General features: G+C 29.5%; 8 protein-coding genes across 13 annotated transcripts; 2 read left to right on the plus strand and 6 right to left on the minus strand.

Moving 5' to 3' along the window:
* Nucleotides 1-892: 892 nt before the first annotated feature.
* Nucleotides 893-1,684, minus strand: LOC126678046 (dirigent protein 5-like). Its single transcript, XM_050372913.1, has one exon. The coding sequence runs from the start codon at nt 1,617-1,619 to the stop codon at nt 1,068-1,070; it is 552 nt and encodes a 183-aa protein (XP_050228870.1). The 5' UTR covers nt 1,620-1,684; the 3' UTR covers nt 893-1,067.
* A 1,139-nt stretch (nt 1,685-2,823) lies between these two features.
* On the minus strand, nt 2,824-3,745 carry LOC126677814 (dirigent protein 5-like). The gene is made up of 2 exons (XM_050372608.2): nt 3,203-3,745; nt 2,824-3,077 (listed from the first exon to the last, which is right to left on the minus strand). Exons 1-2 carry the CDS (start codon nt 3,567-3,569, stop codon nt 2,899-2,901), a joined length of 546 nt encoding a protein of 181 aa, XP_050228565.1. The 5' UTR covers nt 3,570-3,745; the 3' UTR covers nt 2,824-2,898.
* Nucleotides 3,746-5,746: 2,001 nt separating this feature from the next.
* LOC126677813 (cation/H(+) antiporter 18-like) lies at nt 5,747-10,226 on the minus strand. 2 transcript variants are annotated; one of them, XM_050372606.2, is made up of 4 exons: nt 10,113-10,226; nt 9,089-9,329; nt 7,436-8,437; nt 5,747-7,326 (listed from the first exon to the last, which is right to left on the minus strand). In XM_050372606.2, exons 2-4 carry the CDS (start codon nt 9,290-9,292, stop codon nt 6,118-6,120), a joined length of 2,415 nt encoding a protein of 804 aa, XP_050228563.1. In that variant the 5' UTR covers nt 9,293-9,329; nt 10,113-10,226; the 3' UTR covers nt 5,747-6,117. The 2 variants fall into 2 exon arrangements, with proteins under 2 accessions (XP_050228563.1, XP_050228564.1); XM_050372607.2 differs by lacking the exon at nt 10,113-10,226 and adding an exon at nt 9,525-10,031.
* Nucleotides 10,227-10,528: 302 nt separating this feature from the next.
* Nucleotides 10,529-34,584, minus strand: LOC126677209 (cation/H(+) antiporter 18-like). Of its 3 annotated transcripts, none has more exons than XM_050371720.2 (4): nt 34,524-34,584; nt 14,340-14,578; nt 12,277-13,278; nt 10,529-12,043 (listed from the first exon to the last, which is right to left on the minus strand). In XM_050371720.2, exons 2-4 carry the CDS (start codon nt 14,532-14,534, stop codon nt 10,817-10,819), a joined length of 2,424 nt encoding a protein of 807 aa, XP_050227677.1. In that variant the 5' UTR covers nt 14,535-14,578; nt 34,524-34,584; the 3' UTR covers nt 10,529-10,816. The 3 variants fall into 3 exon arrangements, with proteins under 3 accessions (XP_050227677.1, XP_050227674.1, XP_050227676.1); XM_050371717.2 differs by lacking the exon at nt 34,524-34,584 and adding an exon at nt 18,982-19,160; XM_050371719.1 differs by lacking the exon at nt 34,524-34,584 and adding an exon at nt 17,227-17,447.
* LOC126677208 (cation/H(+) antiporter 18-like) lies at nt 28,236-34,614 on the minus strand. 2 transcript variants are annotated; one of them, XM_050371715.1, is made up of 4 exons: nt 34,524-34,614; nt 32,005-32,246; nt 30,019-31,020; nt 28,236-29,785 (listed from the first exon to the last, which is right to left on the minus strand). In XM_050371715.1, exons 2-4 carry the CDS (start codon nt 32,197-32,199, stop codon nt 28,547-28,549), a joined length of 2,436 nt encoding a protein of 811 aa, XP_050227672.1. In that variant the 5' UTR covers nt 32,200-32,246; nt 34,524-34,614; the 3' UTR covers nt 28,236-28,546. The 2 variants fall into 2 exon arrangements, with proteins under 2 accessions (XP_050227672.1, XP_050227673.1); XM_050371716.2 differs by lacking the exon at nt 34,524-34,614 and having other exon boundaries at nt 32,005-32,458.
* A 21,434-nt stretch (nt 34,615-56,048) lies between these two features.
* On the plus strand, nt 56,049-60,091 carry LOC126678892 (uncharacterized protein At5g41620-like). Of its 2 annotated transcripts, XM_050373806.2 has the most exons (3): nt 56,050-56,754; nt 57,586-57,711; nt 58,286-60,091. In XM_050373806.2, the coding sequence occupies exons 1-3, from the start codon at nt 56,320-56,322 to the stop codon at nt 59,801-59,803; spliced, it is 2,079 nt and encodes a 692-aa protein (XP_050229763.1). In that variant the 5' UTR covers nt 56,050-56,319; the 3' UTR covers nt 59,804-60,091. The 2 variants fall into 2 exon arrangements, with proteins under 2 accessions (XP_050229764.1, XP_050229763.1); XM_050373807.2 differs by lacking the exon at nt 57,586-57,711 and having other exon boundaries at nt 56,049-56,754.
* A 1,142-nt stretch (nt 60,092-61,233) lies between these two features.
* Nucleotides 61,234-62,568, plus strand: LOC126679301 (uncharacterized). The gene is made up of 3 exons (XM_050374299.2): nt 61,234-61,557; nt 61,866-61,998; nt 62,084-62,568. Exons 1-3 carry the CDS (start codon nt 61,394-61,396, stop codon nt 62,138-62,140), a joined length of 354 nt encoding a protein of 117 aa, XP_050230256.1. The 5' UTR covers nt 61,234-61,393; the 3' UTR covers nt 62,141-62,568.
* LOC126679300 (uncharacterized) lies at nt 61,981-64,562 on the minus strand. Its single transcript, XM_050374298.2, has 7 exons — nt 64,203-64,562; nt 63,948-64,114; nt 63,759-63,861; nt 63,068-63,184; nt 62,817-62,987; nt 62,392-62,515; nt 61,981-62,317 (listed from the first exon to the last, which is right to left on the minus strand). Exons 1-7 carry the CDS (start codon nt 64,500-64,502, stop codon nt 62,193-62,195), a joined length of 1,107 nt encoding a protein of 368 aa, XP_050230255.1. The 5' UTR covers nt 64,503-64,562; the 3' UTR covers nt 61,981-62,192.
* Nucleotides 64,563-71,786: the final 7,224 nt, after the last annotated feature.

Consider the following 71,786-nt stretch of genomic DNA (forward strand, 5'->3'; position numbering starts at 1 on the left):
TGTCTCCAAATTAGTAGGAATACCTATCTTTTAGTTTGATTGATCTATACTTACTATATATAAAAGCACGGATGGGGGGGGACAGGCAAATTTACTGAATAATCCTTTTAAGTTTACTACTAAATAAAGGTTTAATAGTCATTTACTAATTAGTTATTTAATTAATCACTATTATAATTAAAGTCCTAATTAGTATAGGTAGCTAAATTATCTCCAATTTAGCTTTTAGTATGTAAAAAATAACTAAATTGTCTCCAAATTAGTAGGAATACCTATCTTTTAGTTTGATTGATCTATACTTACTATATATAAAAGCACGGATGGGGGGGGACAGGCAAATTTACTGAATAATCCTTTTAAGTTTACTACTAAATAAAGGTTTAATAGTCATTTACTAATTAGTTATTTAATTAATCACTATTGTAATTAAAGTCCTAATTAGTATAGGTAGCTAATTTATCTCCAATTTAGCTTTTAGTATGTAAAAAATAACTAAATTGTCTCCAAATTAGTAGGAATACCTATCTTTTAGTTTGATTGAACTACAAAATTAAAATACTGTATTTGATAAATATATTATTATTTAAATTTCTATCTTATTATTTTTATAGATATTATTAATAAAATTAAATTAATTATTTAATTATGGTTATTACAAAACAAAAGAAGAATAAATTCAGTATGAAAAAAAAATTAATAACAAAATATATTATATTTACTTTTATAAAAATTCTTAATAATTATAAATAAAAAAATTGATATAATTATAATAAATTTACTAATATGTTCATTGACGAGTTACGTTACGAGCCACGTGCATAGCACGTAATGCGAAACTAGTATTTTTAAATGATTAAGTCCAAAATAAAAGGAAGACCAATAAAATTTGCAATTTAAACTTAAAATATTTCAAATTACTTAATGAGATTATGACAATATAGCAATATAACAATATTGCAATGCATTTGCATTGCATCAATTACATAACTAGCACGGTTTAATTAAGTAACCAAACCACTATAAATATCCAAAACAAATGCAAAACACTCGAAATAGTAATTAATAAATTAATAATGGCATTCATATAACTTAACATCCATCTTAAGCCGAAAATATTTAACACCCTCGGAAGCTTGAGTCTGAATTGTAGCAATTCCTCTAGTCATGAAGAAATCTCCTGTGCCTCCGACAACAGGAAGATCCCTAGTTTTCTCATTCATAAAATCAGCTCCCATAATATTTAAAGTACCTTGATGTTCCGTTGAGTTAAACACCAAAGTAAAAGACATCCATGCATTATAATCCGATTTCTTGTCGTAGAAGTAAAACCCTTGCGCTCGTCCAATTGGTGGCGAAAGAAGATTCTCATCCTTCGTTACGGGATCGTCGAAAACGATCATCATTCCGAATACATGATCGCCGAGTTTTGTTGCGTTTGTAATTCTTGCCGACGTTGAGTTAGCTACGTCTTTTCCGTCGAAAAGAATGTCGTGGTAATAGAGAATGAACCTCTCGCATGGTTTTTGATGTTTTAGTGATTTTTTGTGGGATTGAACAAATTGAGATGTAATAAGAAAAATCAAGAGAAGGAAACAAAGTTTTCTTGCAAAAGAACTCATGGTTTGATGATGAGTAGAGCTAGGGTTTTGTGCAATAATAGTAGTGGTAATGGTGTGTACAAAAAATAATATCTTTCAGCTTTTATAATGTAATTCTACTAACTTTGATTTAATAATAGCCCTACTGTGTTTTTTTAAATGGTGTATTAGGTAATTGTGTGCACAAAAGGAAGAAAAATTGAGTATAACCACTCTCCCCAACAAGAAGATCAAAACAATTAATAATGCAACTAATTAACTAATATGAGAATTCTGAATAAAATTGGATTTGGTATGTAAATGATATTTTAAATTTGGGATCTCTAACTCACATTGGCGCAATACATTAACTTTTGTAATATTTAATTCATTTTGACACAGGATGCTTAATTTATTTTCATTTTTCCTTACAATAATAAAGTTTTATCGAATTTGATTTCAAATGTTGCCTACATAGCAATCACTGAACTTACATAATATATTTCATTTTCCGTCATGATTAGTACAATAATCATAAAACGGCTGAAATCATTGTTATTTGATATATTTTTAAGAAGGCTCAATTGTAAAAAATACATTATCTCTTCGACTTCTTTTGTTTATGGTCTAAACTTTCAAAACCATCTATTTCAGCTCAATTTTTAATTTTTTTAGTTCCAACTATAGCATTTGTTCAAGAAATAGAAAAAAAAATTCAAATATGTCCTTCAAATTGCTTCACATTATTCCAATTTGTTCTTTGATAATCAAAGAATTTCATGTATGAAGGGTCTATTGAACTTTTTTCATGTCCAATTTTATCAAATGGTTACAATTGAAACTGTAAATTGAAAAATATGTTTAATTTGACGATTTTAAAAGTTTATAATTACTAAACAAAAAAAACTCAAAAAGCTATGGTATTTTTCAATAATTAAGCATTTTAAAAAGGTAAAACATTAATTTAAAAAATAAAATACATGCACTAAAATGGCAATTTAGAAACTTTAGCCGTCATAGGTATATGGGACTCCGGAAGGCAAAGGACTTAGATAGCATCTTTGGCTGTATTGAGGCATATGTGGTATGTATACTATTTTTATTCCCTAAAAAAAAGTACTTTTTATACTATTGACTGAGTAGTACTTAGCTCTCCATATGAAATTACGAACTCTCTTAATTGCGTTTGACACGTGTTATTGCTCAATGTAATTAACAATTTACTAAATATCACATTGATGATAACTTAAGAAAAATTAAATGCTTTTTATTAGTTCATAATTTTACGTGAAGAACTAAGTTCACAAACGGATTTCTCCTTTTAATAACATTCATACAGCTTAACGTTCATCTTGAGACGAAAGTAATAATCACCCTGAAAAGTATCAGTCTGAACTGTGCAAATCCCTCTAGCCATGAAAAAGTCCCCGGTCCCTCCAACCACAGAGAAATCCCTAGTTTTTTCCATCATCAAGTCTGCTCCCATTATATTAAGAGTACCTTCAAAGACAAAAGCCAAAAATATTTTTAAAAGAGAGCAAAAATTTAAATTTGGTCATAAAAATAAACAATATATTGTATAAAAAAGAGTTAAATATACAAAACGCTTAACGTAGCTTCATTACCTTTATGCTTGGTGGAGTTAAAGACCAAAGAAAAGGCGAACCAGGCGGTAAAAGTCGATTTCATATCATAGAAATACAACCCCTGTGCTCGAGCAACAGGACGAGACAGGAGATGCTCGTCTATTGTCACAGGATCATCAAAAACAACCAACATACCAAAATTGAATTTGTTTAACTTAGTTGGTCCAGTAGCTGCAGCAGATGTTGCATTAGCAGCATCTGTGCCATTAAAAAGGACATCATGGTAATAAACCACGAAGTTCTTGCATGGTTCTTGCTTCTTATAAGTCTTTTTATAGGCTATAACAGATTGAGATACAATAAGAATGAAGAGAAGGAAATAAGATCTCAATGCAAACACTTTCATGGCTGAGTTAAAAATTATGTCCTGAGTAGACTCACTGTCTTACAGTTTTAAATAGGGAATCATAAGTTTGAGTCACCATCAATTTTGATATAGAATTATAGTTCCAGGACGATGGTTTTAATAACTTTTCATCTACTAAAGTAGAAGCTTACAAGGAATTTTTTAGTGAAAGCAAAACGAAATACTATAAAACAAAGGAATTTATCAAACACAAGAGAGCACAGAGAAAGTTCGATCAATGTGATGTATGTTTTTTTATTTTTTTGATAATTAATATGACGTATGTTATTGTACAAAAATTAGGGTGTGCAAAAATTGAATTGAACCAAAAACCGGACATAACCAAAAATGTGAGGTTGGTTCAGGTTTTAAGATATTCGGTTTGGCTTTGCTTTTTGTAATGAAAAAAAAAACAGGAAAGACCGAACTGCTCGAATAGATTATATATGTTGAAAATTTCTAAGCATATGTATAAATTTGAAGTGTCTAAAAGGTAATCTTGCTTGTCATTTATTAAAATGCTTGGGTTCGAATCATAGTTCTAGCAGATCAATATAATTGGTGACTGAACTGAACCAAATTTTTCCTTCAGTTTTGGTTTGTTTTCCTTTAGTGTCAAAAACGAAATGGTCGGAGAGTGCATTGGTCAGTTCAGTATTTACTTAAGAGTAAAATAACAAAAAATTAAATCTAGTCTTTACACTAAAATCTCCTTACGATACACTTTTACATAATTGTATTTATCGATTTTTACCTTCAAAACCGGATCCATTAGAAAAGTCTAAGTTTCCTACAAAACCCGAACCTAATCCGGTTTGAAAGCTCACTATGTCGAACCAGATGATGAAGCTCCCTACTCTGTGCCATTTCATCAGCTGGTTTTGCTAGACTGAGCTGACTATAGAATCGGCTCAAGCTCCTCTTCGCCTAGCCATAGCTGGCCCACTACGGGTGAACCCGCCCTGAAGCTGGAAATGGCTATATGAGCCATTTCACAACAGAGAGCTGATCCTATTGATACAAGAGTTTGTTGAGAGAAACAGCAAGAACAGAGATGCACAGAACTAGTCGACTCCTACATTTCGTTTTCATCTTCAAAAATGCTATGTTTTGTCATTTCCTGTTTCAGGCATTTCTCGTTTCTGTACTACATAGGTGTCAACCAGTACTATAGATAGTAACATGATACTTACTTCCTAAACAAGGCATGGACAAACAGATTCTGCTTAGGTAGACATGACCCTGGTAAAACTAGAGAACTAGTATTCTATTACATAATGAAAATCATATAAACCTACCTCCACTTCTTTTGAAAAACTCACAGAAAAATATAAAATCTTCTGATAGCCATATGAATATGTGGCAAACTGGCAATCATTGAGACGCATATGTCAAACAGATGTGCATGGAGATGCATATGTCAAACAGATAAATGCAGCTATAAGTTTCCGAATCCTCTAGCGCGGTAGCAGCAATATGCTTTCAGAGAATAGAGTTGCCTCTATTTCTTTATTCAGTTTCACAATCATTCCTTTTAAAATTATAATCATGCGACAGTGTGAAGATGCACCAATAAAGGGCAGTTTTAATTGAGAGGAAAAGACTAACCATAAGTATTTCCTATACGATTAATGTCTTGAAAGCCGGTAGCCAAAAGGATAATTATAAGGATCCAATTTATCTCTGGGATGCATATCTGGCGATCTAGCAAATTTTGATCTGAGGGAAGCATCTGTACGCTTGGCATTGTTTGACAATCGAAAACGTGGAACGGATTACAGCTTGGCTGGCAACAATTGTAACTAAAATTGCCATCACAGGAACTGGCCAGAGTTATAAATCTGCTAACACGCATATAAAAGCTCTATTAAAACAACCAAGACATATTTTATTAGCAATTTTCACAGTTTATATGAAAGGAACATGCAACGGAATCATAGTTCTGAATATGTAAATTACAAAATTCGTAGAAAAGAGTTAAATTTTTCACAGTAAAGAGTTAGAAAGTATAGTATAGCTTGAAGAATTTAAAATTTACCTGGATTTCTAGAAAGGAATGCAACTGATACAAATATTTCAGATTTAGCTGGACAGTTTTTGTTATCTTCCCTGTGTAAGCTGAAGTGGCGTCGATTCAGGGAGCATAATTGTAAGACAATTACACTAACACTTTACCATTAAGGTCAACTGATACAAATAATTCACATTAACTCACCTTCTTGCTGTTCATATTGCCATCAAGTGAGAATAGATTATAAAGAAACAAAACAAGGACATAAAGCTAAAATTCGTATGCTGGAAAATTTGTTATATTATGTTTGCAGCTGCTTCCTAATTACAGAATTTAAAAACTCTACGTAGAACTAATATATTAATAAAACCAATAGCTAATGGTAGAATACGGTTCTCTATATTGCAAAGATAAGTCTTCGACTCATGGAATCTCTTTTTCCTTCTTTTAAAATTTTCATTGTATCATAAAAAAGGGGAAAAAGGTTTATTCCATCAATGTACCTAGCCAGGTTTGAATTTGAAAAACAGAAGGAAATCAATTCGACTCTGAATCTTTGCTCTCCTGACCATCCGTAAGCACAGCCAAATCTAAAGATACCTGACTGTTATATTGTTTGATGACTAAAACTGATGCTGTTGTTGAGAAATCAGATGAAGCAAGTAAGCTGCCTACCGGTCCCAATTCTGGACAGTCATTCCTTATGTTTAAAGCTATAGCTATTTCACCTTCAGGCATTCGTCCAACGAGCAAAAGATTGCAGTGACCAACTTCACGGATCACATCCCTAGCTTCTGCAGCATTTTCAATGGCTCTCTCTTCATATTTTACAGAACCGTCCTTGGATGTTTCCCGCTTAAATTCTGAAAGGAACTCTTCATCCCGGGATTTCAATTCAATTTTTGAAAAACCTTCCATGTTAACTTGGGTAATCTCCCCCTGAATGTCGGGTGCCACTAAAAAGCGAACAACCATTAAACTGATCCCGGGGTGTTCAGCCATTCGAGCCCCATAAGCAAGAGCTTCACGGTCATCAGGCCCGCCAAAGAAAAGAACTGTGATTTGATAAGAGACATCACTTGCAGGAACATGAGAGGTTCCACCAAGCCCCCGATCGACTAAAATACCTACTGAGCATGAAGCATGCTCAAGAACTCTCTGGTTAACCCATCGAAAGTCAATTCGAGTAGTCTCCAATGAGCCATCTAATCTCTGATGTTTATGAAATGGAAGAATAACAATTGCAGCTATCTTACTCTCAGCAGTGGTGCAAATGTCCTCATGAATATTAGACATTGAAGAGATCGCTGTCATTGCACGGACAGTTACCTGGCTCAGTTGACGAAAAGCCTCAAATGCCACAATGACATTATTAGAATCTGACCTCTGGCTTTTATTCCATGTAGGTAACCCGTTTTTTCTAGCCTTGTTGACCATTCGTATAGCAGATGACCTCTCAGAGAGTTCCATGAGGTGCATTGCATATACGCACAGTCCTTCAGCCTTCTGAACTCCACGTGAGGCTTCAAGAAGATTTATCGTTGACGGAATATTTCTTATGCTGTGGAAACATGCCAAAATCCTAAGTTGTGTATTTGAATTTTTCCTTTCAATAGTTCTATGTTTGTAATCAGCCGTCCTGGATTTTCTTGCCGGCTTATAGACAGCCATAACAAGAGGTGTCGTGATGAAGGTTGTGAAGAGAGCCATTAGTACCATGATAGCAAAAGTCTGGTCATTCAAAACCTGAAGATGCAAGCAGAATTTACAGTAAATTAGTTCAAAAAAGACTGAACATAAGTTCAAACTTAACCATATATATACATCCAAAATAGCACCAAGAATGTTCCCTTACCTTTTTATCTTTACCAATGTTGAGTACAATAAGCTCCACTAAGCCTTTAGTATTCATCAGAAACCCCATTGCTAAACTCTCACGCAGAGGCAATTTGCACGCAAGTGACACCAGAAAAGTGCCAACGATCTTCCCGAAACAAGCAGTAAAAATGACCAAAGCCAGCAGGCCCCAAGATTGCAGTCCACTAATTGTGGCTATATTTGTCTTCAGTCCACTTGACACAAAGTACAGTGGTAGAAAGAGACCAGATACAAGATCTTCAACTTTTTCAACAAGAGCACCTGCAAACGGCCCTTCCTTTGGGACAAGAACTCCGATTACAAAAGCACCAAACATGGCGTGAATTCCAATAGCATCAGTAATTAAACCAGCTACCAGAACAGCGGCTAAGGTAGCACATACATATGTTTCTTCGACCGGCTCACCTTCATGGCAGCGGCGAGTTATCAATTTGAAGATCGGCGGCACAATGAAAGTTGTCGAAATGACAAAGCCACACCCACATAACAAAACCCAAAGCGAAGTAATGGGAGATTGGTTAGACCCAGACAGAGCAATGGCAAGAGCAAGAAGAATCCATGCAACCACATCATTAACTGCTGCTGCTGACATAGCCATTCTGCCAACATCAGTTGTCAAAAGCTTCAGCTCAGCTAAAATGCGAGCCAGGACAGGAAAGGCAGTAATGGACAATGCTACACCCATAAATAGAAGAAAGGAGGTACCATTTACACCTTTAGAGATTGTTGATCGAAGAATAAATGAAGAACCAATTCCCATAATAAAAGGTACGCTAATTCCTGCTATAGCAATTGCAAGGGCCTTTCTACCAGTTTGACTAATGGATTTAAAATCTAGCTCTAACCCCACAAGAAACAAAAAGTAAATGAGGCCAATGTTTGCGAGGGTATCTAACACTGGAAGACTCTCGGGTGGAAACACAGCATGCAAAAATTTCTCACTTCGACCTAGAGCAGAAGGCCCGAGTAAAATTCCTCCCTGCATCATGGTGAAAGGTAAATATTAGGCTTGTTATCACTTGAAGTCTAATTAAACCGAGTTTGTATATCTGTAAACTTGTTTCTCTCAAGCAACCTGCTACAAATATTTTTTACACGAGATTATGCAAAATCACATTTGTGGATACATAGAGAGTATAAATAGGGATTGGAGCAGTCAGAATACAAATACCAAGTTCGATTTAACAAGTAAAAAAGTGATACTTTAATATTTATAGATTTTGAATCGACAAACGAAAATCATATAACACTAGAAAGAAAGGAATGAACCCATAAAAATGTAACCAGCAAATGCTGGACTTAGTAACAAAAGAAATCTATTTTTTTTTGGATAAACAAAAGAAGTCTAATTTAGTTCCATTTTCTTCAATAAACAAATCACTTCCTCTTAGACCACTATATGCTTATTATTAAAATCACTGTAACTGATATATGCAATAACTTGCCCTACAACTTGCAACTAAAATGAAAATCTTTCAATTTTCATGGAGAAAAGAGGGGATGGAAACATATTTTAACAAAGAAGCGTCGGCTCTAGTCATTCCGTAAATATAAGCACCATCATAGATGGCTGTGGTAGAAAAACACTTAAAAATTTACATTTAATCACAAAAAGAAGAAAGGAACATACAATGATCTCTGCAATTACACGTGGCTGCCTTAATAGACGTCTTAAAGGAAAAGCAAGAGCCCGAGTGAGTACAAGTACGAGACAGATCTGCAGAATAATCAGAGGGAGAGAAAAATCCAGAGGATTATCACCCTGAAATACACCATTCGAAGTAGGCTTCATTGGAGATGGGCATTTATGCCCTGCAGTAGCATTTGAAGCCATTCGACCAAACAAAGCTTAAAAAAATTTACTGCCTTTCCTGAAAAAAGAGATAAAAGCAGTGATTCAGATTCCACATATCAGAATTTCAGCATCTCTATATACGCTTGTTCAGCAATTAAAACGAGCTGATCTAAATAATACACGGCACCAAAGATCCTTACTTCCAAATCTACAATGTCCAAAAAGAAAGTTCAAATGACTAAATTTGAACTGTTTAGACAACAAATACTACCTTAAACCAATCTTGTTTTTCACTTCTTTTTTAGGAGCAAAAACGCAAAATCTAACCAAGAATAGCTTAGTATAATGTAATAGCTTCTATAATGCAAGATTGATTCTTCTCTATATAGCTTCTCGGCGCCTCCTTGTTTTTTGTTTTTGATTAATAATAATTTTTTCTCTTTTAGTGCATACTGAACAAAAAACATTACCACCACACCAATAAGAGCATATGGTAAGAATGATGATAAAATCAGAGGCAAAGGGGGAAAAGGAGAGAAGAAATTATTCCTCCGATTCCACAACTGCATTGTTTATTCACTGCACTCAGCTTTAATAAAGCAGAGAAAACACAAAAACAAATTCTAATCATCGAAACCAGGTTGAATTTTAAAATGGTGTGTGCATAAATAATTCAAGAAAGAAGAGTACAATGAGTATAAATAAGCCACGCAAATTTGAATAATCAATTCAAGAATCTAACTCTAATCTAATCGCAAGTCAAGTCTCAAACGGAAAAACAATATTCAAGAAGAACAATTAATAATCAAATTTCAAGAATCATAAGAGAAGATAACAAAATTGGAAGATTTGTAATTACCCAAGTAAATATGGAGCGGCTGTATTGCAAGATTTATAAGAAGTCGTCGCAGTGCAAATGAAACTGAAATTTTGTAGAGTGAACTATTTACCCGCAATATTTAAAGTTTAACACTTTCACTCCGTTACTAACTCTTAACCAGCACACACAACACAAGCATTCATTGGATTATCCTTTATAATTAACTAATAATTTTGAGATAATTTCAGTCAAATAAATTAACAATGTATAAATCAAAAACAATTTAAAAGATTATAAATATATATCTTCTAATTCCTCCATCATTAAAACAAATGATTTCAAATGGTATTAATTTAATTATATAATTGTTTGTATATGATTATAACATATGCCATATATATACATATTTGATGTGTTCAATTTTTATTGTTCAGATTCTATTAAAGTGAACATAGTTCATCTAAACATTGTAACCATTTATTCATTGGAAGTGAATTACAGGCAATTGATTAGAAAGAAAATAATACAAAACCAAATTTACATCTTCTTTCTTCTATTTGATTATTTATTTTCCTCCTGTGGTGTATGCAGTCAAGACCTTGAATCTTATGACTGCAAACAAACTAGTACATTGATGAACTCTTATTGAGATGAAACAAAAACCGAACCGTTACTGATCTTTTCGTGATCATCTGCGTTAGAGAGATATATACTATAAACATACACCCAATTCCAAAATCCGGTCAGGTTTCAGTTTCAGATTCGCCTTCCGGCAACTCTGCAATCTTCTTGGAGTTACTTGAAGTGAAATGAGTTGATTTTAGACTATCATACTGTTGCACCACCAACACCGATGCTGACGTCGAAAAATCCTGAGATGTCAGCAGGTTCCCGACAGGACCCAATTCAGGACACTCTGCTCTTCCTCCCATCAAAGCCACTGCCGCAGGACCGTCCGGCATTCTACCGACAACGAAAAGGTTGCAGCGGCTGAATTCCTTAACTACTTCCACAATTTCTTTAGCACTACTCACTATCCTTTCTTCAACTTTTATCGAACTGTCCTCCGGTAGTTTCTTGATTCCGACTATAATCATTTTATCAGCTGTTTCCGATGTAATTGCAGCTTCATGGTCATTTATATCAACTTTGACCGATTGCGCTGCGATCTCAGTGCTGGCAATGAAATAAACAATGGTTACGCTAATTCCGGGGTGCTCTGCCATTCTTGCGCCGTAAGCAATCGCTTCACGGTCGTCACTTCCGCCGAAGAATAAAATAGTTACGGTGGAAGATACATTGCTTGCTGATACATGTGCGCCTCCGCCAAGTCCGCGATCTACCAAGATTCCAACAGAACATGGAGCATGATCAAGAACCCGCTTGTTAACCCAACGGAACTCATTTCGAGTCGTATCCAAGCTTCCATCGATTCGTTGATGCTTATGGAACGGGAGGATGATCATCGCAGCTCGTTTTCTTTCGGCAGAAGCGCAAATATCTTCGTGCATGTTATGTAAAGCTGAGATTGCTGTCATTGGACGGATAAACACGCGACTCAGCTGCCTGATCGCTTCAAAAGCAACAACCACTTGATTGGTATCAGATTGCTGCAATTTATTCCAGAACGGAAGTCCGTTCTTTCTTGCCTTATGGACCATAAGGATGGCCGATGGTCTCTCTGAAAGCTCCATAAGGTGCAGAGCGTAAACACAGACTCCTTCTCGTTTCTCTGTTCCACGCGATGCCTCGATGAGATTGAGCATTGTTGGTATGTTCCATTGACTATGGAAACAAGCCATAATTCGAAGCTGAGAATCTGGATCTTTTCTTTCGATTGTTCTTTGCTTATAATCTGCTCTAGTCGCTTGCTTAGCCGGCTTATAGATTGCGACAACTATAGGTGTTGTAATAAAAGTTGTGAAGATAGCCATCAGAACACATATAGCAAATGTTTGATCGTTCAGAACCTGCAACAGATCAGCTTAAATCATTATATGCATCAAAATGAAAGATCTTTCTTACAAATAAGCGGAAACGGAAAAATGCTGAATAATATAGATATTCAGAGTTCCGAGTTCTATATTTCAAAATTTTAGTAGTGTCTTAGAAATGAAAATCAAACACTACTAAAACGTAGGAGTCGGGCAAGTTTTCGTGCAATATACAAATAAGTTATAAAATGAATTAGTTTTGAATTTACCTTTCTATCTTTTCCGATGTTGAGGACGATGAGCTCCACCAAGCCTTTAGTATTCATCAGAAAACCAAGAGTTATGGCTTCTTGAAAAGGGATTCGGCATAAGAGAGAGACGACTAAAGTGCCAACAATCTTCCCGAAACAGGCTGTAGCGATGACTAAAACTAGTAAACCCCATGATTGCGCTCCTTGAATTGTGGTTACATCGGTCTTCAATCCGCTAGACACGAAGTACAACGGAAGAAAGAGACCAGACACAAGATCTTCAACTTTTTCAACAAGAGCACCAGCAAATGGTCCATCTTTAGGAATCAGAATTCCGATCACAAATGCACCAAACAAGGCATGAATTCCAATAGCATCAGTACAAAACCCTGCTGCTAAAACAGTAGCTAATGTAGCACAAACGTACATTTCATTTACCGGCTCCCCTTCAGGACAACGCACAGCCATCCATTTAAACACAGGAGGGACGATTAGTACACAAGCGACAACAAACCCAGATCCAGCTAGAAGTACCCATAAAGATGTAAGCGGAGATCTACCAGTTCCAGAGAGAGCAATGGCAAGAGCAAGCAAAATCCATGCGGCTATATCATTTACTGCAGCTGCTGACATTGCCATTCGACCCACATCCGTAGTCAGCAGCTTTAGTTCTGCTAAAATACGAGCCAAGACAGGAAAAGCCGTGATTGAAAGAGCCACTCCCATGAATACAAACAATGGAGCTGCTTTTACACCAGGAGTTATTGTTTTACGAAGAACATATGAAACTCCAATTCCGATTATAAAAGGTACGCTGATTCCTGATAGAGCTATACATAAGGCCCTTTTCCCTGTTCGACGAATTGACTTTAGGTCTAATTCAAGACCTACAAGAAACAGGAAGAATAGAAGTCCAAGATTTGCTATAGTATCTAATACTGTCAAGCTTGTCGCTGGGAAAATAGTGTTCAGAAACTCTTTATTTCGACCTAGAGCTGATGGGCCCAGCAGTATGCCTCCCTGTTGAAACAAGATTACAGTAAGAACACATCGAAAACTTTATTGAAATCAGAACACATCTGTCTATTCTAGACTATGTTGCATCGGAAACTTAAAGAGTATTATGTTTCGACATTTCTTTCATTTCTGAAAAATCTACTGAAACACCAAAATTTTATATTTACAACATATTTTTGTACAAAATATCAGTTTCTCCCTTTTCTCGTTCCAGGTTTCCGGTTTAACCGTTTTAGTTGGAACATGGATTTTAGAAACAGCAGATACTGCTATTAGTGGAATGCAAAAGTGTCAGATCAATTTCAAAAGGTTTATCAGATTCATAGTCACAATTAATCGCTGAAACTGACTGTTAGATCAAATTTCATAATAGCATCAACTTTTAGGCAATAGTAGTATATAGCACTTCCAGTTTTCTATGCTTAGTTTAATAGTTTTCCTTGTTCATACACTTTCAACATAATGTTTAGCAAATTCAACTGAATGATTCCCAAGAATCATTAAAGCATAAGATTTGCAGGATTTTCAGTTTATTTATAACTCTGTGTTCAAAATCATTTAAATCCCCAAGATTTTTCTATTCAACCTTCCCCAGTTAAGATCAAATCAAATTTCTGACATGAAATATTTAAGAATACAGAAACTAAACATAATTTATCTTGCTTAAGTACTATGTTATACTATTAATTACATGATCTAGACCCATCAACAGCCCCACATAAATAAATTAATCTATATAGACGCCCATAACATTGGGTGAGACGTAAGAGGAGGACCATACCCACTACCCACAATAACTAACATATTATATAGTCAATAATAAAATTAAAACTAAACTATATGACACATTCTGAACATGCAAAACAAAATAAGCACCATTATTCAAGAATCATTCCTACACGATCAAAAGCAAATCAAGAACTGCAACTGATCATACGATATAAAACAAAACAGTATTCAAGAATCATTCCACACAATGAAAATCAAGAACTGCAACTGACATAATACAAAACAAAACATATAAAACATTTTAGAGAGATAGAGATAGAGATAGAAATACGTACAATAATCTCAGCAATAACACGAGGCTGACGCAATGGCTTGAGCAGAAAGGCAAGAAGACGAGTAAGAATAACAACAAAAACAATTTGTACGATGACCAGAGGAAGTGCATGATCAAGAGGATTTTCTCCTTGAAAAACCCCGTCAGATGTTGCCTTCATCGGCCCCGGACATTTCACTGTTCCATTAGAAGCCATTTTTTTCTGTTCTTGCACCAAGAAATTAACACAGAACAGATTTACTGCAAGAAACAGGAAAAAAAACTAAATAGGATTAGTTTTTAACAGGCTGTATAACTTCCCATATATATATATTAAGCTGGCTGGCTAGAGTTCACGAGCATCCCATATATATATGAGTCAAAAAGTTTTTTTTCAGTGTTAAACATGGAAGGGCTTAGGTGTCTGTAAACTTTGATTTCCATATTCTTCATTTTATACCTAAATAACCTTGTTTACGTGTTATAATTTACATAAAATTTAATCCTAGACAAATAAAGGATAGTACTTCCTTAATATAGAAGTATTACCATTAGGATGAGATTAGCGACACGTATGGCAGAGTTATAAATTACTATTAGATACAGTTTTTATTTGTAATATTTTTTTATGTTTAATGTGAGGCACTAAAAAATACTCCACTACTATTCATTATGAACACAACCGATGGATGTGAAATACAACTGTGTTTTTTAAATAGTAGTGAATCTAGTGAACGTAAAATTACTAAGGTGGGTATGAAAATGAACATATCAATGATTAGTAATAGTAATACTGTAATTTCTGTAGGAGTACCAAAAACTATTACTGTAAATTAACCAATTACTGTTAGGAATATAAAAAAATTGTAAACTGAAGATATTAAACCAACTTTGTCTCTAGGTAATATATGGTGGGAAAAAAATCGAATAATTAATTAACTGAACCACTAAATTTATTTTGGTTCGATTTTGACCCTAAATAAATATAAATTTAAATACAAACCGAACTAAAAAGTTAGTCAGACACATTTAATTCAGTTTAAAAGAATTATGATTTAAAAAAATAGTTTGATATGATTAAAAAAGAATGAAAAAAATTATTTGACTTCAACCAAATACACATCAGATGCTGCCTACCCTGGTTATACCCGGTTATAGTAACTCTAAGCACAACTTTTACTAATCAAGTTCATAAACTTTGAAAAGAAAATACATTCAAGGTGTAAGCAAATGATTGGGTACTCAACCAAATTTATTTAATAAATTTATATAGAGACTATATACTGTACATCAACATTTTGACCGTAACATGTTAGCAGCCTTATATACCAAAACAATAAAATTACAAGACTAGCTTACCCAATTATTGGGAGAAATTGTTGACAGCAGAATTTTCTTAAGAACCACACAATATCAGAATCGGACCAAAAATAAGTACATGATTAGGCAGCTCCCTAGCTAATTAAACCAAGAATTACCCTAAACTTTCCCACAGCCTAAAGTAAACAAACAAAATTTGTTTCCAAAATTATGTTTAAGAAAATAAGAACTAGCAACGTGTAGTCTAAGCTTATTATTAAAATAAACCTTTTGAGGAATGCTATTATTTTAATTTGAGAAATTGGGACTTTATTGCCCAATATTTAAAATTTATGGCAGGTGATATCTAATGAAATAGGATTTTCTTGGCTTATATTACTAATTTTATTTTAAAGTAATGTTCATAAACAGTCCTTCAACTTTCATCTATCTCCACTATAATCCCTTAACTAAATACTAATTTTAAGATAATTTTTGTTGGCAGTACCTTGACTATACACTAATTTTATGTTTATTTATCGGACCCAAGATTCTATATGTGACATCAAAAAATTAAGATCAACATCTCTTGGTAAAATTGGACAGTCGTTGATTCTAGGAATCTATTCTGATACTATTCAATTATCAAATGTGACTAAAATATAGAATAATAATTACAAATTTTAATTAGCTAATAGCAACATAATATGATATTGACGCAAGAAAAAATATTATGAATAATTGGGCCTATACTACTTCTTTACAAAATGGTTAATGAATTTTTTTTTTTTATCAAACGATTACCAAACTATAAAACGGTTATCAGACTATTATTATTTTAAAGGGATACCAGTTTATTGTCGTATTAGATATCATTTATTTTGTCCGCATCATCAAAGCAGTAACCTTTTATGGAAAAATAATAATTCGATATCTTTTTTTGTAAAATAAAGTTAATAAACATTTGATAATTTTTTATAATTGGAGAACCATTTTATAAAAAGAAATTATAGTTTAGTGATCCCTAAGAAATTTATCCCCAATAATTGTGCACTAATTACTATTTTAGTAACGTATATGCATAAGAAAATGCTAGTATAAAATTATTGAGTTAAATAATAATTTTCTAAAAAAAAGCCGTCATTAGCTTAAAAAAATGCTACTAATAGGCAAACTAATGGCTAAAATTCTTCTCATAAAAAAAATGGCTAAAATTCTAAGCATTAATATTTCACTTTGAAATTAATAAATTATAGTATATCGTTGCCAAATGACATGTGACAACATAATTTTCAAACTTTTACTTGTATATTTACACGCCACGAGTTTCCTAGAAATTCATTAATTTGCTTAAAAGTCAGGCATGCACTTGAATAACAAACAAAAAAAATTAAGAGAATAAAAAGAAAATCAGAAGAGAAAGTAAAATAGAACAGTTTTTGCTACATCACACTCTATTGACTTGTTATAGATTTGTCAAACAAGTAATTTAAAACCAAAAATTACTTTATTTACAATGCAATAACCTCTAATTTCCCAAAAGTGACTCCAGTTCATCAATCAGAAATTAAAAAAAATTGGATATGAAATCTTAAAGAAGAAAGAATCACCTGAAATCTGCAATAATCAACGGGAAATGGAATCAAAACTGCATTTTAGCCATTTTCTGTTTACTTCGTTTTATTTTAGAGAGAGAAAGTAGAGAGAGAGAGAGAGGGGAGAATGAGAGAAATGGAGAAAAAGAAGAAGAAGATTTTGTAGGGTGTGAAGAAGCATTAAAAGCTTGCTCCATATTTATAGGACCGCGAAACCAGCCAACTCTGTGTTGCGCTAACGTGTCATCTCTACTAGTTTTTCAATTCTAATATTTTTCAAGTTATTTTGTTTAACAGATCACTAGTGTTTTTATTTTATTTATTTAATCTCCTCGAAATTTAACGATGTTGCTTATTTTATCATCATGTCGAGTTAGATGAACATGCGGTTAAATTTGCTCTCATATTTTTTTTAGGGTTAATGTCAAAATAAATCACGAACTTTACACGTTTTCTCATTTTAATCACACAGTTTAAATTTTCTCATTTTCATACACGAACTACCATTTTTTCTCAAATTCATGCATGGTGCTAAGGTGTCACTCATTTATTGGTGTAAAGTGACCTCCACCTTAGAAAATTACACCAATGGAGCCATGACACCTCAGCACCGTGCATGAATTTGAGAAAAAGTGGTAGTTCGTGCATGAAAATGAAAAAATTTAAACTACGTGATTAAAATGAAAAAATATGTAAAGTTGGTGAATTTTTATGACATTAACCCTATTTTTTATATATAGTTAGATGGACAATTAAATTTGAGATATCTTAATAAAATTCTATACTTCAAAAAAATTATTCCTTAAAAGGGTAGAGCTAGAGTCAATGAAACTATGACATCAACAAACTGTTCAATATGTAATTTTGGTGGTAATGGTATATAATAACTTTACCAATTATTACAATCATGTAAAATGTATGAATTTACTTGTTAATGTAAAAATATAATTAGAGGTTGTATTTATAAATTTATTATATATTATTTATATATATATATTACAATCATGTAAAAATACTCCCGAGATATAAAAGAAGGTCTATTTTGCACTAGAATTTGGAGTGTTTTAGGGTGATTTATTATATATTCTTTTGCTAGACATTCTTAATATTAAATTTTCAAAAATAGTAATTGTAAAATCACATGTCAAAGAAAAAACTATCTCCAGGTGATGGTTATGTTAAGTTATGTAAATTGCAACTAAGAGTAATTGTGAGTTTTATTTAGTTTACTATTTTAAGAGTTGGATCGGCTTCAGTTCAATTTGGTTCTTCTCTAAAAAAATTAAAATTTGGTTTAACTTGTCTAAATTAAAAATAGTCAAAATTAAAAACTATTTAATTGATTTAACCGTAAACTGGAAATCAACGAGTTTGATCTATTTACTAATTAAAATCTTATATACGTAAGACAATTTTAAATATACAAATTTATTTTAAATAATTGAAATATTGTTTTTAGTAAAATGGTTGAGCCAATGATAGAATCAATTAAACCGTAAATCACGGTCACCGTTTCCGTGTTTAAGAACAATGCATTAGTTAATCAAATAATGAAAAATACTTTTTTGTTATTTATAGTTTAAAAGCGTAAAAATATAAGTTTCTATATTTATACGACATAGTGAGTTATTTGTTGCATGCACACAACACTCAGATAAAACAACAAACTAGGATGAAAATGAAAATAATTAAAAATACGATAATTTTCGTCACTATAGGATAAAAAATTGCAAGACGCACACGTCAAAAGAAAAAGGTGTAGAATCAAACCCTAAACAGTAGAATCCACGACGAGGTATATGTAAATAATTGGTGGTGGTGGACCTGGCGGTGCTGCTTGTGGTGGTGGCCAAACGAAGCAATGCGGTGGATTCCGACGCATATATGTGAAGTTGCAGTGTAGCAGAAATAATGGGGAATAATAGAGATGAAAGTAAGACAGAAAATGAAAAGAAAAGAGTTGAGTAATAATTGAAATAGACTAAAAAATTGCAAAGTGTTCGGTTGATATAAGGTCATCCACAAGTTATGGGGCCGTGCAATCAGCCAATACCATATGCTATTATGCTTAAAACACTAATTAACTAATATCATAACTAATTAAACTAACTTTGTTATTAATTTTCTAGCTTAACACAACATTACACATGTTTTATAGGCTTAATCATTCGAACAATTCTTCAAATTTTTTATTTTTTTTGTTTATAAGCTAAACTTTTAAAATAATCAATTTTAGCTCATTTTTTAAATTATAGTTTCAAATATAACCATTTGTTCAAATATTAGAGTAGAAAAAAATTCAAATATATTTTTTTAATTTGCCCTTTTAGCATCAAAATTTTCAATATAATGTAATATGAAAAGTGTATTTGAATTTTTTTTCACTCTAATTAAAATTGAAAATCGAAAAATAGACTTAAATGGAAGATTGTGAAAGTTTAAGCCCTAAACAAAAAAATTGAAAAAATGAGGCATGTCTCAATGATTAAGCCATGTTTTTATAGGAGATAGTATGATCTAATTATAGATTTAACATATATAATTCTTATATCTTTTGTAGAATAAATTTACATTAAATTCAAACAGGTATATAAAATTTTGATTATTAAGTGAATTAAAAACAATTAATAAATAAATAGTTATATACTAAAAAATAGAACATGCTTTAACTAATTATAAATAATAAAAAATATGGTTTTATATAATTTAACAAGTCTAATAATTTCAGTTCTTATAACTTTTTTGTTTGAAAAAATTAGACCATATTTTTAAGAGCAAATTACTCTAAAATCCTTCACATATTTCATAATTTACAATTTGGTACTTCTTATTTGAAAATCAAACGATTTATTACCTTATTTTCTGATTATGTCAACTATTATACGCTTCTATTAATTTTTTACGTTTTTGCCGTTAAATACGAACAAAATATCAAAAATGACCCTAAACTACATCGTTTTGAGAAACGAAAAAGCCAAAAAAAAAATCCCATACAACCTCCGACGAACACATCGTTTAGATTTGCCTCAGGCGAACCCAAATGACGATGACAAATTCATATGCAAACCTAGGAGAACCCAAATGCGTATGGTTTCGTCTCAGGCATGGCACTGGTACTTCCGGCAGAAAAATGGCGGTCGATGACAGAGGCGGTGGTGCATGGTTGTCGATAGAAGATAAACAAAATAGAAATGCCAATTGGTTTCTGATTTTTGTTTAAAGTTTAAAATGATTCAAGGGCATATTAGGGTTTTAATTTTTCATTTAGAGTTGGAATAAATTTTCTTTGTTTGACTATCAATATAAATGAAAAAAATTAACATAAGGATTTTAATGTTGACGGGATTGAAAATGAAGTACTAAATCGTTTAATTTACAAACAAAAAGTACTAAGTGAATTACGATATATATGGAAAGACTTAGGGTAATTTGGTCTATTTTTAATCTTTAAAAAAAATTAAATCGGATTAATTTTAGTTTGTGGTTGAACCGGCCGGTCTAATAGATTCTTACACTGACTGAATGTATATCAGTATATGTTCGTAAGTTTACAAGTCAACTTTTCCACTTTCCTATAATTCAAGAAAATGAATTCCCACTTTCCTTCAATAGTACAACATAAAAATCAAATACTTATAATAAACGAAAGAGCAAACAAAAAATTATCTGGATTGACACCTAATAATTTTTTTAATATTTTAGGAGATTCTGATTTTATAATATGTCATCTCTATTATTTTCAATTCATTATAAGCTAATTTATTAGTCTTAATTAGAGTAAATTACATATAAAATTAACACCTTTACACGATATCTCAAAAATAACGTGACTTTTAAAACTTCTCAATTCAGGACATCATTTTTTTTAAACAACATGGGTACACTTTTAGATAATATTTCGCTGACTTGAACACCCGATCGGTCTGCCGCGTGTCACACCATGTCAGCAAATTAAAACGCCACTAAATATTACCGATGTTGTTTTTGGAAAAAAAATGAATAGTGGTCCTGAATTGACACATTTTAAAGATCATGTTATTTTTGAAATTTCACTTAAAAGTAGTGATTTTATATGTAACTAACACCTTAATTATACGAGAATAATGAATTTTCGATGTGCATTAATCTATATCTATCTATAATCTATCTATCTATCTATAACTATCTTATATGTGGGAAGGGGGGGGACAGGCAAAATTACGATAATAGGTTTCATTAAAGGTATAATTCATATTAAAAAATATAAATCACTAAAAGAATAAAAAAGGATTAGCATTTAATTTAGTTTCAAACACTAATAGTTTGTTTTAATTTTTTTCTATTGACTACGGTAACTTTTGTATTACAACACAAATTGCAATAAACATAACCGAACAAAGTTTGTATTAATTCAAATAGTATCAGTTGCTTCTTAAAAATTGACATTTGATTTACTTCTTTAATTAATTAACATCGAGGCTAGCTAATTACCTCAGAATAATGTGCAAAATTAATTCTAATAAAGAAAATAATAAATATTATTTAGTCTTAATTAATATCAAAGACTAATTCTATTCGAAATAGTCATGTCCTGAACTACTACTAAAATAAATTTAATTACAGTAGAAGTAGTTAATGATTTAAACAAACACATATTATCTATATAATTACTTAAATTGTGTTGCCAAATTACGTAAAATTATAATTGTTAAAGATTTGAGAAAATTTACAGATTTTTTTTTAAAATTAGAAAAAAAAATCACAAAAGCTATCATTCAAGTTTATGTTATAATTTAAATAATTTAATTAATATAATATAATATATATATATATATATATATATATATATATATATATATAACGGGTCATATCAATATATTTTTGCAATTTAATTAAAATTTAATATAAGTGTTAAAATTTTAAAGTAAATAAAAAAATTAATAATTTATTTAAAACTACAATTATTAAACATTTTAAATAATATTTATTATATATAACGGGTCATATAGGTGCCGTTCACGTGCGTAGCACGTGGCGAAATGCTAGACTTCATTAAAGGTATAATTATTAAAGAAAAAATAAAATCAATAATAATTAGTACAAGTTTTATTTTGATAAAAAAACAATTTCAATGTAAAATATGAAGTTAGCCGTACTAATAGATTGGCAGTTGGGTTAGGATTGCTTTTCTTTTCCTAATAGAATCATAATTGGATTATGATTGTTTCTTTTCTCTGCAAATAGAAGTTGTAATTCAATCTGTACAACATAAGAGTTATGGTACGAAACATTTACAAACTTTAGCTAATTTAAGCTAATTCCAATTTCGGTTCTTTACTCACAATATATAAATACTCAAATTAGGCATATAAATCATTAAAAAAAGTTAATTTCACTGGCTAATGAATGTTTAATTGGTCATTCAAAAATAAAATAAAATAAATTACATCTAAATATTGCTTGCAAGTTATAATTTTTATTTAAATAAAAAAATTAATATAATTTATTACAAAATAAAATAACTATATAGCAACGGGTCATTTAAATAATTCTAGCATACTACAATTTATATTTAAACAACATATTTATTCCCTTTCAAATATTATATTTAATAATTTAAACGAGTCATATTTATCACTTATGTGATATAATATTAATTTAAAGAAAAAATAAGTTATAATAACTTATTAAATTACAATATTTACTTAACTGTGATAGTTAAGTAAAAAACAAAACTGCTATTATTATGACTATCAAAATATATTATGTATAACGGGTCCTATAAAAACACTCATGTGCTATGATTTCAATTAAAATAAAATAAAAATTATAATAATTTATTAAAAACTAAAAAATTATATTGTATAATTTAGTTAATACTATTTAATAAATATAACGGGTCATATAAATGTCGCTCACGTGTGTAACACGTGGCGAAATGCTAGTAACTATCTTATATGTGGGAAGGGGGGGGGACAGGCAAAATTACGCTAATAGGCTTCATTAAGGGTATAACTAAAAAAGATAAAATAATAAAAAATTAATTTAAATCATGTAAATAGTAGAAGTTAAATGCAAATGGACTACTACAATAGAAGCATCCGAATATATGCCTTTCATTAGTTTATAAATATAAAAATACTCTAACAAAAGCTCTTATAATAGGATTCTAACTCTAATCTATAACATATATAGTTAACGTAGGAATTTAGCCAAAAGCTTCCAAGGCATTAGTTGGTCTTTTATGGCAAGACAAGCCAACAAGCTCGCTCACCACATAGCAGCTGCAGCATTTTTTTTAAGAGAAAGTTTAGTTAGAAGAGGTCCTAGAAAATTGGAAGGATATTTGGAAAGAAGACATAGATTTGGAATAGTTTTGGTTAATTTGTTTTTTTATCAGTTCCTCCTTGCTGTGCAAGGTTTTGAGTTTATTTATCAATAAAAAAGAAAATCATAGGACTCTAATTATTATTAGAATAGATGTAATTTTGGTTCGAATTATTATTGTCATCAATTTATATGAGATACATCGGATCATGAGAAGCTTCTTATTCCAATGAAAGGAATTTGTTGATTCACATTGTATGTATTTTTAATTTATTGATTTTTAGAATATTTTTTTTAGATTATTTTGTTTTGTTAATTTTTTTTCAATTTTTTTTTAGATTATTAGAATTAGTAATCAATAATCAATACCAAGATAAAGGTATTTATAAACATGTATATGTACGAAATTGAGAAAAATTTGCACTCATACATCTACTTAATATATGTCAATTGTTGATCTATCATTAAATGAGTATATGGTTGTTTTAGTCAATTTTCGTTAATTGGTAATATCACGGTAATAGACTTCATTAAGAGCATAATTTATAAAAAAAAATAAGGAAATTAATAGTAATTAAATAGAAGTTTAATTTTACTAAAACAACTAATTCTTTTTTTTATGACTTAAAACAAGGCTTAATTACTTAAAAAACTCTCACCTTTAACTTCTTTTTCGTTTATACCCTGATCTAGGAAAATTGTCACATATACTCATGACCTTGTCTTTATGTTTCACCTCTACCCTCGAGGTATTAAATTTACCTCTTTTCATTTGGAAAAAAGTTTAAAATAGTCCTTCATTTTTAGTATATATTCTAATTACACGTCAATGTTATTAATTATACAAAAATTGATTTTTTTTTGAAAATAATAATATTAGCGGTTTTTTAAATTGGATTATAATTGTAGATTGTAATTAATAAAAAATATTTTATTTATTTTATTTTATTTAAATTAAAAAATTAATTAATTTTAGGACTTATTTGAGCGTTTTTATAGATGAAGTATTTGTTTGTAATTTTTTTTATTAGAAAAAGGTATAAAATAACCCTTATATTTAGTTATTTTTAATAAATCGTCTTTTTTTTGAAATTTGGGGTAGAGGTGAAACATAAAGACAAGGTCATGAGTATTTGTGACAATTTTTCTAGATCAGGGTATAAACGAAAACAAAATTAAAGGTGAGGGATTTTTAAGTAATTAAGCCTTAAAACAACTAATGGAATCAGAATTGGGCTAGGATTGCTTCAATTGGTTTAGGATTGCTTTCTCTTTTCTGTAATTGATTGCTTTCCATTTTTCCTAATAATTAAATCGTAATTGAATTCGTACATTATAATGTAAAACATTCAAACCCGAGGATGTATACTCTAGATTTAATATTTTCATGTTATGCAAGTATATATAACCAAGATTTAATATTTACTTTATACAAAAAGTTGTATAAATATCACTAACATTTTACAATTTTAATCTTAATTAAAATAAAAGATAGTTTTAAATTTAAATAATATAATTATTAATATTAATATTTACTATATAACGGGTCATGTAAATATTATCACATGCTATGATTTAAATTAATTTATAATAATTACTATAAATTATAGTAATATATTAAATATAATTAATATTTACTACATATAACGGGTCATGTAAATATCATCACGTACTATAATTTCAATTTTCATAATTTATAATAATTCACTATAAAGTATAGTAATATATTTAAATAATTTAAATAATATTTAATGTATATATATAACGGGTCATATAAATATCGCTCACGTGCGTAGCACGTGGCGAAACGCTAGTACTATATATAAAGGCACGGATGGGGGGGGGGGACAGACAAATTTACTGAATAATCCTTTTCAGTTTACTACTAAATAAAGGTTTTGTAGTCATTAACTAATTAGTTAATTAATCACTATTGTAATTAAAGTCCTAATTAGAATAGGTAGCTAAATTATCTCCAATTTAGTTTTTAGTATGTAAAAAATAACTAAATTGTCTCCAAATTAGTAGGAATAGCTATCTTTTAATTTGATTGAACTATAAAATTAAAATATTATATTTGGTCAATATATTATTATTTAAATTTCTATCTTATTATTTTTAAAGATATTATTAATAAGATTAAGTTAATTATTTAATTATAGTTATGTTCATTGACGAGTTACGTTACGAGCCACGTGCATAGCACGTAATGCAAAACTAGTTTTTTTAAAAAATATGGATGATTTTAAATTTGTGATAGCATGTCTAAAATTTAAATTGGGTTTAAATTTATTGTTTATTATGTACATCATTTGGTATGATATAAATTAACCATTACTAATAAGAAATATTTGTCGCATATGTTTAAATTACAACCGACCAATAATCCTAAGAAACTATTATAAATTTATAATGGCTTAATACATAGTTTGACCCCTGAACTTGTACTCTTTTACCCATCTAACCTCTAAACTTAACGTCTCACCTATCGAACCTCTGAACTTGTTAAATAATCCGATTTAACCCCTAAACTTGATAAATATGTAAATATTGAACCCCTCCGTGCCACCTGTCACTTGAAACATTCTAGAAGAAATTGTGTACGGAGAGGTTCGATGTTTACGTTTTTATCAAGTTCAGGGGTCAAATCGGATAATTTGACAAGTTCAGAAGTTCGATAGAAGAGACGTTATGTTTAGGGGTTAGATGGGTAAAAGAGTACAAGTTCAGGGGTCAAACTATATATTCAGCCAATTTATAATCATTATTGTATCATAATTGAGAGTGAATGGTTAAAATGGTGATTATTTCTACAAATTAGTCTCATATTCTAATTTTCAAAAATATTAATAAATTTGAAATTTTATTATGTAATTTGTACACTTTAAAAAAATAACTTGTCAATACAATAACTTTTTTAAAAAATAAAACCATATTTTTATAATATTTAATTTTGTACATAAAGTTATTAAATTTTATCACTATCTTTACGTATTTCATATTTTTTTTATCTTTTAAAAACAATAACATTGATTTTTTTTCATTTTCATATAACAATAAATATATGCATATCTGTTAATTTGTTTTTAAATATAAATCTCAAATGTCTCAAACTTTTATATTTAATTTTAAAAAAAAATTGATCAAAAAATCACTCGCAGAATTAAAAATAAAAGAAAAAATATAATATAATTTAAAAAAGTCATTAGATGAAAATAATGTTATTTTACTTACTTTTTAAAAAATTGTATTATCTCAAACTAAAATAGAAAATTATATTTTTCAATTATTTATATCAAAATCAATTTATGTTAACCATTTTAATTAAACCACATCAAATATCCATATAAAATTTCAAGCCGGTTAATTAATACAATTAGAGTTATATATGGAACAAAGGGTCAACGCGCCCCAATTTATACTTTTTTGAGCAAATAACTCCAAAACTCTTCATTTTTGGGTCAAATATCCCCACAATTTATATTTTTATTTTAAAAAACAGATTTAGAATAATTTTATCGCAACAATTAGAGAAGTATCTAATTACTTTTTTGCATCCCTTACCTCCGATTTGTATTTTACGCGTTTTAAAAATACAATTATGGGGTTACTTGACCCGAAAATGAAGAGTTTTGGGGTTATTTGCTCAAAAAAATATAAATTGGGTTAGTTGACCCCGTGACACAAGTTTAGGGGGCGCGTTGACCCTTTGTTCGTTATATATGTGTATATATATTAAAAAAAATAGACTCGATTAAACTGAATAGAACACGACCATGTTCACCCACATTTGAAGATTACTGTCCGAGAAATTCTTATGTAGACTCAGTCTATTACGTCATCCGTAGACAAAGCTAATTATATCATAACACCTCATTAAAATGAGGGTATTTTTGTAATTTGTTTGTTATTTGCAAATACTTTTGAATAATGATATTACAATAATACCCTCATTTTAATGAAGTGTTATGATATGATTGGTTTCGTCCACGAATGACGTGGTGGACTGAATCTACCTAAAAATTTCTCTTACTGTCCATATAAAATAACATTCAAATTCACAAGTATAATTGATCTTAAAAAAAAGGCTTAATTTCTTAAAAAAATCCCACCTTGCACTTTTTCTTCGTTTATACCCTGACCTTGTAAAAACACCATTTGTACCCAATTTTGAGTTTTTATGTTTCATCTCTACCCAAAAGCATTAAATTGTACTTTTTTCATTTGGAAAAGAGTTTAAAACATACTTTTTTCTATTTTAAAATATACAAATAAATCCTTAAACTTAAAAAGTAATCAAATACATCCAAATAATTAATTAATTATTTTTAATTTGATAAAATAATAAAAAATTAAAAAAAATTATTATTATTTTTAATTTTAATTTTTTGTCGGAAATATTTTAAAAAAAATAAAAAAATTTAAAAAAAAAAATCGAAATATTTTTTAAAAAAATTAAAAAAAATTATTATTATTTTTTAATTTTTTGAAAAAGATGGTATTTTTGTATTATTAATAATATTAATATCTAATTAGTATATAAGTTAAAAATGAAGGATTGTTTTAAACTTTTTTTCAAATGAAAAGAGTACAATTTAATGCTTTTGGGTAGAGATGAAACATAAAAACTCAAAATTGGGTACAAATGGTGTTTTTACAAGGTCAGAGTATAAACGAAAAAAAATACAAGGTGGGGGTGTTTTAAGGAATTAAGCCTAAAAAAAATTCAAAAGTAACCATTTATTTATTGCTTATTGGGAGTAAATTACATGCAATTGAGTAAAAAGAAAATAATACAAAACCAAATTTACATTTTCTTTCTTCTATTTGATTATTGTTTTCTTCCTGTGGTGTATACAGTAAAGACTCAAGACCTTGAATCTTATGACTGCAAACAAACTAGTACATTGATGAACTCTTATTGAGATGAAACCAAAAGGACACCCTTACTAATCTTTTCATGGTCATCTGCATTTAGAGATATATACACTATATACATACACCCAAAATCCAATATCCGGTTACCAATCTACTCGATTTCAGTTTCAGATTCGCCTTCGGGCAACTCGGCAATTTTTTTGGAGCGACCTGAAGTGATATGAACTGATTTCTGACTATTATACCGTTGCACCACCAACACCGATGCTGACGTGGTAAAGTCATGAGACGTCAAGAGGTTTCCGACAGGACCCAATTCAGGACACTCTGCTCTTCCGCTGCTTGCTCCGATCAAAGCCACCGCGGCTGGACCATCCGGCACTCTACCGACAACGAAAAGATTGCAACGGCTGAATTCCTTAACAACTTCCACAATTTCTATAGCACTATTCACTATCCTTTCTTCAACTTTGATCGAACTGTCCTCCGGTAGTTTCTTGATCCCAACTATCACCAATTTATCAGCCGTTTCTGATGTAATTGCAGCTTCATGATCATTTATATCAACTTTAATTGACTGAGATGTGATCTCTGTGCCGGCAATGAGATAAACAATGGTTACGCTAATTCCAGGGTGCTCTGCCATTCTTGCACCGTAAGCAAGCGCTTCACGGTCGTCGCTTCCACCAAAGAATAAAATGGTTACGGTGGAAGAAACATTGCTTGCCTGTACATGTGCGCCTCCGCCAAGTCCACGATCAACTAAGATTCCAACAGAGCACGGAGCATAATCAAGAACCCGTTTGTTAACCAAACGGAACTCATTTCGAGTCGTTTCCAAGCTTCCATCGATTCTTTGATGCTTATGGAACGGGAGGATGATCATCGCTACTCGTTTTCTTTCAGCAGAAGCACAAATATCTTCGTGCATATTATGTAAAGCAGAGATTGCCGTCATCGGACGAATAAGCACGCGACTCAGCTGCCTGATCGCTTCAAAAGCAACGACGACTTGATTGGTATCAGATTGTTGCAGTTTATTCCAAAACGGAAGTCCGTTCTTTCGTGCCTTATGGACCATAAGGATCGCAGATGGTCTCTCTGAAAGCTCCATAAGGTGCAGAGCATAAACACAGACTCCTTCTCGTTTCTCTGTTCCACGCGATGCCTCGATGAGATTGAGCATTGTTGGTATGTTCCATTGACTATGGAAACAAGCCATAATGCGAAGCTGAGAATCTGGATCTTTTCTCTCGATAGTCCTTTGCTTATAATCTGCTCTAGTCCCTAGCTTAGCCGGCTTATAGATTGCGACAACAATAGGTGTTGTAATAAAAGTTGTGAAGATAGCCATCAGAACACATATAGCAAATGTTTGATCGTTCAGAACCTGTAACAAGATAAACTTTAATCATTATATGCATCAAGAAGAAAGATCTTACTTACAAATAAGCGGAAACGGAAAATACTGAAAAATATCGATCTTCAGAGTTCCAAGTTCTATATTTTGGAATTTTAGCAGCGTGTTAGAAATGAAAACGAAACACTACTAAAACTTAGGATTCGGGCAAGTTTTTATGCAATATGCAAATAAGTTATAAAATGAATTAGTTTTTAATTTACCTTTCTATCTTTTCCGATGTTGAGGACAATGAGCTCCACCAACCCTTTAGTATTCATCAGAAAACCAAGAGTTATGGCTTCCTGAAAAGGGATTCGGCATAAGAGAGAGACAACTAAAGTGCCAACAATTTTCCCAAAACAGGCTGTAGCGATGACTAAAACCAGTAAACCCCATGATTGAGCTCCTTGAATTGTGGTTACATCAGTCTTCAATCCGCTAGACACGAAGTACAACGGAAGAAAGAGACCAGAGACAAGATCTTCAACTTTTTCAACAAGAGCACCAGCAAATGGTCCATCTTTAGGAATCAGAATTCCAACCACAAATGCACCAAACAAGGCATGAATTCCAATAGCATCAGTACAAAACCCTGCAGCCAAAACAGTAGCTAATGCAGCACAGACGTACATTTCATTCACCGGCTCTCCTTCAGGACAACGCACAGCCATCCATTTAAACACAGGAGGGACGATTAGCACACAAGCGACAACAAACCCAGCTCCGGCTAGAAGTACCCATAAAGATATAAGCGGAGAGCTACCACTTCCAGAGAGAGCAATGGCAAGAGCAAGCAAAATCCATGCGGCTATATCATTTACTGCAGCTGCTGACATTGCCATTCGACCCACATCTGTAGTCAGAAGCTTTAGTTCTGCTAAAATACGAGCCAGGACAGGAAAAGCCGTGATTGAAAGGGCCACTCCCATGAATACAAGCAATGGAGCTGCTTTTACGCCAGGAGTTATTGTTTTACGAAGAACATATGAAACTCCAATTCCTAGTATAAAAGGTACGCTGATTCCTGATAGAGCTATCCATAAGGCCTTTTTCCCTGTTCGACGAATCGACTTCAAGTCTAATTCAAGACCTACAAGAAACAGGAAGAATAGAAGACCAAGATTTGCTATAGTATCTAATACTGTCAAGCTTCTCGCTGGGAAAATCGTGTGCAGATACTCTGTGTTTCGACCTAGAGCGGATGGCCCCAGTAATATGCCTCCCTGTTGAAACAAAATTACAATAAGAACACATAGGAAACTTTATTGAAATCAAAACACATTTGTCTATTATAGACTAAGTTGCATCCGAAACTTAGAGAGTATTACGTTTTGGCATTTCATTTTCATTTCTAAAGAATCTTCTGAAACCCCAAAATTTTATATTTACAGCATATTTTTGTAAAAAATATCAGTTTGTCCCTTGTCTCGTTCCAGGTTTCCGGTTTTACCGTTTTAATTTCCATGGAACATGGATTTTAGAAACATCAGATACTGCTATTAGTGTAGTGGAAGTGTCTAGATCCGTTTCAGTTTCAGTTTCAATTCAAAAGGTTTATCAGATTCACAGTCAAAATTAATAGTTGAAGCTGTCTGTTAGACCAATTTTCATAATAGCAACAAGTTTTAGGCAACAGTAGTAAATAACACTTCTAGTTTTCTTTGCTTAGTTTAATAGTTTTAGTTGTTCATACAGTTTCAACATAAATTTTTAGCAAATTCAACTGAATGATTCCCAAGAACCATTAAAGCATAAAATTTGCAAAATTTTCAGTTTATTTTAACTCTCTCTTCAAAATCATTTAAATCCCCAAGAATTTTCTGTTCAGCCTTCCCCCAGTTAAGATCAAATCAAATTCCTGACATGTAATATTCAAGAATACAGAAACTAAACATAATCTTTCTCAAATATTACTATCTTATACTAGTAGTATATTACATGATCTAGACCCATCAATAGCCCCACATAGATAAATTATTAATTTTAATAAGAGGACACATTACCCACAATAACTAACATATTATAAAGTCAATAATAAAAGTTAAAAAATATACTATATGACACATTCTGAACATGCAAAACAAAAGAAGCACTATTATTCAAGAATCATTCCTACACATCAAAAGCAAATCAAGAACTGCAACTGATCATATGATATAAAACAAAACAGTATAAAACTTTTTAGAGATAGAGATAGAAATACATACAATAATCTCAGCAATAACACGAGGCTGACGCAATGGCTTCAGCAGAAACGCAAGAAAACGAGTAAGAACAACAACAAAAACAATCTGAACGATGACCAGAGGAAGTGCATAATCAAGAGGATTTTCTCCTTGAAAAACCCCGTTAGATGTTGCCTTCATCGGCCCCGGACATTTCACTGTTCCATTAGAAGCCATTTTTTCCTGTTCTTGCACCAAGAAATTAACAGAACACAGTAGATTAACTGCAAGAAACAGGAAAGAAAAATTAGTACTGAAGAAGTGTTGGTTTTTTTATAACATCATATATATAGTAGTATATATATTAAGTTGGCTGGCTAGTGGCTAGAGTTCACGAGCATCCCATATATGTGAGTCTAAAAGTTTTTTATACAGTGTTAAACATGGAATGGCTTTGGTGTCTGTAGATTTTAATTTCCATATTTTGAAAATCTTCGTTTTATACCTAAATAACATTGTTTACGTGTCATAATTTACATAAAATTTAATCCTTGAATAAACTAAAGGATAATACTTTCTTAATATAGAAATATTACCATTAGGATGAGATTAGTGACACGTATAGCAGAACTATAAATTATTAGATACAGTATTTATTTTTATTTTTAATGTGAGGCATTTTTTTATTTTTAATGTGAGGCACTAAAAATATGAATACAACCGATGAATGTGAAATACAACTGTGTTTTTTAGTAGTAGTGATAGTAAAATTCGGAAGGTGGGTATGAAAAGAACACATCAATGATTAGTAATACTGTAAATTTCTGTAGGAGTATAAAAAAATAGTAAATCGAATATATGCGACAAATTTTATCTCTAGGTAATATGGTGGAAAAAGAATCTAATAATCAAATTGAACCGAAAAATTTATACTGGTTCGATTTTGAAACCAAACAAATTTCAGTTAGATCTAAATTTTAATATAAACCGAACTAGAGAGTTAATCAGACAAATTACTTCAGTTTAATTCAGTTTAAAAGCATTATGATATTAAAAAAATTAATTTGATTTGATGAAAGAAGAATAAAAATATTATATGACTTTAACCAAAATACACATCAGATGCTGCCTTCCCCGGTTATAATAACTCTAAGCACAAAAACTTTTACTCATATACTTTGAAAAGAAAATACATTCGAGGTGTAAGCAAATGACTGGGTACTCAACCATATTTATTTAATAAATTTATATAGAGACTATATTACAATAGTCAATGGAACATACCAACAATGCTCAATCTCATCAACATTTTGACTCGTAACATGTTAGCAGCCTTATATACCAAAACAATAAAATTACAATACTAGCTTACCCAATTATTGGGAGAAATTGTTCACAACAGAATTTTTTTAAGAGCTAGCTAATTAAAAATAAGTGCATATTGTTTAGGCAGCTCCCTAGCTAATTGAATTAAACCCGAAATTGCCCTAAACTTTCCAACATTAATCTAAAGTAAACAAGATCAATATTCTATAGTATTTGATTTGTGACATCAGCGACCACTAGAAATCAAGATCAACAACTCTTCATAAAATTGGACGGTCGTTGGATTCTAGGAATCTATTGTGATACTGTGGAATTATCAAATGTGATTAAAATATAAAGTAATAATTACTATATAAATTAGCTAATTGCAAGATAATACAATCTTGATGTAAGCTAATATTGACTTTAGTTATAAGAAAAACATATTACTTAATACAATATAATTGGGGTTAAATATTTTTGAGGTTACGTACTATAATTTTCTTTACAAAATAGTTAACGAATATAAAATAATTACCGAATGTATTTTTTTACCAAACAATATACCCAACTATAAAAAAAATTAAGACGGTTATCGACCTATTATCATTTTATAAAAAAGTAGTAATATTTTTATAAATGATAACTCTTTCATGAAAAAAAAAATATTTTGGTATCTGCTTTGTAAAAAACTACAATTCAATATAGTTTTTATAATTTGATTATCATTTTATAAAAAAAATTATAGCTCGGTGACCCTACAAAATTTAAATCCAATAATTATGCAATAATTACTATTTTTAATAATAAATATATATATATATATATATACCACATCAGTTAAAATAAATTACTAGTACAAAATTATTGAGTTAAATAACATTTTTCTGAAAATACTAAAATAGTAGAGTCATTAGCTTAAGAAATGCTACTAACAGCATACTAATGGCTAAAATTGTAAGCAATAATATTTCACTTTGCAATTAATAAATTATATACCGTTGCCAAATGACATGTGACAACACAGTTTTCAAATTTTTACTTGTATGGTTACACGCCACGAGTTTCCTAGAAATTCATTAATTTGCTACATCACACTCTATTGGCTTGTTATAGGTTTGTCAAACAAGTAATTTAAAACCAAAAATTACTTCATTTTATAATGCAATAAGCTCGAATTTCTGAAAAATGACTCCAGTTCATCAATCAGAAATAAAAAAAATTGGATATGAAATCTTAAAAAGAAGAAGAATCACCTGAAATCTGCAATAATCAACGGAAAATGGGATCAAAACTGCATTTTAGCCATTTTTTTTTGTATACTTCGTTTTATTTTAGAGAGAGAAAGTAGAGAGAGAGAGAGGGGAATTTGAAAATTGGAGAAGAACAAGAAGAGGAGGAATTTGTAGGGTGTGAAGAAGCATTGAAAGCTTGCTCCGTATTTATAGGACCGTGAGACCGGCCAACTCTGTGTTGCGCTAACGTGTCATCTCTACTGCTATTATTCCTATTCAAATATTTCATTCTGCACTTAACTATACTCATTAGCTACTCATCTATATATTATATAATTGAGAGGACCAACGGAAGCTCCTCATTGATTCTCAACAAATAGAGCATTCTCATGAGTTCCCAGTTCTTTTAAACTACTTATTTAAATTTATTTATTATTTATATAGATTTGGTATTTATTGAAGATAATTAAATTTAATTATATCTTCAAAAAAAATTAAATTTAATCATAAGATTTATCTGTAAGTTTCTATTTTTTTACAAATACTCAATTTACTATTGCAATCTTAATGAGTTTGTAATTGAGGTAAATTCATCCACCTATAAAATCATATTTATCTTCATTCTCTTTTTATTCCACCTTTTTTTATATGTTGCTGATTTTTTTAGACGTCCATATATGTATTACTAATCGATCTTAGTTCATTGTGCAGGCATTAATGTTGCTTAGAGATTATGGGAGAGTAGAAATTCTCCTAATTAATTGAGGTGCTGCAAATAGTGAGATTTTCAACCGTTACATATTTCCTTTTTCAAAAAAGATAGTAAGTTTTCTTTTTATTTTTTATTTTTCTTGATGTGGGTTGTAAAACTGTTATAATTTATTGATTAACTTAGGTTATATTACAAGATTAATTAACATTTGATGAATTTTACTATATTTTGATTATTGATTAATGTGTTTATATATAGTTGGAAGTTTATTTGTATTGGGTGTTTATATTCAGTAATAATTATTTTAATTGACTGTTATAGCTCTGCTAAAAAATTAATTGTTATAGCTTAATTGCAGGTATAAACTCTTTTCGATTTTTCGTTGTTTCAACACAAAATGAAATTGATTCTTATGTATTATAATAGGCATGCAGCTGTGTGGAGATAATAGAGAACAGAGAATCTCATATATCTAAAAAATTCAACCAAGTTTGTGATTTCTTTTATCAGAATACATGCTTTGAGATTTGTTAACTTAGATTTTTTTAGAAAGTTAACTTAGATTTTAAACTGACACATAAAAAATTTAACCGGATCCTAAAACATATTGGCACCAAAATCAAATATCCATAATTAACACAGTAAATGATATTTATGAAAAAGATATACAATAATAATAACAATAAATTTTCATAAATACAAAACAAAATAAAATTATTTATTTGAAATTATTACATATTAAAAACTATAATTAAATGTTAAATTGAGTTATCAAACATTTCAACTCTAAAATAGATTTTACATAGAAAAAAATCTTATTTTTTTATCTAAATAATACAAGGACCACATGACACAATAAACTATTTATTTCAATCTTGAATATTTTATTACTTTGTATTTTTGTAACTAAACTTTGATATACATTTTTTGTTAATGAAAAAATACACAATTATAATATTACTTTTCATAAACAAACTAAAATTATTTATTGAAATTTGTTAAATATTCAAAAATTGTTATATACCGATTTGTTTGAAGTTGAGTGTTAAATGAAATTATCAAACATCTTCAACTCACATAAAATATTTTACATAAAAAAATATCTTATATTTAATCTAAAACAATTAATACATGAACCACATGATACAATGAACTATTTATTTGAATCTTGAGTTCTTTTATCAATTCAAATATGGTATTAAAAAAATCAATAGATTATTGAAAATCATATACCTGATTAACATTTCATTAGAATAAAAAATGCATGCAGATTTGTACGGAAACATAAGAAATTACCGAAGAGAAAAATATAAAAATATATCATTCATATCAAATAAAAAAAAGTCATTGTCATAATATTAAAATATATTTTTATTTTATCTTATTAATTTGTAAATTATGATATTTTAATATTTATTTGTATTAATTTCTAAAATAAATTAAATATTAGTTTGATTCCGCACAAATGTGCGGGCTTACGACTAGTTACATTTAATTCATATCTTATTCTTAATCATTCTACATTATCTAGTTACACCAATTAATTTTAAATTCCGCAAGTTATTTTATTTAACAGATCACTCAGTGTATTTTATTTTATTTATCTAATCTCCTTCGAAATTACTTATTCTATCATCATGTCGAGTTATGTGATAGTTAAATTTGATTATAGTGCATATTTTTTTATTGAAAAAATAATTTAAAAACTCAAAATAATTTATATATGTGGACTCAATAAAGATAAAAACTTTAAAAAATACCTAATTAGATAAAAAAAAATTAAAATTATAGGAACTTTGAGATGGATTTGACCTTAATAAAATTCTAACCAATAGTTTATTGCTCAAATGATATAAAGATTAGGCAGCAAACTGATAGATTATGAGTTTAATTTTCCACAAACGAACTTCCCACTGCAATTATAAAGAAAAAAAAATTACACTTCAAAAAGATTGTTATTTTTAGTTTATTAGTATACTAAAATTATACTAACTGTATATACTGTATTTTTGTAATTATTTTTTATTTTTTAAATATTTTTTTAAATATTTTTAAATCAACTAGGTAATTTTTTGTAAATAAAAAAATCAATAGGTATTTTTGTAAATAAATGGTGTAATTTTCTCTTTTAAGAATTCACAAGATCTACTCTCTTAGTCTATTTAAGAAGGGACATAAACCTATTTAAAAAGTCTGTATTATTGTCATGAGTTTTATGTGATTTTATAAGATTTTTTTTATTATCCTTTTTTTTCGAAAATTAATACTCCCTTTCTTTCATAAAAATTAAAAAAAATAGTGCTTTAATAAGAATTAAAAAAACTCATTAATTATGGTTAATATATTACTCTCTCCATCCCATTTAGAAACTGCCGTTGTTATTTGTTACACATATTAAGAAGACATAAAATATATTTTTTTCCTATTTTTCCCTCATCAATTGTACTTTACAATTATGCATATTATTAATGATAAATCAGTTTTGCTATTAACATAAGATAAAGGGTAAAATGAGAAATTATGTTAAAAATGTACAATGGAACTTTTTAAGTAGGACATAAAAAAATGACAATAGAACTTCTCAAATGGAACGGAGAAAGTAAAATATTCTTACAATATCCTTTATAAAATTTAAGAGTATATCGTTATGGAACTACTATATTTAATGCTCATACAATAAATTATGGGGGTAGTTTGATAATTCTATTTTAAATTAATAATTAATATGGTTAAATTTCTATTTTTATGGAACGGAGAAAGTAATTATTACTCTATATACAAAATACAAAAATACCATTAATAAAAATAAAACAAAATAAGCAATAGTGATTACTTCCTCTAATCCAATAAAGTTATCCACTTTCATAATTTTTTTTTCCAAAACTCATGTCCATTTCTATTAAACAACAATCCGTAAAGTTAATATTTTTATATTGTCCTTGTTTAAAACCCACAAATAAATTAGTATTTATTGCAATTTATAAGTACATGAGGTTTTGTGACTACATTAAATAAGTTATAAAGAAAAGGTAAAAAAAATTATAAAAATTTATAATATTAATTATATTTTCTTAAATTATGTGATAATATGAAAGTGGACGACTCTATTGGGACGGAAGGAGTGCTATTTTTTCTAGAGAAAATAACAAGAAAACCAACAAAAAGACTTCTATTTTCGTACATTACAATTTTAATCAATCTATTTTCATTGTTACCATATTATTTTCATAATCACCAGCTTTCTTCATTTATTTTCAACCACTACCACTTTATTCCCAAGCGTACACGTGTCAAACTAAATCACACATGTAGCGTGTTGCATTGTTCTTTTCTTCTTCCTTACTGTTCTTTTTACCCTTTTTTTGCCGTTTTTCTCTCATCTGGGACATTGATGGCAATGAGTATGTTGATTATGTTGGTTCTCACTGGTAGTAATATTAAGAGAAGGTGATGAAATGTACATATAGGCATGTTGGCTAATGGCTGATCTCCTGAAACTGATGATGAATTTGTGGACGAACAAAAAAGAATTTGCAACAGCAAAAATGGCAGCCGTTGATAAATTATCAAATAAAAGTCTGATACTACTCTTAGGTGTAATTGGGCTTGGATGTGTGTGTTTTCTCTTTCTTTTTTTTGACTAAAATTTGGGATTTAAAGAATTAGAAGGCTTAGAAAAATGGGTATTGACCCTTTATCTCATAAGCCAGTAGCCACTTTCTATTACTGAAACACCAATTCAAGAACAAGAACAAGAAAAATGGGTATTGACCCTTTAATTTCTATGATTTTTGTATTTTTGTATTATTGTTTATATTTTTATTTTATATTAGTGTTTTTATTTTGTACATTTCCGATACATTTTTGATTCATTTTTTATATATATTTTATTCATCTCTGATACATGTTTGATATGTATTCGACCGTTCAAACACTTTTTCTTGTGTTTTATACATATTTGATACGTTTCAAATATATTAGATAATTATTAATTTATAATTTTTAAAGAAAATAGTTAAACGACGCGTATGTAGGTTAATTTCTCTTTTTCAAAATCTTGAATTGAGACAATCAATGATGGAACAATTCCGTGTTGTTGAGTTTTTGGATTTTTTTGTTGCATGGAAGAAGTGTAAATAGTTTAACAATGCCATCAGATAAGACTTGGAGGAAATTAGGTGATTCTGCCACCAAAAAAATCTTCTATGGAGATATTATGGCTATGGAGAATGTGTGGAAAATATAAATAAATGCATTAGTTAGAGAAAAAGTGGAGACATTTTGGGTCTAGAAAAAGAATTAGATGTAGTAAAATTAAAGTATAATTAACCAATTTAATTGTTATTTTTTATTTTAGTCTATTTAATTGATTCAATTGTCTAATTTGATCGGTTCGTTTTATATTTATACATCTATGATGTATAATTTATACATGATAGATACATTTTTAATGTACTTTATAGATACATCGTTGATACATAAATTATACACGATTGATACATTTCAATACATCTTAGATATATTAGATGATTATTGATTTATTAATTAAAAATAAATAGTTAAACAACGTACGTATAGGTTTTTTTTGCCAAACGCGTAGGTATTTTAAAATTTACCTTAATAGATACATCGCTGATAAATAATTTATACATGATAAATATATTTTTTAAATATACTTAACATATATAATTTATGTATAATAGATACATCGCTGATACATTGTTATTTATCAAAAAAAAAAATTAAACATGATAGTATATTTTTTAAATGTACTAATAGATACATCGCTGATACATAATTTATACATGAGATATATATTTTTAAAATATATTTAAATAGATACATCGTTGATACATATATACTTTTTAAATATTCGTAATAGATACATCCGTGATATATAATTTCTATGTGATATATATTATTATAAGTTAGGCCCGTGTATCAATAAAATTGAAAAATTATCAAACATATAATTTAATATATCGCCGATACATATATGATACATATTTGATACATCGCTGATACATTTCTGATTTGTCAAGTTCTATAGTTTCAAGGACTGCCATCGTTGGAGTATTATTTATAGCGTGGATACATATCTGATATATTCAAATAAATCATCGTCAAATTCTATAAAAAATATATATATAAACATGATAGACACATTTTTTAAATGTATTTAATAGATACATCGCTGATACATAATTTATACACGATAGATATATTTTTAAATGTATTTAAATAGATACATGATAGATACATTTTTACTAAATTTATACATTTTTATTAAATTTACACACTATATATTTTTTACATATATTTGTTTGATACATAATTATTTATTGTAGTTAATTAAACTAACCTTTTAATTTTTGTAAATATTACTTTGAATAATTTTGTGGATTTTTTTATATTTATAAATATACAGGAATAATAAAATACGATATATAATCAAAATATATTTTTAAAAGATAAATAAAAAACTGTCAATTTTATTTTTTTGGAGAATGTATCAATGATATCTCGGAGATGTATCGGAGATGTATCGGAGATGTATCAGATGATATTACAAAACTGTGTCTATAATTTGTTGATGATTGCGTGCTATTGGCTGACGCTCTGACGCGCTGACGCGCTATGACGCGCTCTGACACGCCAATCACATGTGCTAGCTGTTTTTATTCCTTTTTATTAAGATAATGTCATGTTTGCCATGTGTCACCTTTTTAATGGAATGGTGTTTGTTGTAAACTTTTGTGCTTTTGTGGTAGGAATGATAAATAATGGAGTTAGGTGACAATGTATGAAATGTTGAGCCATTTTTGTGGTATTTTTGTGATATTCTCTTTTTTCTATTACATTTTAAAAGTCTCAGTTTCTTTTATAGAAAAATTAAAAGAGCATTAAAAAATCATATTAATTACTTATGTTGTTTCTGGTTTTATTTATATACCCTTTTTTAGGGTAATTTAAAAAAAGATTAAAAAATTCAACATAAATTTTTTTATTGAAATAAAAATAGGATTTTTAAACTGAAATATTTTAAAATAGAATATAGAACTTATTGAATAGGACGGAGACAACATCTTTTAATCTACATGTAAAAAATATTTATCTCTTTTTAAATGAGACTGGAAAAATAATAAAACAAAGACATTATGAGGGGGAAATAATTCAGATCAATTAAGATATTGTGCAAAGTGTTTGCAATAGTCAAAGAAATTCGTGGAATTAAATATTCAATCATGCAGCCATCCAAGTCAGCACACTTCATTTACAATTTCTTTTAAGCATTGGATTAGATGAATGAAGATAAAAATATGATGAATTCTATTTTTTTCTTATCATAAAAGTCAATTAGCAAAACTCAACCATAATAATTAAAAAAGGCTCATTAGCATTTTTTGGTAAAGTTTAGAAATTAATTTGAGTTTTACTATGTAGAACCGATTTTATCCACTCGAATTTACGCGTTACTAATTAAAGTACAATATAAAAGAAGGTCTTGCACTGTAGTGTTTTAAGGCGATTTATTACATATTCTTTTGTTAGACATCTTTATATTAAAAATTCAAAAATAATATTGCATAGTCACAAAGAAAAAATTATCTTTAAGTGATGATGTTATATTAATTAAGTTACGTAAATTGAAAACTAAGAGTAATTGTAAGTATTATTTAGTTTAGTATTTTAAGAATTGAATCGGCCGGTTTGGACAAATACATGAATTCAGTCCGATTTGGTTCTTCTCTAAAAAGTTAAAATATGATTTAACTTGTCCAAATTAAAAATAGCAAAAATCTGAAAACTTTGATTAAACCGTAAAATCTTGATCATAATGTGATCAATTCACTAGCTAACTAAATCTTATATATGTAAGAAAATTTTAAATATGTAGATTTATTTTAATAATTGTAATATATTTTAGTTAAATGGTTGAACTAATGATTGGATCGATTAAACTGTATACTTCAGATTAAACTGTATACTTCAGTTACCGGTGTTTAAGAACAATGCATTGTAAAAGTTTCTATAGTTATACAACATATTGAGTTATTTGTTGCATGCACACAACAATAAGATAAAACAATAAATTTGGATGAAACAAAAATAAAAATAAAAATACGAAAAATTTCGTCATTAAATGAATAAAAATGCAAGACGCACACGTCAAAAGAAAAAGGTGGAGGATTCCGACGCATATATCATATATGTGAAGTTGCAGTATAGCAAAATTAATAGAGAATAAACTGATGAGAGTAAGAAAGAAAATGAAAAGAAAAGAGTTTGAGTAATAATTGAAATAGACCAGAAAATTGCAAAGTGTTTGGTTGATAAAAGGTCATCTACAAAGTTCTAGGAATGTAGGTGAATTGGTAAAACGCTCTTCTATATTAAATAAAGTCACGGGTTTAAACTGTATCATGTATGCAGCCGTTTAAAATTTGGAGTTAGAATTTTGCCTCCCGTATGAGACTTATCCGGTTTAACTGAAAATTAATCTGAATGTGAAAAGTCAGTTTAAACGTACTATTTAATAGTTGAGTTCCGTTTAAGACAGCTTATATACTATGTACCAAAAAGAACATACTTCAAGTATAGTAATTAACTGATATTATATTATCAAAAAAAAACTGAAATTATAACTAATTAGACTAACTTTCTTAATAATTGATTTCAAAAGAAAATTTTCTTAATAATTTTCTAGTTTAATACGATAATATACATGTTTTTAGATTTAATCACTAAAAAATATTTCACCTTTTTATTTTTTTTGTTTAGGTCTATTTGCTTAGAAACTTTTGTGCTTTAAGTCTTCTTTTAATCATATCGTGACGTTGAAAATTATCAATTTTATCTACTTTTAAATTTTTAATTTTCAATTGCACCCTAAAACATTAGATTGACCTCTTTCACTTGAATAACATTCAAATAAACTTTTTATATTTAAAATATATTTTAAATAGATATTAATATTATAAATAGTACAAAAAACACTTTTCCTCACAAAATTCTTTATATATTCTTAATTAATTTAATTTAATCTGAATAAATTTAATATATAAAAAATTTATTTTTAAATAAAAAATTGTTAAATTCATCCCGATATTAAAACACTCCTGACACCCCGCAACTGTCTAACTCCAACCTCGCTACCGCCCGGAACCGATTCAAAATCGTTTCGTCTTCCCCATGAGGAAGATGAACCAGATCTGACCTTGAGCAAGGTATGCTCGTCCTCATTCCACGTAGGACGAACATTCTTCCTGTGGCGTGTCTGAGGTGGTCAGTGGAAGATTCGAGAAAAACGGTGGCGGATTTTCGCAGTCAGAAGTTGACTCGTGTCGATTTTTAATTTATTTATAAAATTAATTAAGAATTCAAATTACTTTTAGTTTGAATATGGTTGTTTTGTTAGTTTTTAAAGATGAAGGATTTATTTATATATTTTTGAATTGAAAAAATATAATTTTATTCTAAGATTTAGTTATTTGGATGATTTCATCCTTAAAATAAAAAATTGGTAGAAATTAAAAAATTGGGGTACAATTAAAAACAATTTTTTTAAAAAATAGGTATCATTGATATTTATCAACGTCGGGGTAGAATTAAAAAAATGACTTAAAGATTGGGGGGTTTTGAGCGATTAGACCTTTCGTTTATGCCTAAACTTATAGTATCATCAATTTTGCTCATTTTTTAATTTCCAGTTTTAATTATTATTATTTGTTAAAATAAAAATAAAAAAATTATAAATATGTCTTTCATGTCGTTTTAATTTACCTTTTTACCATCAAGATTTTCAAATATAAAAACTATATCTGAAATTTTTTTCACTCCAATTGAAATTAAAGTCGAAAAATAAGTTAAAATTAAAGATTTTAAAAAAATTAGCCATAAATGAAAAAGAAATCAAAAAAGGCGAGGTAATATGTTTATGTTTTTATAGGAGATAGTATGAACTAATTATAGATTTAATAAGTTAAATAAATAATTGATATATTTATACAACATATATAATTCTTATATTTTTTGTAGAATAAATTTACATAATCTAATTCAAACACCTGTATACAATTTTGACTTTTAAGAAAAATTAATAGTGAGTAGTTTATTTACTAAAATAGATCATTCTCTAACTAATAAATAAAAGAAATTATATAATTTAAAAAGTCTAAAAAATTTCAGTTTTTATAATTTTTTTGATCTAAAAAATTAGACTTTTTTTTAATTGGGTTAACTTTTTTGTTTCTGGTTAAACCGGTCGGTCCAATAAGATTGTTGAAACGCTGACTAGGTAGCACGGAAACGGAAACGGGAAACGGAAACGATACGAAACGGACACGGGAAAACGAAATTTTTTCAAAATGAAGGACACAAAACGTGGGGGAAACGTGTAAATAACAAAAATGTAGGGACATATTTATAAAAATATTATTTAAATATTTATGATAATTAATAAAATAATTCATTTTAATATACTAAATATTTAAAATTTTATAAATATATAAAAAATATAATATAATTCAACACAAATAAGTATATTTGATGTATTATGGATAATGCGAATGTAAAATTTATGGGTAACTAGTTAGATTTTTTTATTTGTGGGTAATAATTTTAATTTTTTTTATAAATTTAAATTTTTATTATTTACAGAAATGGCCCGAAACGTTTCGTAGGGTGTCCAAGAGTTTCCGGTTTCCGAAACGTTTCTGAAACGGGAAACGCAACTTTGTCGAAGTTTCCGTGCAACTTAGAACGCTGATATTATACATTGAATGCATTATGCATATGCTTATAAGTTTATAAGTTTACAAGTCAACTTTTCACTTTTTACTGTTCAAGAAAAAAAATCCCACTTTCCTTCAATAATACAACATAAAAATCAAATACTTATAATAAACGAAAGAGCAAAAAACAACTTATAACATCTGGACTTGACACCTGATAAAGTTTTTAATATTTTAAAAAGTTCTGATTTTATAATATGTTATCTTTATTATTTTCAACTCATTATAATCTAATTTATTAGTTTATTCATAAATTCGATGAGGATAATGAATATCATAATTTTTAAAGAAAATATGGATGATTTTAAATTTGTGATAGCATGTTTATAATTTAAATTGGATTTAAATTTATGTTTATCCTATGCAGCATTAGGTATGATATAAGTTAACCATTATTAATAAGAAATATTTGCCACATATGTTTAAATTACAACCGACCAATAATCGTAAGAAACTATAACATACCTAGTATATGAATTAAATGAGGTCACTTTGGTTACAATCATTATATAAGCAGGTGTAAGCATAACTGAACCCAACCACAATACCAAACTAAATCAAATTATTATTGAGAGTGAAATACTTAAAGTGGTTAATATAGTCTGATTTAATTTAAAATATATAAAAAAATTATTTTTTCAGTTCTGATTTGGTTTTAAAATTCGGTCTACCGAGTCAAATAGAAAAACCGAACTTTTAAATATGTCGTTTTGATATATATATACAAAGAAATCGAATTTTTTCAATAGTGTTTTTTTGAAGAAATAATCATTAATGTAAAAGTAAATTATAACTTGATCAAATATTAAAGAAATTAACACATTTAAGAGATGCAATAACATAATACAGGTAAGATAACCGAAAGTTATATCTAATTTCTTCAATTGCGCTGACAGAACTATCTGAATGTGTAACTCGGCAATTCGTCCACTATACTCAATAGTTATTTTCTCTTGTAAAAAATAGCCAAAAATACTTTTTCTAAAAATAATTGTCTCCATATGTAATTAGGATAATGATTAATGAATTCTCTCTACACAAAACCTTATCCCTTAGTTCATGCTTACACATTTTTGCTTATAGAAAAGTTCCAAGAAGAAGAGTTCAACAATGTATCAAGTCGTACATTTTGCATTTGAATTAACCATTTCATATTAAACAAAAAAAATTTGTCATCAAAGCAATAAAATCATAAGTTAAGATAATATTGAATTAAGGGATTAAAAGTCAACAGCCACAATAAAGTTTCTTTTAAGTGTATATTCCTTTATCAAAAAGATTCTCTATCCATATTATTTAAAAGAATTTAATGATGATAAAAATAATAATTTAATGAATAAAATATATATTTTTATACTATCCTAAAAATATGGCCTAATTACTTAAAAAAAAACTACCTTATATTATTTTTTCGTTTATATCCCGACCTAGAAAAAAGTTCATTTGTACCATTTTTTTGATTTTCCGTTTTCGTTTCTACCCCAAAATTTAAATTTTTGACAATTAAATTAATTAAAGGATGAAAAAAATTATAAATAATTAAATAGAAGGGCTATATTATATTTTTTCTATTTAGAAAAGTACAAACAAGTTCTCCAACTTTAAAAATATTCAAATAAGTCCTAATAATTAATTATTTTAAAAACTTTATTTAAAAATTAGATAAACTAAAAGATATTTCAGATCTATCATTGTATTTCTCTAATCTACAAATCGTCAAAAAAATTTAAATTTTTAATTATTTTTTTTCGATTCTCAGGCGAAGAGGAGAAAACCTCCTCCTCGCCTCAGAAGGAGCTGCTGTTCCTCCTCTCACGGAGTAGCAGCAGCTCCAGCTCCTCCTTCGCAGATCCGCTCCTCCTTCCATGAAGGAGTAGCTCTCCTTCATGGAAGGAGGAGCCGTGAGCGCTCCTCCTTCATGGAGGAGAAGAAGATCCGAAGGAGGAGCTGCGGAGCTCCTCCGTCCATGTTGCTCGAGTTCCTCCTTCCTCCTTCATGGAGTTTTGCGGATCGAAAAAATATTAGCTCTTTAGGTAGAGACAAAATTGAAAAACCAAAAAAGGGTACAAATAAACTTTTTTCTAGGTCAGGGTATAAACGAAAAAATGTTACAAGGTGAGAGTTTTTTTAAATAATTAGGCCTTAAAATATTATATACTCTGATAAAAAATAAACATTATATACTCACAAAAAAAATTAATAAAACTTATAAACATTAAAACCAAGAATATTATATCAAAAAAATTATTAATTAATATATAACATTTAAATTTTTTATCATTAAATTAAACAGAAAGAACATTTAAAGATTATTTTTAAAATACTAGTATTTTGATTTAGTGCTTTTTAATAGTTTGGCCTTTCATATGTTTGTAATTTTTATTTTATAGATTAAATGTACATATTGGATCATCACGTTTGACTCGGTTTTGAATTTGGATCCCAATGAACTTTTTTTTTCAATGGAAGTACTTAGCGTCATAGAAAAATTTCACATTGGACCCTTTGAATCTAAAATATCACATGTCCGTTAGTGATTGGCCAATGTGAACCATCAAATCTAATACGTTAGCGCTGAATTGGCTAGTTATTAACGGACATCATTTTAGGTTCGGAAGGTACGATATGAATTTTTTTATAAAGTTAAGTACCTCCATCAAAAAAAAAATCATTACGATCCAGATTCAAAACCGAACCAAACAAGAAGGTGCAATCCGTACATTTGGCCTTGTTTACACATGACAAGAAATGTAAATTGTATGATTTACTAATACATGTAAAATAATATAATTTTATTAAATTATATGATGTACTAACTTTATTTAATAATATTAAATTAAATACCATAGACTTATTTGCTATTGTCAACCACAAATACATCTATGGTATGACTTTATTAAAATAATATCATTTTTTTACTGGATTGCTAAACACCGCCCGGTTTTACTTACCACCGCACAGGCAAAAGACATTTCTGCCCTTTTAGCAAAATTTTAAAAAAAAAGTTCTCTCAACTCATTCGAATACATTCGAACAAATACGTAAAAAATCGATTAAAATGACGAACAACGAGTACAATTCATCGGATAACGAGTATCGACGTTCGGAAACAACCCCCGATAAATATTTTTTTTAAAAAAAACTCGAAATAAATAATTTTTTTAAATTTTTTTAAGGAGGGACGTTTACATTTCACGTCCCCTCCAGAGGAGAGGACGCCGGAAAGCGGCGTCCCCTCCTCTGGAGGGGACGCCGGACGTCCCCTTTTCAGGCGGAGGGGACGCTGGAAAAACAGAAAAAAAAAATTAAAAATTATTTTTTATCTCGAAAAAGCCGGAACATATTGTTTCCGACTGTCGGTACTCGTTTTCCGACGAATTATACTCGTTATCCGTCATTTTACTCGACTTTTTACATAGTTGTTCGAGTGTGTTCGAATGAGTTGAGAGAACTTTTTTTTTTGAAATTTTGCTAAAGGGGTAAAAATGTCTTTCGCCTGTGCGGTGCTAAGTAAAAAGGGGCGGCGAATAGCAAAACCCTTTTTTTAACTAAGAACAAGACAGGTGTATCTTAATTAGGGGTGGGCATGGACCGGTTAACCGGTCCATTGTAATACGGTTTTTAAAATTAAAAACCTAAACCTAAAATTCTAAACGGTTAACCGGTAAATCGGTTAACCATAAATAACGGTTCGGTTTTTCGGTTTTGCGGTTTTTAACCATATAACCATTAGAAAAATTAAAGACAAAAAAGATAAAATTTTAATTTTATTCGATTTTTTAGCAAACAAAAAAAAACTATAAAAATTCAAATTATATTAAAAATATAAATCTAAACTATCTTATGAATAGTTAAGTCAATGCAAATATTTATGAGTAATATTAAAACTAGATTTGTATTTTTTGAATTGTTTGTGCTGTTGTTCACGTCCACTTTCTACTATTTATAGACTTAAATATTCCTATTTTTGTTAAGTAAATATTTTAATAAGGAAAACAAATTTCTTTTAAAATATTTTCATATATAAATTCTCCTAAAATATAAATATTCCTAAATAAAATATTTGTCAATATATTTTTATATTTAGATTTTATTGTGTATATTATAAAATTCATATTATTTTATAGATTATAAAATATATCTTATTAATTATTAAAAATATATGAATATATATATAAACCGGTTAACCGGTTAACCACGGTTTTTAGAAATCCAAACCCTAAACCTAAACCATTAACCATAAAAATTAAAAATCAAAAGATAAACCTAAACCGTTGGACCGGTTAACCACATTTTTCGGTTCGGTTTTCCGGTTTCGGTTCGGTTAATGGTTTGACCGGGTTTTTTGCCCGCCCCTAATCTTAATGAACGTAACATTTAGTGTGCTTATATTTGGATAATTTTTATTTCTTTAGAACCTAAATGGATAATTTTATTTTTTTAGATCCTCTAATCTAAGAGAAGTTTGTGAGATGCTGTCTTCGACGAATATTCCAAATTTCAAGAGTTATATCCATATTTCTTCTCATGTCCCATTTTAAAAACTTTATTATAGGGTTAATTTTATACAAAATTTTATTTTAATCACGATTTTAAAAGTTGTTATATAAAATTATAAATTTTATTTTTTTTAAATCTATCACCGATTAATTTTCCGGTCAATTTTATCTTTCATTTTTTTTTAAAATCCACCGGATTCCGGTGGCCACGTCAGCAAAAATACACCAAAAATTGATTTGATTATAGATTTTTAAAAAATAAAGTTCATAATTTATATGTCAATTTTTAAAAGTCAATTCTTAAAATAAAATTTCGTGTAAAGTTCATAATTTTTTTATGAAATTAACCCTTTATTATATTATATGAAAAAAGAAGTCATATATCTCCGGCGTCTGAACTCGGTATGATCTATAACTTCATGGTTTAAAAAGGTGCATATGCACCCTATAATGTTTTTGAATGAGCTCCTTTAAACTACTAACATTTTGAAAAAGATGATCATATTAGCCCCTAACTATGCTAAATGAGAGTTTAAATGAGCTCATTTAAAAACATTAGAGCACATATGCACCTTTCTAAACTATAAAAACATATGTTTTACTTGGTTGGAAACAAGTTCACTAAAAAAGTTTAACTTCTCGAAAAATATTTTTTTTATTATTTGCTTCTTTTTTATCCATTGGGAAGTTGATGATTGACTTCCCTTTAAATAGAAAAATGACCTTTCTAGCAAAATTTAGGTAACTTCTACTTTTCTAGTTAAAGTGATTAAAATATAATTATATCCTTTTTTTTAATTTGCCAATTTAATTATAAAGAATAATATTGTCTTTAAATTTTAATTAATTAAAAATAATATACAACTTTCCGAAAAATATATTTCTCGAAAATTATACAGTTTTGAACCAAATAAGGCTATAAATGATACTCAACATAATTGTTAGCTTATTTTAATATAATTTAGATTTTTAAAATTGAAAATTGAAAATTTAACCTAGAATATTACGAAATAATAAAATATGTGAAATTAGGAGAAATTTTTAGGTAGACCGAGTCTATCACGTCATCCATAGACTAAGCCATTCATAATACAACACCTCATTAAAATGATGGTAATATTGTAATATCACCATTAAAATTTGAATGTATTTATTGCACAATTATTACGATATTGTCATCATTTTAATGAGGTGTTGCATTATAAGTGGCTTAGTCTACAAATGACGTGATAGATTCGGTCTACCTAATAATTTCTCTGAAATTAGATATAATATTTTAAAAAAATTCTTTTAAAACGACACATAAGAAATATTAATTAATTCTATTTAAATAATCATTCTCAATCATTCACAACAAACACTTAATTGCAAAAAACAAACGACTTAACTGAAAATTAAAGTCATATATCATTTTTTCTTAAATATATAACGTAAAAATATTTTTAAAATAGTTAAACACATATTATCTATTAAATCATAATAAGCCAATATGTAGTCTATATATACACATAGAAAAAGTATGAGAAACGAGAAATCGAGGAAATAGGGTCATTCATAGCTCTAAATTTTACTTTTAGGATCAAATAAACCCTCAACGTTTAGAAAGGTTTAAACATGCCCCTAACATTGTAAAAAATGAACAATCAAGCACCTATTTTGGACAACCACACCCCTAACGTCTTACTTATCCGTTAAAATTGAGGGCCTGATTGTTAACATTTTAAGACGTTAAGGGTATATTTGAACCTTTTCAAACATTAAGGGCTTGTTGATCCTGAAGTCAAACCTTAAGGGAAAAAATGACCCTTTTCCCATAAATCAATGATGACATTACTTTTCTATTTTGAAAGCTTCAAAGGAATAGAAAATGGCAATAGCTTGTAGTTTGTGGTTATAGAGAAAATGGGAGTCACACTTCTGAATCTAAACCATATAATTATATATTGTCAGCCTACATATATTACTGCTCTTTATGATCTGTCACATAGCAAATTTCAAATGTCAAAGTGAATATTTCTCTTTATTTATTTTCTTTTCTTTGTATACATTATTACTCCTTGTTTGATTGATAGATATTTTAGAAAATATATCAAGTTTATGAAATTATATTCATACATTTGAATAACTTTCAAGATGAATCTGTTTTGAAGTTGGAAATTAATAATTTTTTATATGAAAATATGTTGTTTATTTGTAAATAAGTTAAAGTCAACTTATTTTCTTATTTAATTAGTAGAGAAATGTCCGTGGAAGTAGGAAGAATGTTTAACGCAAAGCTAGCTAGATACATTCTGTGGTTATCATTACAGTTCTTATATATATGGGTTAATTCCATAAAAAGTCACGACCTTTACACGAATTTTCATTTTAATCACGACTTTTAAAAGTTGGCATACAAAACCATGACCTTTCAACTTTTTTCAAATCTATCACCAAATCAATTTTTGATGTATTTTTGATGACGTGACCACCATAATATGGCAGATTTGTAAAAAAATGAAAGGTAAAATTCACCGGAAAAATAATCGGTGATAAATTTGAAAAAAAAATAAAAGGTCATGGTTTAATATGTCAATTTTTAAAAGTCGTGATTAAAATGAAAATTCGTATAAAGGTCGGATTTTTTATGAAATTAACCCTATATATTTTTATAAACTATATATCATTTATTCATAAAAAAAACTACATATCATTTTATTCATTTATTATCATCAATTTATAGTACTGCAATAAAAATGAAATTCCGTGTTTGAAACGTCGAATTTTCGACACATTTTTAAAATGAAAAACATTGATTGAATAAAGTGTTCGTGCATATACATGTGTAGTTTTACTCGATAAATTTCTATTATTATTATACAATTTCAGGTAAGGTACTATATTAGTTGGTGTTATTTATTGGCTTAAATGGACCAAAAACTATCAATTTTCACGAGATTTGCATTTAACATAAATTTTTAATTTTGACATTATTTAACATGGACTTTTCAATTTTGCAATTAAAACCACGTTTGCGTTTTGTTTGAAAAACGGTGCCGTTTTACACCCAAAACGGTGCCGGTGTCTTAATTGCAAAAATTAAAGTTCGTGTATTTTTGTGCCAAAATTAAAAATTTATGTTAAATATACAAAATATGTGAAAGTTAGTGATTTTTGGTGCATTTAAACCTTATTTATTCTAGCAATTGGTAATTTGGTATATATTTCAAGAGGTTATATGTTTAATTTAGAGTGTGAAACATAATCTAATAATTGAAATATAAAACTTTAAAATAAAGCTATTGAAAGAACTATTTTGAAATTACTACAGGTTTTAAAACTAAAACCAGATGTACAATTTTATGAGAATCTTAAGCAAACATTTTAATTATTTAATATTATTTTCTCCTGTTGTTTCTACATTACATAAGATCCAGTCACAAGAAAAGTATATAATTTTATTCATATTGTATAATTCCCAATTGGTGGTATCATGCATGTGGATGTAATCAAGATTCAGAATATAAACTTGTTATATGGAATAATTTTGATATAGACTTAATTAAAGTTTACACAATAAGTTGATGTAAACTGTTAGTTTAATTAGGTGGGATTCATTTGGAAGTTATCATAATCAATAGTTGTGCTCTTTGATTGTATATAATTCAGTAGTAAACCCATAAAATAAAGTAAGAGAACTGTAGAGAAAAGAAACAATTGATAACCAAATAAACGAGATAGAAAAAGATTTTTTTTTGGCTAAAATAGGATTCTAATTAAAAGTAAAAAAAACGAAAATGTTTGGATTTTTTGGTTTGTTAGACTTATGTAATAAGAAGATAATATAAATATTTAGTATAGCTTAATTTTAAGGATGATTTTTAAATATATGTTAATTAAATTTATTAATTTTGGATGAAATGAACAATAAATTATAGATTAAATATTTAAATTAATAATCATAAATAAAAGAATAGTTCACCAGACAATTAAAATCCGAAACAAACCCGTACAGTCGATGGAAAAGCCGGGCATGATCGCATCCACACCACTTGTTAACAATATCAATTTTGACTCTTTTTCTTATGAAACTTATCCATTAGTAAAAAAAACTTCATTATTGATAAATAAATTATTATTCTTTGTCAATCTATGAAAAGAGTTGTATAGTAAATTAACTAAGATACACGTGGAGCTACCTAAGCAATAAAGTTCACTTGAATATACTAGTATATACTCTTATGCTGTGGTCAAATAATTACTATTCAATAAATTATGATTTTAGTATGATCAAGCATTAGTTAATTTAACTATTGCATAAGATTCTCTTAAAAATAAAAGCAAATGGTGTTCTAGATAAAGTGCTTTGCTCATTCATGATTCATGTGCCCTAATATGAACTTTCCTATGCTCATTTTGGACCGCAAATTGCCACTAATTATATAATTAGTGATCGAACCATAATAATTGATTGTCTAACACCATGCATCTTATTGGTTAGCCAAAAAGACCAGCTAGCTAAACTCTTATTTTGGTGGAACTTAAGTTTATATGCTATGATCAATAATGAGTCCTTTTGATCAATTGAATAGTTTGGAGGTTTGTTTACCTTTTTAATAAATTAGTTAGTTGGATTGAAAGTAATAATATTGTATTCAATAGTGCAACTCCTAACTAAGATAAATTCTTTAATCTGATTCGCACTTATGTTCTTTATTGGATTGAAATTTCAAATCCTTAGTTATAAGTATAAAGGGACATCAATTGTGTTTAAATGGTATATGTGTTGAACAACATTCTACAATAATCGTGAGACAAATTCTTTCTATAAGCGCCAAATATCAACAATGTTTAAAATTCAAATGAATGTGAGTTGATTGTTATCTTAAGAGCACATGAGCTCTATGTCTTACGAAAACTCTTAACATGACGAGTCCATGCTATAATTTAAGGCAGGGCGATTAGTTAATCAAAGAAATAAAATTACAAAAAATAGATTATGAAAGTTTAAGATAGAACATTCTATATACTCTATCTGTCTTGTTTTATTTATAACATTTTCTATTTTGTAATGTCTAGAGATATAAATGTAAATAGTAAAGCTCTGTATGTAAAATGAAAAGTTCAAAACTAAATTAAAGTTAGATCTATAATATACGATAAAATTATATTCTGTTTTAAAGTTGGATAGAGATGCCCTAAGTTAATGTTTTTTTTTTTACATAGTTGTCCTTGCAAATATGAGATATCTTCCACAAATTTAGAATTTAGTTGGTTATGCTAATTTATATACTTTATTATCAATTTGCATGGACAATTAATATCAATCTTAATTTTTTTTATCAATTTACACTTTCTACTTCTCATTTTTATCAAATAGGTCATAAGTACGGAGCCTAATTTCTTCAACTATTTAAACAATCTAAAAGCTATAATGTTGGGCTTTAAGCAGGCTTCAAAAATAATTGCTAAGCTTTGATCAAAATTTTAATAGCCCATACAAGCTGTTACAAAGTTAATGCTAACGGAAATAGTTACATAATATTAATATTTTGCGCAGTGTTTTAAAAATTGGACCGGATCGGCTGGTCAAACCGAATAAATCAAGAACCGGCCATTGATTAAGTATAAAAAAAAAACGGTATTTTCGGTTGAACCGGATTGGACAGGGTTGAATCAGAATTTGAACCGGTAAACCGATAAAAAACCGGTGCACCAGATTTTTTTATAATTTTTTAAAATTTATTAAATTGGTTAAACCGAAAACCGGTTTGGCCAACTGTTTGATTTTCAAAACACTGATTTTACGTTAACCACAAAATACCGTAAAAATCTTATTTATTCGTTAAAAATATATTTTAAAGGTTAACATCAATGAAGTCATTTTTAAACCAGCGGGAAGAGCAGTAATGGACATTGTTGTGAGAAATGAGTATGGGGCAAGTGGTGCAGTTAGGCAAGTTGGTTTTAGAAATGATTTTGTTCCGAGAGAAGTGGAGCTTATGAATATTCGGAAAATTTTAAGTTGGCTAAAGGGTAACGACAAGTTTATTTTAGAGTAGGATGCTATGACGGCTATTCTTAACATCCGTAATCCAGATTTGTTAGTTGGAGATTGTATTGAGCTAGCGAAACATGTTTATAATTTTTTTTCGAGTCACTACAAGATAACGGTCAACTTTTTTAGTCTTGTAAAAACAGAGAAAAAAAGTTTGATAAATAAACAAATGAAACGATTTATATACAATGCAAGATTTTTTTTTAAACAAGTTAGAGAAAGATTTCTATAAATTTAAAATTATTAAATTATCAATTACATCTTATTTGAGAAAAAAACTATTGTTTTCATTTTGATAACCGAATCACAATATTAGAAAAACTTTTATACCCAATAGCAGTAGAAAACACATGAATAATTACAGTTTTTTCCCCTTGAAAAGAAAATGACAGTTTTACACCAGAAAAAAGGAGAGTCGCAAATTTGGCGGGTGACAAAAGTGAATGCATGACAGGTAAGTAACCCATGAACTTTTCCCCTCTCACAACTCATTTTGGCCATACATGAAACCAATTAGAAACTAGTAAGAAACTGCAGAAACTTCAAAACCTTAAATCATTTCACTACAAACAAATCAAGATTTCACTTCCATAACAAAAACTGATCAAAGAAGACAACCTTTTCCCGAACCCATCTCCCAAAACATTAAAAGAACCCTAAAAGAATGAGACAGAATAATAATAAACACAACCCAACAACAAGAACTATAAGGAGCAGTTTTTGTAGTATTAAACTAAAGTAAAGTGAATTTTTTGAATATTAAAAAGGGAAAGAAATGAAAACAAAAAGTGAAGAAAAGGAGGAAAAGTTGAGGAGATGTGTTTTGGTAGGGAAAAAGGTGGGACCATTTTCTTGCACTCCAGTTAGACTTTGGAGGAGTCATGTTCTTTATTATTCTTCATCACCTACTGCGCATTTTAGCCTCACTGCCAACACTCAACAGGAGGAGCCTGCTTCTAATAATAACATCACTGCAAGAAAGCTAGCTGCTGTTCTTTGGGAGTTTCAGCATTATCCACCTCTTTCTAAGATGCACAGGGGTGCGCATATTACCAATGGTAACCATACCAATGGTGGTGGAGGTGGTGGTGGTGGTGGGGATGCTAGGTTGCGCCGCCACCAGAACCACCGCCATCACCATCTTTTTAAGGACAAGGGTATCGACCTTTCTCAATTCTTGGGTGATCCTTCAGCTAGCTCTATGGACCAGGTATATAAATACATGTTATAAAGTTGCTTACTTGAATGTGTTCATATGTGGGGGTTAAAAAATATCAAGGCTTTTTGTTGGTTGGTTTAAAGATTTTTAGTTAAGCTTTGTTGTTTAGGGTATTAACTTTTTATGTATAATTATTTGTTATGTTTGGCCAATTTTGTTAATAGGCCTACTTTTATGTCTTGATTGATTTAGTTTTGCAAAGTTTTGAATATTATTTGATATTTGTAGATTGTGGAGCTCATTTGTTAGGTGGAATCTCTTATCAAGATCATAGCTTTTAGATTAAATTGTGAGTTGTAATTGATTAAAGTTGTTTCCTTTGTCAAATGCCTATGTTATTATGTGTGAGGATTACTTTTTTAGAGTAATGTATCTGAGGTTATCTTAGTTAGTTTGCCCTTTTTGGTTGTTCTCTAGCTATATGGTGAAGCAACTTATGTCACTATCATATTACTGCTATGGATTAGGCAGTGTCATTCGTTTTGGTCCGTTTATTGTTATCTTTTCTGCAAGATGGAAAATTCTACCAATTATGTTTCTTGTTTGAACCAGCCGTGTTTAATTCATGAATCACTCTGGCTTAATTAATCATGTTATTCATGTTGAATCGCCTTTTGATATTATAATACGTTGGCTGCTCCTGGGCTCCTATGGGACTACTCCTTTATAGGAATAGCATGTTTAAACCCCGTTTCTACAAGTAAATACTGTAAATGATAAATGAGCCAGTAGGCGTTGATGCTGATCGCAGAGAGAGGAAAACTTGAGTTTTTATAATTAAGTTCATTCCTGCCGCTGATCTCTGTATTGTTTCTTAATCAGCCAGAGAGTGCAGGTAGTTTGAGGAGACACATTGCTGCATCACTGATTCAGCATCATAGAGCAATTGAAAGAAGTAATCGTGCTCTGCAGCCTGTATCTCCGGCTAGTTATGGCAGCTCCATGGAGGTAACCCTTAGTACACAAATGATTCTATTGTAGGACAAAATTTAGTTTCACTGGTCTCTTGATAAGAAAAAAATTACTTGAAGCAAGCAGCAGCAAACTGATAACTGAGTTGTCATTAGTCTTACATCAACTTCTAGGATATAGAACTATAGTCCCCGAACTCTGTCCATTATCCTAGTTCTATTGCTTAAATATGCTTTATATCCAACACATTATAGTACCATTTTGACTAACGTTATTTCACGGTGTCATTCTACAGATGGTTTTTGTATCATTGAATTTGCACAAATAGATATTGATTCCCTTTCCTTAAAACATTTCTAATAATTCTGGAGCTTTTAGAAATGACCACATCTAATTGTGAGGATATCGATTTTTCACTTCACCTGGTAATTATTGTTGCAGAGATGTTGACTAGCTTGTTACATGATTCTAGCTTGCCTGATTTCTTTGAGTTCAAATGCAGAAAAATTTCACCATAGAAAATTCATTTTTTGTGCCCTTTGCAGTGGATCTCGTTGTCCTAGAACTCCGAGTTCTAATTTCCTCATCTCAGCCTGTCTTTCTCGTGTAGGTAGCAACTTACAATCATGCTGTTACACCCAGCAGCTCAGTAGACTTTAAGGGAAAGATCGGCGAATCAAATTATAGTCTTAAAACATCAACAGAGCTTCTAAAAGTATTAAATAGAATCTGGAGTCTTGAAGAGCAACATGCATCCAATATGTCATTGATGAAAGCATTAAAAACGGAGCTGGATCATGCCCGTGTTAGGATCAAAGAGCTTCTTCGGGATCAGCAAGCAGATAGGCATGAGATAGATGATTTGATGAAACGAATTGCAGAAGATAAGTTAGTTAGGAAGAGTAAAGAACAGGATCGGCTACATGCTGCTATTCAATCTTTGAGAGATGAGATAGAAGATGAGAGAAAGTTAAGAAAAAGATCTGAAAGCATACACAGGAAATTAGCTCGGGAACTTTCCGAAGTTAAATCTAATCTTTCTAAAGCCGTGAATGAGATGGAAAAGGAGAGAAAATCAAGAAGGTTGTTGGAAGATCTCTGCGATGAGTTTGCTAGGGGAATTAAAGACTGTGAACATGAATTGCATGCTGTAAAACCAAAATGCGACAAGGATTGGGTTGGGAAGGCTGATGGAAATCGTTTAATCCTCCATATATCTGAATCATGGCTGGATGAGAGGATGCAGATGAAGGTAGAAGAAGCACATCAGGGCTTTGCTGAAAACAATTCAATAGTGGACAAATTTGGCTTTGAAATAGAGGCCTTCCTTAAAGCTAAGCAAATGGCCAACTCTAAAATAATTGACAAGAAGTTGCGTAGGGAACGCCGAAATTCGATGGAATCTGTCCCTCTAAATGAGGCTGTAAGTGCACCTCAAGATATGGGCGACGAAGAGGATTCTGCAAGTAGTAGTGATTCACATTGTTTCGAGCTTAACAAGCCAAGTAACGGTGAATATAATTTGCATGCAGATGAAGCTTTAGATGATTATATTGAGGAAACAGTCAAATGTGGTCAAACAAAGAAAAAGGTTGCATCTCATGAGAGAGTTAGACGTCAGAATCCGTCGAGCTTGCAAGTTAAGTTTGAAGAACAGATGGCTTGGGCAATGGGATGCAACGAAAATGAAAAATCTGAGGTGGTGAACACAGAAGAGGAAAAAACGGGTGAAGGAAACGCAGCTGATATGAGCGCTTCTCGGAAATCTGAAAACTGTAATGCTTCTGAAGGCGGCAGTCTTGAAAGAAAGAAAAAGGCAGATGATATTCACGGATTAAACCCAAACTACGTGATCGATAACTTGATAAGAAGTCATATTTCATCTTCAGAAGCTGCAAATGTTCATCTTGAGAATACTGCAGGGGAAGCTTCGACGAGCTACCCAGGTCGCAGAAATGCTAGTCCAATTCGACAGTGGATGTCGAAACTCACAACTCCAGATCTCGACACTTCACAATCTTCTGCGAAAGTACCTTCAACAGTAAAGGAACATACTTTAAAGGCAAAGCTTCTTGAGGCACGGTCAAAGGGTCAGCGTTCGCGATTAAAAATATTCCGGTCCTCTTAGTCTATTCAGAAATAGGCTTAAGAGTTTAAAGACTTTTTTGGCATACATGATTGGCTCTTCTTCCATATGGAATGATCAAGAATTCATGTTTATTGTGAATATTGAGTGACTGCACAATTTCTTGATTATGAAATGTTGCTACATCTTCAAAATACGGCTTTATTTTCTATCTTTTGTATATGAGTGTAAAACCCCTATTTTTCTAGCTGCATGGATATGATAAATTTTAAGATGAGCTACAGTTTTTGACTAATTATTTGAGGTCTGAAATCTCCATATTTACATTCATTCTTGCCCCTGCTTTTGGTATAGAGCAGCTCATTGATTGTGTTTGGTTGGAAAAAATGCATCAGATATCAGTTGGTGTAGTTCAATTGGTTAATTCCAAAATAAATTGTAAATTTTAGTGTGTTTTGTAAATTTTATATGATATTTTAACTCTAATAATTTAGAATTAACAATCTTTTATAATTTGAAATATTAATTTTTTTCATAAAAAATATATATACTACCACCTCAAACAGTCAGTGTTGAACATATGAAGTTTCTGCTATTTCAAGAGTTTGCTGAGCTATCACTCCATTGTAATTTATCTCCTCAACTTTCATGCAATGGTCGATTAGTATACATTTTAATTTTATGCCAATTTAGTTTTAAACTTAATTTTTTTGATCAATTATTCCATTTCCACACCTGATTCGCAATGTCCATTAAATTGACCATAAAATCAAATATTTAATTAAAGGCTTAATTCCTTAAAAAAAACCCACCTTGCATTTTTTTTCGTTTATACCATGACTTTGTAAAAACACCATTTGTACCCAATTTTGAGTTTTTATGTTTCATCTCTACCCAAAAGTATTAAATTGTACTCTTTTCATTTGAAAAAGAGTTTAAAACAATCCTTCATTTTTAACTTATATACTAATTAGATATTAATGTTATTAATAGTACAAAAATACCATCTTCTTCAAAAAATTAAAAATAATAATATTTTTTTTTAATTTTTTTCAAAAGTATTTCCGATTTTTTTTTAATTTTTTTAATTTTTTTAATTTTTTTTAAATTTTTTAAAAAAATATTTCCGACAAAAAATTAAAAATAATAATAATTTTTTAATTATTTTATAAAATTAAAAAAATTAATTAATTATTTGGATGTATTTGATTATTTTTTAAATTTAAGGATTTATTTGTACTTTTTAAAATAGAAAAAAGTATGTTTTAAACTCTTTTCCAAATGAAAAGAGTACAATTTAATGCTTTTGGGTAGGGATGAAACATAAAAACCCAAAATTGGGTACAAATGGTGTTTTTACAAGTTCAGAGTATAAACGAAGAAAAGGTGTAAGTTGTGGGTTTTTAAAAAAATTAAGCCTTAATTAAATTGACCATAAAATTAAAATATGTGCTAATTGACAATTGGCTTCCAAGTTGATTAGAGAGGAGTGATGAGTGGCCCGGGCAACATACAGCATTGGGCTTAGGCTAATCTGCTACTTCCATTCTATTGGGCTAATTTCCTTTTGATCTTGAAATTACAGCTTCTACAGCTCCAATCATTCTCCGCTGTGTATTAGAGCCGAAAAAGATGGCAGCAGCATCGTTTAGATGGATACTACAGTTACACAAGGACGTACCAAAAGCAGCTAATTTCTACTCACAAGGATTAGATTTCACCGTCAATGTCTGCACTCATCGCTGGGCCGAACTTCATTCCGGCGACCTTAAGCTTGCCCTCATGCAATCTCCCAAGTAAAAAGTTCTTCCCATCTGCTTAATTTTTGCAATTTCTTGTTTCTGTTCGACGAAATGCATCAATGAAAAGAAAAACACACATCATGTGGGCAAAATTGTACTAAAAATTAAAATTTTATAAGGTGGGCAAAATTGACAAAGATGTAAAATTACACAATTTGATTCTTTACTAATATTCTTTTCAAAAGATTTAAAATTATAAGGTTGGCAATTGTCCACCATATGCTCTTCCTGCCTACATTATATGACTGTGATATATATTGCAAAGATCCAGATTTTGACAGCTTCTAACCTACTTTAAACAGTGATCATGTTATGCAGAAGGGATATTCTTCTATGCTATCGTTTGTGGTGACTGATATTAACACTACGGTCACAAAACTGATGGCCTTAGGTGCTGAATTAGATGGTTCAATCAAGTATGAATACCATGGAAAGGTAAAAAATTCATTCATTCGATTGTTCCTATCTTTCGTAAGAACTTGCAACATTTTTAACAGTGTCATTCAATTGTTCGTATCAGGTTGCGGCCATTCGCTGCTTAGATGGCCATGTACTAGGCCTCTATGAGCCTGCATAAGGCCTCGAGATACAAGACATTTTCAATGACATCTCGTGGTGGTATGTACTGTCTACTCTTTCGCAGACATTGAGAAAACATAGGAAACCTCTCCTTTCGTTGGATTTCCCTCAATAATTGATAGTGTTTGGTCATCCAGATCTATTAAAGCTGTGCAGAGGGTGTATAGCGTTGGACCTGAAAACAAGCCAAAATGGTGGTTAGTATAAATTATTGGAGAGTGAAAAGGTTCAAACTCGTTTCTTGATTACCTGTCATGTAAATTGGGTATTGTTTGTCATGCATATCTCCAAGAATTGACAAGAAATCCTTTTTAGATTGTTTTGGTAGCACATTTGCTCTTTCTTGCCTGCTAGTTGAATTGTCATCTTGTACCTTTGCAACAAATAACTGATTGAGAATCTTTAATAAACTAATTTATGAGCTTCCACTAGGTATAATTACTAAGCTTATGTTCCAAAGTAAATCGGTTGAAGTTCACTATCTCAACATTTATAATTATATATAGCTTGAGCAAGTATCTAAAAGTATTTTAATAACGTTTGGTGATTTTAGTGGACCGGATTCAAACTTTTTCTTTTTTATTACATATTTTGTTATTGCCAAATTTCTTTATGGCTTTCTGATGTGGCGAACTCAGTTTATGTGACATTGCTGTCGGAAATGTATTATTCACCTGTTGAACTTGAAGGTGGAGATACATGTTGGCATGGAAGAACGGTGATGCACCGACTTCATGAACTGAAACTCGGTTTCTTGATGCAGTTTCAACATTTAAAATTTTCCTTGTCCTTATGTCTATGAGATTGTAACTGTGCCCTACAGAAACTTCAGATGAATGTATTCTCTGAAGAATGAAACTAAGCTGTCAAACTCCATAATCAATTGCAAGACTCTAGTTGCAAGTGAGAGACCGTAAGATCTTACAGTCAACGCATCATCGATGCTCGTAGCTTCGAGTAGGTCCCGTGAGATAAAGTTCCTCCCAATTCCTCCGGCCATAATCTCGTCTGTAGTTGGTGGCACTGAATTGAGTGTAAATGCCTGACAGAAATAGTATTAGGAAGAGAAGGGACAGTACTAAAAAGAAACAGTTAAATTAGTTCAAATGCATCAGGATTCTGGCCAAGGATTGGATTTTAATCTCTGATGGTGAATATTTCGACAGTGTCGATGAATCATTATAAAATATGACTATGGATGTCAGGTGAGTCAGCTTTGAATTTGAATATGTGATGTTCTACTGTGTGCCACTATTTCAGCAACTGTAGCTGAGTCCTACAATGGCAACAAAAATTGAAAATCAAACCAAATTGAAATTACTAAAAAAGAATAGTAACTAACTGAACAGACCTTTTTTTTTCTTTAGTTTTATTTGGTTTTTAGATTTAATTCTAATTTTAATATCTATTTAATTTTTAACTTTAAAATTTTAAAAAACAAAAAATATTGTTGTATTTCCGTTAACTGAACCAAACTGAACTGAATTTCACTCTTTAGTTTGCCTTGATTTTTTTTTTTCATTAAAAACCGAATAGTTTTGATACTTTTAGTTTTTTACTATCGGAACTAACGCAACATACTGATGCAGTTTTTCGACAGAAGGAAGAATGATTACCATTCCATGAGTGTTGAACCCAAAAGCACAGCTAGGAAGTTCTCCTGCATATGTATAACCAATGAATGATTGCCCGTTTGACATATTTCCCTTGATTATATATCTGCAAATCCCACATCACAAATTTGTGTAAGAATAATCAAATCTATCAGACATTCTTCATAAGAACACATGATTTCTTAAACATACGTATGTCCAACTAGAGCAACATTTGCGTCCTCATTATGTGCTGCAAGTGCCATGTCATCGCTAACAACAAGAACATCGGAACAATCGTCAGAAGTTTCGACCTTCGAATCTGTTCCGGTGTTCGGAAGAAACGGTAGAATCTCCTTCCGGAAATTGATTAATATCATCTGCAAATATTTGCCAACAATTAAAAACAAACATAATATGACTAGCACTAATCGTCCAAACCTGAAACATGTATTATATTATTTTTACATCAAGAACAGGCACTCCACTTCCATCAGCAGTTCCTAAAAGCTCATCCCAGTACCCCGGAAATTTGTTCCGGTTGTTCTCAGTGAGAGCTTCGATCAACTGTTTCGACTCTAAAGATTTAGCAAATGGACGGAGTTGATTTTGAAGAATGAGATCTGTGGATATTCTGTTTCTTATCTTATCAGAAAATTTTTGGCCTATCAAGAAACCGGTTTGGTATGCATTTTTGCAGGGTCCAACTTCAAAAATCTCCAACTGTTTTGCTGCCATGTTAGAGCTTCTCATAGCAACCAAAACCATATCTTCTTTATTATCTTCATATATGGTTTACTTATTACTTATGGACAATTTAAACTTTGCTGACCTCATAATTGGGTGGACTCTGTATGTTTATATTTGTCATTTATTCAAATTTATGATATTTATGAATTTTTTTTTTCACTTGCAGATGACCCGTATTTATGCTTACAAATAATACTACCCTTCTATTTTTTGGCTTACCAAAAACAAATACTGAAGGTTCGCCTCTATTAGGACAAAATTTCATTAGATTAATGAGAAATTCTTATCTAAATTCTGTCTAGGGTTAGTTCAGTACAAAATTGACGAAATTATAATACGTCATTAAATAATTCAAAAATCTAGTTAATTACGTAACATAATTGATAATATTTAACGTGTTACAAATTCTACGATATATTATGGTAAATGTGATAGACAAATTTTATATAATTATATTAACAGATTAGGATTTGAAAATTACAAAAGAAAGTGTTTCATGGTAGCTGTTTTCCACATTGTTCCGGTTAGTAATGTAGGAAGAACTCATCATGAATTGGTTGGTTTGGTTGGGAATGGTGCAGAGGGAATCAGATAATGCTATTGGTAAACAGAGCATACAATATTAGATCAATGGCCGGTTGTGGGGCAAACTCTGCAGTGAAAGGCACTTTGTTCCGCATGAATTTGTTAACGCAAATATCAAGTTTTCAGGACCACCCCACAAGACATAAAATGCACACAGCTGAATTATGAAATTCGAAGCTAGGGTTAGTGTCCTATTTTTCTTTATTATCCGCACATTGAAAGGCAGCATCAGGAAATGTCAAACCTAAGGTTAAATATTTCTACGGTTATTCAACTATACTATTTTCACAAAGTGATTATCGACATTCAATTTATTATATTTTGATAGTTCAACGTTTATTTTTTAAAACCGTAAGGGTAATCCGTCGGTCACATAATCGAACTTCTATATAACAACGCCTGATGGATGATATCATGATTTTAATATCTTGCATAGAAATTCTTCATAGATCACCTTAAGATTCTCAGCCAAGTCTTTAGCTTTTAGTAATCCACACTTTTTCTAAACAAATCAACAAGGGACCACTGAAAAATGGGCACGTGGAGAATTTCCATGTCATCAAACAGTGCTGACTTGGAAAACAACAAAACCAAAATAAAAGTGTGACTAGTGTTGGTTAAAGATGGTGCAAAATGATCCATCATGTTGGCAGCCATTTTGGATTTTGAAAAAGCTCATATCCATATTTAGAATAGTGTTACAAGGCTTAGATAGGTAAAAAGTTGAGAAAGAAATACTAGTATGTATTTATTTTTTCTTTTTAAAATATAGCTAGTATTGACGTCTGATGTCTGAAGTCACTATTCCGACTAATCCAGATCAAGCCGGATATAAAACTCTCCCATATTACGATTTTCTTTAGATATAGTATTTAAAATTCGAAACCAATACCTCTAGATAAGGGGGGGAAAGAGTCATCGTCCTTTAATGGAGTAGTGTAGCACTGAGGAATATCAGAACCCAACTTTTGTTGTTGTTGGATTCTTCACACTAATTGGTCAAATGGAGTAGTGAAGCATTAGGAATACAACCAGAAATACTTACTATAACCGGTGACGGAGTTGGAATATTAGAGGTGAATTCACAGTATATATCATAAATCAAAAATTGATATAATAAAAAATGACATTTTTCTAACTTAATCACGCTTTTAAATAAGGTATCATATTTTAACATTAATTTTTATTTTTTCTATATTTATACACGATGTCGAAGTTGCACCCATTAATTTATTGGCGTAATTTGCTGAGGTGGGAGTTATTTTTCGGCAACCACCTCAACAAATTATGCCTTCGTGAATGGGTTTGAAAAAAAATTGAATGGTTTTGTTCAAATAGGACACCTTTTAAAAACCATGATTAATTTATCCAAAAAAAAAGTCATGATTGAATTGAAGAAACATATAAAGTATTAGTTATGTTTTTTAAAATTGTGTAATAAAAATAAAGCGGAGAATTTAATTTATTGAAATGAGGAGAGTATTATCGAATATAATTAATTAATAATTACTTTCTTTATTTTTAATTGTCCATTTAAATAAAATTGCTAATTTTAAATTTATTAATTAATTAATATTTTGATTCCTTAATGAAGTTTATGATTAGCTAGTAAGTTCATCTTGATCCAAAATTAGCTTTGCAAATTGAAAACACATACATCTATAAATTTTATAATATTTATCATCTATAATATTTATCGCATTTGACTATTTTATATAAATTTAAAAACTAATAAATGTGTCTTGATTTGTATATAATTTTATTAAATTGTCCAAATTAATTACCACTAGTTTTATATGTGACTGCCTTTCTAACCTTACTAAGTTATTTATTGTTAGGGATAAATTTGGAAAAATAAGAATTGAGCTTTTTTAAAATTATAATGTGACAAAAAATTATGCGACTAAAAAAAATTCTCAAATGCGGCAAATATTATAGACCGGATGGAGTAATTTTTTTATATTTTGACAGTTTATAACTCTGAGAAAAATCCTTACTTAGATTCTATTTATATGAAGGATTAATTAATAAATCTAAAATCTTACATATTTTGAATACATATATTTTTGTATGAATTTGGTCTCTCTAAGAATCTATGGTAGCGGAATATGTAGAACTGATGTGAGTTTAGAATGCGAAACTAGAATTACTGGAGAAAATGAATCGTAAAGTGATATAGTGGCAGTTTTAAAATTCTGCTAAAGTTAGAGACGTGTGATTTAGGTGATTTTGAAGCCTAATTTCATTTAAGCGGGTCATATTCCATCGTTTGGACCTTCAAAACAGCGATTTATGGTTTATGTTTAATTTTTAGTTCCTTTTTAGCTCATATTAGGGTTTTGATTTTTATGATATTTATTTGTCAGTTTAAGACATTTAAGTGGCAATTTTTGGTTTTGCTTGGTTGGGGGTAAATAGATTAGAGAAGTTGTACTTCCCGGGAAGTAGCAATTTTTTTTGCTTGGTTCAATTTTTACATTTTACTTTCCGAGAAATTGGATGTTTGACTTCCCTAACAAAACCCAAAGAAGTAGAACTTTCCTATCACTTTTGTTGATTTTTCCTAATTTAACCTTAATTTTTTTTCTTTTTAAATTCATATAAAAATATTTTTATTTATTTCAAAAAATATACTTATATTATTTTATAATTGTTATTTATAATAAGTAAATATTTTTATTAAATATTTTATATTATATAAAATTCAAATAAAAAATATAATTTTTAAATTTTAATATTTAAAAACTCTCCTAAATAGTACTTGAATCGTAAAATAAGAGATAATAAGCAAAAATTAAATTATTTATTGCTCGATTTTTAAATTAAAATTATTTGTTTAACAATATAAAAATTATCAAAGGATATTTATGTCTTTTAGTCAAAATGTAGTATATTATATTAAAATTAATTTTGTGCTTTCCGGGAAGTGAAAATTAAAACAAGTAACATTTATCAAACTTTCTGGGAAGTTAACTTCCCAGGAACTACACTTTCCGGGCAGTTACTTCTCAAGAATTGTTATAAAACAAACCAAGCGAGAAATACTATTTATTTTCCAAATTTAACAAACGTTTGATGCCTTACTCTTACCATTTGTACAAACCAATTGGTGGTAGAAGCTATTTTGCTGAAATTCAATTGTTTAATCAACAATTCATAGATTTATCTTAACTTCATCCGCTGCATCAAGAACTCACTTATAGCAGTGTAAATAATTCTCTTACTTTTCTTGCTCAAAAGTATTCAGTGAAATTAGGGTTTCATCAGAGGTCAACTATCAAATTGTTCGTTAATTACCATAATTCTGTGCTGAAAGTTTTATTTATAAAAAGAGACCAATGACATATAACAAATGAAATCTTCCAAATCGTAGTAAATTAAGAAGAAACACATAATCATTATATATAAGTCTTCATAATTACATTAAGTGGAAATTTTTCTTATAGCAGAACTAAATCTCATCAAAAAAATGTGAAGAAAAAGAAGTAAAGAGATTATAACCAGATCTTTGTCAAAAGAACAGGACAAAAAAAGAGAGCATAGTTCCAGTTCAGTCTGGTTTTTATATATGAACAGAAATGTTTAGTCTATAAATTCATAAATTACAAAAACAGGTTTAATAACCCATATCTAGAACTACTACTAGCTAGGTAGAAGTATATAAATGTTGCAGTTCCTTGAAGAAATGGTGGAAACTGAGTTGGAGGATATTTGGGTAATTGAACCAGTGAGGAGACATGTCCATATCTAGGAACTTGTTGCAGAGCAAAACCCAAGAAGTTAATATTGAGCAGCGTGAGTAACCCATCTCTCTCCCTCATGCGCTTGCCCTTTTTATGGGTTTGCAGCTTCATTACAAACCCTAGTTCATCTCAAGCTGCATCACATATCAACATGAATGGTCAATCAAGAAAATATAATATTCATCACATAACACAAAACTTTAGTTTATCTTCATTCAAGCAGCATCTGATCTATAATTCCTTAACCCTAATTGATCTATCTTAATTAAATGACGTTCTAAGTTATAAATAATAAAGGGCAAAGCACATTTTTATTTGGAGAAGAATAAATTTAAGGCTAAGCATTTGTAATACCTAAATTAATACTGATATGACAGATACACATATATATATACAGCTTTTCTTCTAGGTCAAAAATCAAGAGAAGTTCTTGACAGACAAATTGGATCAAGATTACCCTAAAACTGAAGAACAAGTTCAAGATTCACTCTAGCATCACCTCATCAGCATTTTCTTGATAAAGAATATAACAAAGAATATATATACTAAAGTGTAATTAAGCATAAAAATAATACTAAAAAATTAAAAACTAAGCAAGGATATAAATTATTGAATTAAATAAGAGTAAAGGGAGCTCCCTTCAGTCCAAGTACAGGAAGCATAAGATTCAATTTGTCTCCCGCATCATTCACTCATTTACTGGGTCAAATTTTCTTCTTCTTCTCCTCCAGTTCTTGATTTTGCATTTTAAACTCAGTATTTGGATGAATGAGTCGGCAGCTAATTAAATCCTACTGCCACCCATGAGTGGACTGAAGAAAGCTCTCTTAAATGCTCATCAAATCACCTGCTCATTAACACAAAATATGCAAAACAAGAAAATAAAAAGATTAAATATTACTACATTTAGATACCAATTCTTAAATAATAAACGAAAATAATGCTTATATATAGTATGCAGATCTAGATAACAAATTTTGAGGGGTTTATATATGGAGTTGATCAAGAGATGTTTCACAAGAAGAAAATCTCAGAAGGGGCGGTGAAGGGAGGGAGAAGAAAAGTGAGTTGGAGAGTTTTGCAGTAGCACTAGCGAGTTAACTCGCACTAAAATCTCATGGATCTGTAAGTGGAAGAAAATGGATTATATATAGCTAAAAGCAGAGGCAGAAATCACACAACTCATCATTTCTCTTACAAATAGTATTATAGGTCATTTTTCAACTCCCTGAGAATCTAATTTTAGATCAATTTAAAATATTAACAATAATTTTTATTTATTTTTATTACTTCTTAAATCTAGACCATAATTGAATAATATATATATATATATATATATATATATATATATATATATATATATATATATATATATATATGTGTGTGCATATTTCTACAAATAACTTGTTTTTGTAGTGTTTTGCCCACATAATTTCTGAAAAATTAATTTATTCATAAACTTATATCATCTGCTAAGTAAAAAAAATTAAAATTAGGTTACAATCATTATTAACCTCTTAAACTTTAACTAGATTATAAAAAGTTAAATAGATTTAAATTTTTATGTGCATTAGACCATATATATTTGAATAATATAGATAATGTTTAATTTGAACTGGGAAAATTATATACGGAGGCTATAAATTTTTTACTAAATTCTAAATAGTAGTATATATTTTCTCTATTTGAACTTAATTAAAAGTTTTTTCAAGCATATTGTTAAAAAATATCAACAAATAATGTATAACTCTACTTTTATATTTTTATATTTTATTTTATAAATGAAACTTACTAGTTTAAATGATAATTACATCAATTGTATTATGACATATGGAGTATATAATGTTGAACAGTTATGGTTGTATGATTCATACAATTAAAATAATCCATTTCTTTACCTGCACCGTAGTAATAATGGTAAAAAAATTAACAATATGCATATGAAGACTCAAATTGAAATCTCTAAAACTGACAATTAAAACAAAGATCGTTTTATTTCTATAACCTAGTTTTTGTTTTTGAAGGTGGGAATAGTGATGCCCGGTCTTTAGTCGGAAAATCTTTGTCTTTTCATGTTCGTGTATGTGTATATATAAATATTTCTTTCAATGGAATATTTTATTTTAGAATTTTTGTTTGTTTGATGATGTTTTAATGTTTATAAAATGATAGTTTGTTGTATTGATATTTTTTCAAATTCGATCAAGGTTTTACTGTTTTGGACGAGCATTTGTTTTCTTTTGATGAATCCAATTTTATGAAATTTTATTAATATATTCAAGATTCCCTATGATGGTTAAGTTTGTTTTATGTAATTTTTTTTTTATTTTAACAATTTTTGCGACATTTCATATTTTTCAATTGCAAAAAAAAAAAAAACACACACACACACACCTTTGCATGTCTTTACAATTTGAATCTAGTTTTTTAATTTTGTTAATACCAAATTTTATTTTATTTTCTAATTAATTTAATTATCATAATTTACACTTTAATTTATAGCTCTGTTATTAGCAAAAAAAAATTCAAAATTTTAAAATTTAACTTTTAATCTAAGAAACTAAAAAATAGCGTTAAAACGTAATTCTACATTCTATAACTTTCATTGTTTGAAGCAAAAAAACAGGTTTAAAGCTAATAATGATTTTAAAAACCAAATAAAGTAAATATGTATTGTATTGAGATAAAAAAAATTGAAAAAATAAAATTGATTGATTAGGATAATATTATAAAAATTAAAATATATCATTTAAATTGTAAACACAAGCATATATCTGATTTTCTTATATAATTATGCCATTTGCATTAATCTAAACAAAAACTTATGCCATTTGCATACTATGAAAATAATAATTAGATTGCACTTTGATTGGTAAAATAAAATTCGATTAATTGATCCAGTGATTGTTGATAGGAATATTATTAATTTTATGAAGACAAGTATTCATATTCTTCGTTGGCCAAATGTTGTAAA

Source organism: Mercurialis annua, linkage group LG4 (assembly GCF_937616625.2).
Source record: "Mercurialis annua linkage group LG4, ddMerAnnu1.2, whole genome shotgun sequence".
NCBI classification, from domain to species: Eukaryota; Viridiplantae; Streptophyta; class Magnoliopsida; order Malpighiales; family Euphorbiaceae; genus Mercurialis; species Mercurialis annua.

Bases quoted from the DNA above. Each gene is read 5' to 3' on its own strand.
- LOC126678046 (XM_050372913.1), bottom strand. From the start codon at position 1,619: ATGAGTTCTTTTGCAAGAAAACTTTGTTTCCTTCTCTTGATTTTTCTT.
- LOC126677814 (XM_050372608.2), bottom strand. From the start codon at position 3,569: ATGAAAGTGTTTGCATTGAGATCTTATTTCCTTCTCTTCATTCTTATT. The intron at 3,078-3,202 runs GTAATGAAGCTA...TTGTCTTTGAAG, and splicing joins TAACTCCACCAAGCATAAAG to GTACTCTTAATATAATGGGA.
- LOC126677813 (XM_050372606.2), bottom strand. From the start codon at position 9,292: ATGGCTTCAAATGCTACTGCAGGGCATAAATGCCCATCTCCAATGAAG. The intron at 8,438-9,088 runs GTATGTTCCTTT...ACCATGATGCAG, and splicing joins GTGTAATTGCAGAGATCATT to GGAGGAATTTTACTCGGGCC. The intron at 7,327-7,435 runs GTAAGGGAACAT...TTGCATCTTCAG, and splicing joins ACATTGGTAAAGATAAAAAG to GTTTTGAATGACCAGACTTT.
- LOC126677209 (XM_050371720.2), bottom strand. From the start codon at position 14,534: ATGGCTTCTAATGGAACAGTGAAATGTCCGGGGCCGATGAAGGCAACA. The intron at 13,279-14,339 runs GTACGTATTTCT...TTGTTTCAACAG, and splicing joins GTGTTATTGCTGAGATTATT to GGAGGCATACTGCTGGGCCC. The intron at 12,044-12,276 runs GTAAATTCAAAA...GATCTGTTGCAG, and splicing joins ACATCGGAAAAGATAGAAAG to GTTCTGAACGATCAAACATT.
- LOC126677208 (XM_050371715.1), bottom strand. From the start codon at position 32,199: ATGGCTTCTAATGGAACAGTGAAATGTCCGGGGCCGATGAAGGCAACA. The intron at 31,021-32,004 runs GTATGTATTTCT...TTGTTTCAACAG, and splicing joins GTGTTATTGCTGAGATTATT to GGAGGCATATTACTGGGGCC. The intron at 29,786-30,018 runs GTAAATTAAAAA...ATCTTGTTACAG, and splicing joins ACATCGGAAAAGATAGAAAG to GTTCTGAACGATCAAACATT.
- LOC126678892 (XM_050373806.2), top strand. From the start codon at position 56,320: ATGAAAACAAAAAGTGAAGAAAAGGAGGAAAAGTTGAGGAGATGTGTT. The intron at 56,755-57,585 runs GTATATAAATAC...TTTCTTAATCAG, and splicing joins CAGCTAGCTCTATGGACCAG to CCAGAGAGTGCAGGTAGTTT. The intron at 57,712-58,285 runs GTAACCCTTAGT...TTTCTCGTGTAG, and splicing joins GTTATGGCAGCTCCATGGAG to GTAGCAACTTACAATCATGC.
- LOC126679301 (XM_050374299.2), top strand. From the start codon at position 61,394: ATGGCAGCAGCATCGTTTAGATGGATACTACAGTTACACAAGGACGTA. The intron at 61,558-61,865 runs GTAAAAAGTTCT...TACTTTAAACAG, and splicing joins GCCCTCATGCAATCTCCCAA to TGATCATGTTATGCAGAAGG. The intron at 61,999-62,083 runs GTAAAAAATTCA...TGTTCGTATCAG, and splicing joins AGTATGAATACCATGGAAAG to GTTGCGGCCATTCGCTGCTT.
- LOC126679300 (XM_050374298.2), bottom strand. From the start codon at position 64,502: ATGGTTTTGGTTGCTATGAGAAGCTCTAACATGGCAGCAAAACAGTTG. The intron at 62,988-63,067 runs GTAAGATCTTAC...TTCATTCTTCAG, and splicing joins GCATCGATGATGCGTTGACT to AGAATACATTCATCTGAAGT. The intron at 62,318-62,391 runs GTAATCAAGAAA...GCTTGTTTTCAG, and splicing joins ATACCCAATTTACATGACAG to GTCCAACGCTATACACCCTC.